We start from the raw sequence: 72,089 nt of genomic DNA, 5'->3' as shown, positions 1-72,089 counted from the left end.
ATTTTTATCACGAGTCAGTAACTCGGATTGATGAAACATCTGCATAGCACCGACTTTCAGATGTATGAGCATGTCTCCAAAAATTATCAGGCAAATTGGAGAAAGTCAGTTTTCGCCTAAAAACTTCAGAGGTCATGTTAAGGATCTTCCAAGCCTTTTTTGATGGTAAAGGAATATACAGGTCTCAAGACCAGTATTTTTTTCGGATGCGCCTCGTCATTAGCTTCGAAAGTAGAGGTCAAACGTTGAAATCGAACTCCGTATGAAAAAGTTATGTTTCTTTTACTGAACACTGCATGAATTGGATACAAACTTTTTAATACGGAGTCCGATAAAGATAAACTTTATATTAACATTGTAAAACTTGAAGATATGTATAATTTTATAGTTGATAACCTTTTCATGTATGATCATTTAGATGTGCAAATAGCTATTCAAACGTTCGATGAGAAGATGTCAAAATGATTGATTTTGCTATTGTACTCAAGAACGAATGAGAGGTGAGATGGTTAGAGAGGTCACGCACGCAAAGCTTCTGATGGAGGTCATGAGTTCGAGTCCTGGAACTCACGTGAAAAAATAGCGAGTGAGCTGTGATCAGTACTCGAGCTTTGGGTGATAATCAACTATCACTGCCGGCTGAAGCCTTTAGCCAGCAGTGATAACCCCTTCACTGCTGGTTCTCAGGTCGGCAGTGATAGTTGGGGACTATCATTACCTGTTGCCCACTACCGGTTCCAAAACTAGCAGTGAATGGGGTTTTGAAGCTAGCAATGTTAAGGGTTTCTGCAGTAGTATGAATTCTCAAGAAGAAATAATGCACTATAGGTACTGGATGTTTCAGTAGTATTTTATTAACTGCTGTAACGCTTTGTCTTGGTATGCTGTTTTGCTAAGAATAGGCTTATGATGTTAGCTTTACGATCAAGGGGGAAAATGTAGTGGGTTGATCTCGGTCTAACGTGCCAACATAACCGAGAGAGATATGGTTATGATCTCATTCCGTGCTACGCCTATAAAGATAAGGGGGAGTCGACACCTCACAGGTGATTGTTCCCGTGAGGTAGCCTCTCCCGCACACACCCATACGTGATCCACCAATTATCAGGGGCGCCGCAGCGCAACTATAGGGGATCGATGACGTCCTAAAAGGGGTCTGAATTAGGATATTTAAAACTAATCAATTTAAAAAACTTTACAAGATAAATCTATATCAATTTCTATCTAAATGTGCTCTAAGTTTATCTAGTGTCCTACTCTACTGTTCAAAAGATATTGCAGCCTATCTAGAAAGTTAAATTACAAGAATGTAAATACGAAAATGTAAACGAGGTAGAGATAACAAACTTGGCACAAGAGATTTTTATTTTGTGGTATTGATGACATAAACGCCACCATAGTCCATGTTGGGGCTCCACCAAAAATATGCTCCTAAACGACACTCAATCACGAGATTGTTCCTTTAGCTTGTAAAATAGTTCATCATCGAGATTGTTCCCTCTTTACACACGTATAGGACTTTTTCATTGCCGGGAGTGATGCGTCGGCACATGCGCTCCAGTGGGCCATGCCAGAGCTCGTGAAAAACCCAAGAGTGATGCGTAAGGCACAAGCCGAGCTGCACGAAAGCCTCCAGGGGAAGCCGACGGTGACGGAAGACGACTTAATCAACCTCAAGTACATAAAGCTCATTATCAAAGAGGCCCTAAGAGTGCATCCGGTGGTACCATTGCTTCTCCCAAGGGAATGCCAAGAGCCACGCAAGATCATGGGGTATGATATACCTAAGGGCACCACTGTGTTTGTGAATGTTTGGATGATCAGCAGGGATCCAAAGTACTGGGACGAAGCTGAGACGTTCAAACCCGAGCGGTTCGAGGCGGGCACGGTAGAGTTTAAAGGCACAGACTTCGAATTCACGCCCTTCGGGTCAGGTCGGAGGATGTGCCCTGGCATGACATTTGCGCAGGCCAACATGGAGCAATTGCTCGCCATGCTCCTATACCACTTCGATTGGGAGCTCCCCGAGGGGCTGGCGCCGAGCGAACTGGACATGACAGAGGAGGTGGGAATCACATTGGGAAGGAAGCACGATCTTTACCTGAATCCATTTGCTCGTGTGCCCATGCAGGCTGCTCCCTAGCTGCTCTACCTGTAACTGAGTCTATCGAGCCTAAATAAAGAGGTCATGGGCAAAACATGTTTTAGCTGTTGGTTTTGTTGTTTCCGTGATCCAGTGACGCTCTCTCGTGTGAAAATAGAACAACATTGAAAGTAACTAGCATGGTAGCCCAAGAACTGTACCTATAGAAATTAGGGTGTCATAAAAGGCTCGACCGTGGTGTGGACTACGCATGCACCATCATCTTCCTGGTCCAAGACTGCACCCAGAGCAATTGCCAAAGTTCGGCCGCTCTCACCACGTCGAGCTCGTGGCCTCGTGCTGCAGGGCATTTGCGCGTTCCTTTAATTAGCCGCTGGACGGTTGTCGTGCAGTCTGACGAAGCCGTTTCGCTATGAACTCATAATCTTTCGCGGCATGTTCGATCGACTGGACCACGAAATCAGGATAGGCTGGAGGACGATGGCCGACGCCCGAAACGATGTATTGTTGCTTCTAGCTTCTAGTTGTATCACGCCCGTCCTCATGCATCATCTGGGCGTGTGGTTGGGCTTGGGATCGACGTGGTCGAAGCGCGCGACGAGAAACGCCATGGCATGTGGTTGGGCTTCCTGGGCTGGGGATTGACCTGGGCGTGTGGTCAGTGGCATGGGCAAAACATATCCATTCGTGTTTGGATTTTCCCAAACGCCTCGCTGCCGGCGTCGCCGGGTGCCCGCTCGGTGAGGCCGTGAACGTCAGCGAGCGAAGCGCTACGCTCATCACGGACTCAACAGTGCGCACTATGATCGGGGACAAGTTCGAGAGGCTGGAGGAGTACCTGGAGGAACTCGCCGCGGCGGCGCCCCAGGCTGCCGTGGGTGTGGTGCTCCAGGCTGGTGCAGGATGCGGTGTCGCAGGCCGATGTAGATGTGACGCTGCAGGCAGCGACCGCCGAGAGTATAGAGAGGGATGGTCCTTGCAATTCCATTACCGAAGAGAGCCAAATAAAGAGCGTAATCAATGTAATCCGTTACCAGTTGCAGTGTTTTTTTTATAACGTTTACATTACTGTTTGTATTATCCAACCAAACACTACTTAGTATTAGAGAGTAACTTAGTAAACATATATTTGAGATTATCATTAGTATGTATCTTTCTCATAATAACTTACTTTTAAACAATAATATCATGAATAAAATGGTGCTCGATAAAGAGGAAGCTTGAACTTAAGCTCTTTTGTTTTTGATATATATATATATTGATAGTCTCCCAGAGCTAGTAGTTGTAAAGCTCTTCTATTGAATGAAATTAGTACAATCTCGTGCTGATTCATTATAAAAAAAAGTTCAATTCCGGCAGGAATGGGAATATGAAAAAGACACGCGTTCCAAATTGTTGCCTTACTCTCTTCCTAACATCCAAATGTAAAGGAATATCAAGAAAATAAAAGGGATAAACTTCTACTCGCCCTCGCAGACATTTATTGTCACACAAATCCCTCAATGCGGACATCGTAGCCAATTCCTGGAAGCGGACATCGTAGCCCATTTTGTTCAAGTGGACTCGAAGCCCATTTTCTGCAGCCTTCTCTTTTCGGAGATCAGTTTAGGCCCATCTCTTAACAGGCCGATTGGAAGGCTTGTTACAGAGGGCGAGCTGGGCAGTTAACTAACCGCACCCTGCCGCCGTGCCGCCAGGCTCACCACCCTGTCTCGGGAGCAGGGTTACAAATATCGTCAGTGATCACTTGTTTTTTTTGATATCGGACGATTCGGTCGTACCGTTTTTATAAACCGAACGATAATAGGTTAAATTTAAATTTAAATTTAAAAAAATTCAAAAATTTAATAAAATTCAATGGTTTTTATCGAATTTCACCGAATTACTGTACGGTTACCGCGGTAACTGCGATTACCGCTGCCGAGCGGTTTTTGAAGGTAAAACATATTTGTAAACCTTACGCGGGAGACCTCGGCTCGCCGCATACCGCCCCCATCGATCTAAAATTCCGAACCCAAAACCTTAGGATTATTGCGCAGCGTCAATGGAGGACGAGGAGTACGAGCGCCTCTGCGGGGCCTTCAGCTTCGCGGACCAGACGCGGCCGTGGAACCGCCCGCCTCCCTACCCAGTCGCCGGCCTCGCGCTCTCCAGGTCGAACCGCTCCCTCCCCTCCCCCCTCCTCCGCTCTTCATTACAATTTCTGATCGGTTGCTGCAAACGGCAGCGGATAATGAACACCCCTCTGGTGCTTTCGTGCGGGAATGCGTGTGGTTTGGGATCATAAGAGCCGGTTGTTTTCTATCGGTGCGGTTTCCGCTCATCTGGTGGTTTCGCGGCGGAATATTAATCGCGGTTTCTGTGCGAGGGGAATTCAGGATTCGTGTGATCTGGCTTGGGCTTTGAAGTTTCGACGACTTCCTCGTGATGACCCCTAGCTTGGAGGAATGGTTGTGATCGTTTTATGTCGAATTGGGCAGTTGAACCGAGTCCGCCGTAAGGTTTACACATTTGTTTGGATCCTGAAAATAGGTCCCTAATGGCAACCGGAAATAGGTGGTTACCGTAAAAACTGATCAAAATTTGATGAGAATTCGAACAGATTCAGTCGGTCAAATTTGCAATTTAGAGTAAATTCAGACCGAATTAACCGAACGGTAACCGATCAAATTCCACGGGTAACCGACCGAATTGACTGATTTATCGATCGGTTTTTCCGCATTTCTCGTATTGACCGCATTAACTAGTAACCAGTCAAATTTCCCGATTTAACTAGCGTCGTTCTCGGTAACCTGTGAAGTTAAAAAAAAATCAAAAAAATAGTTCAACCTTGTAAAATTAATAACTAATTTATCTGAGCTTCAAATCAACTGAAACAAAATTTGTTAGTTTCCTTGTAACATGATGTACATGATAAAAGTATTTATACTCATAAAAAAGTTGAATATTTTCTATGAGAAAATGTATTTGCTAAACCTAGTTAAATACACAGTTAACTCTTTACTAATCCAAAAATCATGAAACCAATTTTGTTAGTCTTCTTACATGATTCTATGTCTTTTTCAAATACATGAACTCATTAAATTGTTATCTTAATATGCGGAATTGTGTAAATGTGTTGCAACTAGATTAATGCATAACTAACCCATCACACGTCTAAAATTATTGAAACCACTTTTAGTTTACTATGCTATTCTTTATGTAGGAAAAATAATGGTAGACATGAAAAAGTTAATTACAATATTGTTTCTTAATATATTCACTTTCTATTTGCGAACCTTTTAAAAATTATGGAGAAATTAATAAAACTCTAAATAAAGTGAAACTAATTTTAAAGATTCTCTTAAGATACGCCCTATGCAAGAAAAATATGTGTTGGCATGTTAAGTTTTTTTCTAACATAAGTTTATAAATATGTTGCACGCTTCAACTTTTTTTTCAAACATCCCCCTATAGAATATGATGTAAATGGCATTATTTTTAAAAAAAATTCACGAAAGGTCTTAAAATTGTATCTGTTTTTTTTAAAGATATTTTGTGATTTATTTATTTTATTTTTTAATTTAAATTCGAAAATCGGCCGTATTATAAAATTGGTGCGGACCGATAAGCTTGGTAATCTCGGTTATCGACCAGTAAACAACGAATTTTCAAACCCTGGTCCGCCGCAATCTGTAGGATGGAGTGCCCGATGATAATTTTCATTAGTTTTAGCATCAAATTTCTAAGTGCGGATGTTTTGGATTTCGTTTTCAGGTGACAGGACTAGTGGTTCTCTCGCCAAATACACAGATGGTGAATTTGATAAGAAGTTGCAGATAGACCGGGGGCATCAATCTGAAGTTTTACAATCTCATATGCCGTTTTCCTTTTGCTTTAGATATTAGTTGCACGCTGCTTGGTGAGATCATGCATACCGTCGCTGTAGATTCTTGGAGTTATACAGCCAGTTGCATATTTACATGGTACGACTGGAGCTGACAGATGACTGCTTCCTTTATGTTGCAGTTATGTTGGATGAATCTGGGGTACTTGTTCGTTAGTATTAGATAATCAACAGCAGGCTGTCAGTTTTTTTACCTGAATTGACGAATTCATTTTAACTCAAAGTGGCCTCTGTTATGTGGGGCCGGACTTATAGCAGGAATCACAAGCAAACAAGTCCAACTCGGGGCAGGATTAGGCGCCGATTCAGTTGCTTGCCAGATAAGATAGTCATTAGATTCAGTTTGGTTGTTAGCTTAAATTAATTTGGTTGTTAGCATCAGGATTGAGTTTGGATTTTCAGTTAGCAGTGGTTTGACCGGCACTCTATATAAGTAGGCTGATGGAATTAATAAAGGCAGCAAAAAGCTTTATCTCCTAATCTATCTTCTTCTCTCTCCATGCTCTGCACCCGTTCAACCACCATAGCTCCAAGGAGGCGAGGTTACATGCCTCGCTCTCCCGTCGAGAACCACTACAACTTGCAAACCCCTAGCCCATCCACCAACCACAACACCTTAGTATCAGGGTAAGGCATTCCTGCCGCTACCGCCAACACTGACGCAATGGCCGAAATCAAAGATCCTGACGTTGCCCTCATGGCCACACTGGACACCATCGTGGCCAAGCTCGATTTCATGGAAGGCAAACTGAGCAACATCTCTCAACAACAGGCCGTCCACAATCTCGCCATCACCTGCCTGGAGCGGCAAAAGTAGGAGACGACTCGTACGCCCCGTTTCGTGACAACTCCTGCTCCTACGCCGATGGGCGCCACGATGAGCGACCCCCATGGTTCCATAAACTTGACTTTCCCAAGTACAATGGGAAGGGAGACCTGCTGCCATTCGTCAATCCGTGCGAGTCATTCTTTCGTGCCTAGCGCATCGCGGAGGAAGAAAAGGTTTGGTTAGCGTCATTCCATCTCCTAGACATGACATAGCTTTGGTACATGCGGATCGAGCGGAAGAAGGGCATGCCGACCTGGCATCGTTTCGCTGAGCTGCTGCACCACTGCTACGGCCCGCCATTGTGTTCCAACCTGCTCAGGGGGAGTTGGTGGTATGCCGCCGAACGGGATCGGTGGCCAACTATCAAGATTGTTTCCTGGAGCTGCTCGCATGAGCGGGACCCCTCAACGAGGCACAACAGGTACAACTGTTCACCGTCGGCCTACAGGAGCCAATGAGCCTCGACATGCAGCTGCAGAATCACCAATCTTTGGAGATGGTGATGAGCCTCATGCATTCCTTCGAGCGCTGTGAACAAGTGGTGGGCAACATCACCGGGGCTTGCTGCAAACACCACCGACCACCACAACTACGTCGATCCAATCCAAGGCGGAGGTACCTACACCCTCAGGCGCAGGGGCCGTGGCACTACACACGATAATGGTGTGGTCATCCACCATCTCTCACCGGAGGAGATGGAGGAGCACCGTCGCTAAGGGCTCTGCTTCAACTACGATGATAAATATGCGCAAAGGCACAACCAATAGTGAAGCACATATTCCTCCTCAAACTCGATGATGGGGAGGTTGAGGAATGCACCCAGGAGGACACCGTGGAGGAGCCGCACATCTCCCTGCACGCCATCTCCGGTGTGAAGACCAGTGATACCATACAATTCCAGCTACGCATCGGCGACTCGCTACTCAACGCCCTACTCAACTCGGGCTCCATGCACAATTTTGTGTCCGAGTTCGTGGCGTGCCACATCAACCTCTAGTTCCAGCCCCACAACCACCTCCAAGTAATGCTCGCCAATGGCGAATGTGTGCCGTGTGCTAGCGTGTTCCAACGTGCCGCCTTCTCTATCGTCGATAAACACTTCACACCTAACTTCTTCGTCCTCCTGTTGGGCGCTTACAATGTCGTTCTTGGCACACAGTGGCTAGCGACTCTTGGGCTGATCCTTTGGGGTTTCGGCTGGTTGAAGATGTCCTTCTGGCACACAAATCATCGTGTGATTTGGCAGGGTGTGGCGCGGTTGACGAGCCCAAAACTTCAGGTGTGCGAAGGTCGGGACTTGCTTGGGCTCCTCCTCGCCGAGTTCACCGACGTGTTCGTTGAGCCATGTGGGTTGCCACCACCGCGTTCCCAGGACCACTGCATCCATCTGCTTCTGGGAACAGCGCCAGTAGAGGTGTGACCGTACCCATAGCCCACACGCCAGGACGAGCTAGAGCGCCAGTGCCACACAATGGAGGTATAGGGCCTCATCCGGCACAGCTTGTCCCCTTTCTCATCGCCAGTCCTGCTGGTGAAAAAGGCTGGCGGCTCATTGCACTTTTGTGTGGATTACCGCACACTTAACGAACGCACCGTCAAGGACAAATTCCCCATTCCGATCATCGATGAGCTGCTGGACGAGCTCCACGACGCCACCATCTTCTCCAAGGTAGACCTTCAATCCGAGTACCATCAGGTGCGCATGCACCCATATGATGTGGCAAACTCCTAACTCCATTGACCTGATAGGACTGTCCTACATACCATAGTGACTTGGCTCTGGGGTGGTTTCTCCGTGGACAATGCCACCTTAAATCGGATCCTAAAGTGTTAGTTTATGTTGGAATTGCTTTGCTCTTTTCTTTACTACACAAGCAAATAAGATCGAGTTTTTTATTTTCCATTTTAGCACTGGCTTCTTCTCGCCCCAAAGTCCCTAGCAGCCTTCAGTCGCATTATCCACGATGATCTATACAAGTTCTTGGTCATGCCCTTCGGATTGACCAATGCACCAGCAACCTTCCAAGTACCAATGAATGATGTCCTACGGCTGTTCCTCTGGCGATTCGTCCTTGTTTTCTTCGATGACATCCTCATCTACACTTCGTCCTAGGCAGGACACCTCCAACACCTACGCGCCGTCCTCGAGATTTTGCGTGTCCACCAGCTCTTTATCAAGCAGTCCAAGTGCTCGTTTGGGGAGGAGACAGTCACATACCTTGGTCACGTGATCTCGGCGGCTAGCGTCGCCATGGAAAGCAGCAAGGTCCGGGCCGTAGTGGACCAGCCCATGCCATGCTCGGCGTGGGCGTTGTGTGGCTTCCTCAGCTTGGCCGTGAAATGTCGCCTAGAGGGGGGGGGGGTGAATAGGCGAAACCTAAAAATTCTGCAAACTTAAAACAACGGATTAAAAAAGTTCGGACCTTCCGCACTTTTGTCTGGAACCTCCGCACTTGTCCAGAGGTTCCGAAGAAAAGTGCGGATACTCCGGACTTTTTAAGAAAGCTTGAATTGGAGCAAAATCTAAGATAAGGTTTGACAAATTTATAAGTTACCAAGCATCAGTAGATGTATGCCAGCCTATAAGACCAAATACCTGTAGCTCAAACTTTGCAACGAGATAGATCGGTTTAAACCCTAGAATTCTATTCAAACGAAAGATTATAAACAAATGCTAGAAATTGAACAAAGTTGACACAAGAATTTGTTTACCGGAGTTCGGCCACTCCACAAAGAAGTGCCTACGTCTCCATTGAGGAGCTCACAAAGAGCCGGGTCTTTTCTAACCCTATCCTCACCAAAGCGACCACAAAGATCAAGCTTCAGGTTTCTTACTCAACTTGTCGGGGTGATACAAACGTCCCGAGGCTCACCACAAACTTGGAAGCTCAACGGGCAATGCCTTGCCGTCTAGGTGGACGGACCACCAAGGGTAAAGAACTTGAAACCACTGGCTTGACGAAGAAACGAGTGCTCAAAAGATGGCTTTGTACTTCACTAGCACTCTTGCTTAAATTCACTCAACCATAGCAAAGATCTCAATAAGAATCACAAAAGGGGAGTGAAAAGGAGCTTTTAATGTGCTAGAAGCCTTTTGTCTCAAAGCTGGTCAGAATTAAAGGGCTCAGTTGCTGTTGCATTTAAGGGTGTGGGGTTTTTATACTCCACACTCAAAAACTAGCCGTTATGCTCTGAAAAGTGCGGACCCTCCGCACAAGTCCGGAACCTCTGCACTTATGCGGACCTTCTGCAGTTAGCTGAGAACTCACTAAAGTGCAGATACTCTGCAGAAAAGTGCGGACCTTCCGTATTTTTCTAGAAACAAAAGTTTTAGGGCTAACTTTCTATGACTCTCGTGGGTTTGTTTGGACTTTTAAGCACTGTCTCTGTACAACCAAGTAGATTTCATGTCCCCCTTTACAGTACAGCATCCTAAACTCAAATATAAAGCATAAAATAATTTAAAAAGTATAGGAGCCAAGTCGCTTTCCTTTATTCATTTTTGAGGGGTTCACAACGTGTCACATTTTTTACTTGATGGAACTAACACCTGTTCATAACTCATAAAACTCATTAGTTCTTTAATTACTTTGTTATTATCACTAAAACCCACTTGGGGGCCTAGATGCACTTTCAGGCCGGCTACTACTGTAAGTTCATCCGCTGCTTTGGCACAGTCGTGACGCTATTAACAAAACTGCTACGGGAGGAGGGATTTGTTTGGCACGAGGAGGCGGACGTGACATTCTAGGCACTTAAGGGCGCACTCACCACGGCACAAATACTCTGCCTTCCCAACTTCGAGTTGCCATTCACCATAGAATGTGATGCGTCAGGAATGGGCTACGGCGTGGTGCTCCACCAAGGCTCGAGTCCCATAGCTTTCTTCAGTTGACCGATGGTACCTCAGCACCAAGCACTAGCGGCCTACGAGTGTGAGCTTATCGGTCTAGTGTAGGCTGTGCGCCATTAGTGCCCCTACCTTTGGGACCATCGGTTCACGGTGAAGACGGACCACTATAGCTTCAAGTACCTATTTGATCAGCGCCTAGCCACCATTTCGTAGCACCATTGGGTAAGCAAACTTTTGGGCTTGTTCGTTTTGCAGTGGAGTACAAGCCCCAATTGAATGTCTTCACGGATGCATTGCCACACTGAGATAGGGATGTGGGCACCTCCAATGTGTTGTCGGGCCCTAGCTTTGACCTCCTCAACGAATTCAGAACAGAAGCGGCCGGGGACCTGGCACTGTTGGCACTGCGTGACCAGATCATAGGAGGTTCCCTCATGGACCCATGGGCTCTTACGGATGGGCTGATCACATTCCAGCATCGCTTGTACATACCACCAACATCGTCGTTGCTTCCTGTGGTGCTCGCAGTGGTCCACGACGACAACCATGAGGAGGTCTAGAAGACTATGCACCGTCTCCAATGCGACTTCGACACTCCAAATGTGCGAACAATGGTGCAAGACTTTGTGCGGGCGTGCGTGGCGTGCCAACGCTACAACATCGAGCACCTTCACCCAGCAGGTCTGCTTCTTCCCTTGCCGGTGCTGACGGTGGTGTGGGCAGACATCGCACTTGACTTCATCGAAGGCCTTCTACAGGTGGGTGACAAGTCCATCATCTTGACGGTTGTCAATCGCTTCTCAAATTATGCCCATTTCATTTTGTTGGCACATCCGTATAGAACTGAGTCCGTCACCCAGGTGTTCTTCATAGAGATTGTGCATCTGCACGGCGTGCCGGTCTCCATCATCTCCGATCGGGATCCTATGCTCACTTCAACATTTTGGTAGGAATTGTTCCATGCCGCGGGCTCCAAGCTCCACCTGAGCACAACGTTCCATCCGTAGTCAGATGGGCAGTCGAAGGCTGTCAACAAGGTGATCACCATGTACCTCCGTTGCATGACTAGGGATCGTCCATGGAACTGGGTGCACTGGCTGCTATGAGCGGAATACACCTACAACACATCATACCATTTTGCACTCCAGGACACGCCATTTCGGGTGGTTTATGGTCGCTATCCGCCGTCTCTTCACTCGTATGAAGCTGGCGATACTCACGTCATGGTAGTAGCGTGCACCATGGTAGAGCGAGACGAGTTCTTGGCAGATGTCAATTTTTTACTGCAGTAGGCGCAACAGCTCACCAAGCGCAACTACGAACATCATCACCGTGACATCTCCTTCATTGTGGGCGAGTGGGTTTGACTCCACTTACACCACCGATCGCCACCGGGGATTCCTGACGCGTCCATAGATGAGTTTCATCCAAGGTTCTATGGGTCATACTAGATCACAGAGGTGGTCAACCAGGTTACTCTCCGCCTGACACTACCACCGGGCGCTCGCATTCATGACAACTTCCACATTGGCATCCTGAAGAAGTTTGTTGGCTCGCCTCCCTTAGCACCGTCTGCTTTGCCTCTGCTCTAACATGGCGCGGTCATTCCAGTGCCCGTGCGAGCTCTCAAGATGCATCTCTGTCGTGGAGTGCGGCAACTACTCGTCCAGTGGGATGGCCATCCAGCGTTAGCTGCTTCCTGGGAGGATTTGGTACCATTCCAGTAGCGCTCCCTGCACTTTCAGCTCGAGGACAAGCTGTTGGTCGAGGGGAAGGGGAGAGATGTTATGTGGGGCTGGACTTATAGCAGGCGCCACAAGCAAACCAAGTCCAGCTTGGTGCAGGATTAGGTGCTGGATTCAGTTGCTTGCCAGATAAGATAATCAATAGGTTCAGTTTGATTGTTAGCTTAAATTAGTTTGGTTGTTAGCATCAGGATTGAGTTCGGATTTTTAGTTAGCAATGGTTTGACCGACACTCTATATAAGGAGGCTGATGGAATTAATAAAGGTTGCAAAAAGATTTATCACCTAATCTATATTATTCTCTGTCTCGGTGCTCTACACGCGTCCGATCAACCACCATAGCTCCAGGGAAGCGAGATTACAAGCCTCGCTCTCCTGTCGAGCACCACTACAACCTGCGAACCCCTAGCCCATCCACGAGCCACAACAACCTCTTACCAAGGAAAAGCTATTGCGGGAGGTGCAATTCCAGGCTTCAAGCATTGTTTGCAGCAAGAAGGAAACACGTAGCCAAGGTACGAGATAAATCTTGGCATAGCTTTTCTACCCTGATAAATTCTTTATATCCATGTGTATTCTTTTTTCAGCCCTGTTTGTTTGGTCGTGGTATTGTTGTAGGATTATATTACATGATTTTGTTTAGAATTTCTTATGTATAGTGCTTGCTTGTTTTAGCTTGGGATTCTAAAAATTAGCTTCTTAATTGTAGATTTTGAAAAGCTAGATTGTAAAAAGCTAAGAGTTATTTGGCATCCTGTGTTCTAGGGTGGATTGGATGTTTGTTTGGTTGCGTAGTGTCTGTAATACCCCTAATTTTTCTGAGTGCATATTTATATCTATGTAACCTTTTCTTTCATTGTTTTTCATATTTGATCTCAATTATATGATAATTGAGTTGTGTGGTGTGTATGTATTTGTAACTACAACATTTTAGACTTGTAGCAAGGTGAGAAATATGAATTTTTGTAATAAAATCCATCTAAAGTAGCAAATGAGTAATCTATCCTCTCATATCTTCTCATGTACAACATAGATCGTCAATCTACCCTCTTATAGAAAACAAAGTATTAGCAATATTATCATAAAAAACATTCATGTCTCCATCTTCATCTTCTAATACATTGCTTCCACCTCCTCAAGAAGAAGATTGTTGGGCAACATTTGGAATGTAGTTTTCATCTTGATTACACATCTCAAAGTCTTGATCCCTCAAATCACTACCTCAAATGAAGTTGTGGAGAGCCATGTATGCAATAATTATTTTTGTTTGCTTAACTACAGGATAACTCGACATGTCCAATAATACTATTCATTTTATCTTCAAAATACCAAATGATCGTTCGATCACATTGTACAGAGATGCATGTAGATGGTTAAATATTTTCTTTTTACCACTAGTACGTGGCTCCCTATTGAAATTTTGGTAAATGGTACTTCTCCCTTTTGTATGGAGCTAGGAAACCCACTCGATTAGGATAGCCCGAGTCAACAAGATTGTGGAGCCCCAATAGTCAATAAAAACATGCGTAAACATTCAATATAACTCATAGCTCTAGTTGACTTCAAACCATAATTTGGCACCAACAAATCGTGTAGCTTATCAAAAAGTGGCCTACTCATTCTAAACATATTGCAGCATTCTCTTGGACCATTCAAGTTTTCCATAATCCAAACATGACCTGAAACACCAGATTCCCTCCTTGTTGGTTACAACACTAGAAGATTGCATATTTTTCATTATGCCTTTAATTTTCTTAACCATAGAGTTCTTTCTATACTTCTTTGGGCTATCATTGTTAACAGAAGCACTTCACATTAACATATTGGAACCTTTCCTATTGATGTTGTTTTCCTTGATGCTTGCATCACCCGATTCTTCCTCATTATTGGCACTAGAAGCTTCCAGGATATCATCTGTTACTCGCCGTTCAGTAATAGTAAATTAAAGTCAGTAGATCCCATTCGAGTAACCACCAGATTACAAGTTTCTAACAGATCACTTTAGACATTACTTTCTGACTTTGCAATGAAGTTTCTTCAGTACCCAACTCTAGCACTCTGTATAGCACTCCAATTATGCCACCACACTGCCGCAAGATTGCTCTTGTAATGTAAATTGCTAGTGCTCCAGTCCAGCTCCAGAATGCATCGACTGACCCAGATCATAGAATCATGGAGGGGATGGACCGAGTGTACATGTAGGTCCCAAGCGAAATTATTATGGGGCACTCCAACTTGACTTTAATTTGACCACTTGTCTGTCAGCATATAAGCAATTGTGCAAGTAGGTTCTGTGTGAGGCGTTTAGCGAGATGCAATCTTCAGTGACATTTTGCTCGACCTTTTATTATGGAGGATTGCTGGTGAGTGTCCCTGCCGGTGGTCCTAGCATATTATGGACTGCCGTTCAGAGTTCAGTGTCAAAAGGTTGGCTTCTGAATGAGAGGGGAAGAAATGTAAAAGTGTCAGCTGTCAACAAATTGTACTGTCCACGGGTAAAATAAGAACCAAAACAAAGCAGTGGCCTCGGTAGGAGGTTAAGGTAATTCCGGCTTCTTTCAGGCTTCAGCATCACCAATCCTACTTTCCGTCCCAGACCTGACTGGTCTGTCGACCAAATTGAGCTCACTGGCTACTGGATGCAGCGTGTTTCTTTGTTACCTTATCTGTTTGCTTTCTTGACGATGGCAGAGAAAAGAGTTATCATGGCACGCCCAATGTTAGCTTTGCGTCTATTCTCTTCTGAAAAGGAAATTGCATAGGTGTCAAAATATGTGCGGGTGATTATCCTATCCAAATCAGCTTCAGTTGCTCTCAAAATCACACATTAGATAGCATGTGGACTTAGAATTGAGCCATTGCTTTCGTGGCTAGCAGATTGGTTGTTGTACATCGCCTTCCATTGGTTATCTGATGTATTGCTGGTCTTGATTGACCACCTCGGTCACATCTGCAACACCTTGATATTGATGTACCCAGCGACACGAGGAAGCTGCATATTTGTTTGAGAACAGTTGGCAATTGATATAAATTCTAGAATAATGCATGCAATTATCTAGATTCTTAAAAGCTCGTCGAGACATGTACAAAAGAAAATAGTTGCATTGTATATCATTGGGGATAAAATTGGAGTAATCTGCAGACAGTGATAATTCATTATATATACTGCAATTGACCTAAGAAACTAGCTGCTGGACATGTGATTAAAGATGTTTCTGGACTCAAGCTACGAGATAAATGGATTACTGTTCTAAAACAGTGCTATCTCTGTAGAGGCACTATATCAAAAACACATCATCAGTGCCGGTTTCAAAACATCATCAGTACCGGTTTTGAAATTAGCACCCTATAAGTGGCACTGATAATCAGAGGTTATTAGTGCCGGGTCTAAAACCGATACTGAAAATAGGCATCAGTGTCGGCTTGTGATTCCAACCGGCAGTGATGCCTCCTCAAAAAAGCAAAAAGAAAAAAGAAATAAGTCGGCTCCGCATAGCCGCTCGGCCGCACGCCCGCCATCACGGCACGTGATCACTCATGGCCGCATGTCGGCCATTGCAAGAACAGATCAACTCATCTCATCTCATCACAAGAACAAATCGACTCATCTCGCAATTAGATCGAACAAATCGAACACAATCAAATCTCATCACAGGAACACACCTCACACTACACACGCCTTACAATTGACTCATCTCACATATCAGATAGAACAAATCGAACACAAGCTACAGAACACCGGTGCTATTCACATATCAAACAAATCGATGACATTGTCTGAACTCCCATCCACGCGCACCCATCGGAGTCAGCTACCCCTACGTGCAATTGATCAGCTGCAAAGAAACAAGAGAAATCAGTGCACATGAACATGACATGTAGATATACGCGCGCACAATCCAATGTACAAAGATTGGAAATGGCAAGTGCTGGCTCAACCAAACTAACGACAGTGAAAACAAAATCTTTGGGGGTATGCCAAAGAAAGGGAGAGAATCTTGAGAGCAAGAGCGGGGCGAAGAAGAGAGGGGTGAGGTGCAGTTCTTGCTTCTTTTACCTCGGCTAGGGAAGGGACCGGGGCTGCTGCTACTGTCGGTAGGAGCGAGCGCTTACTCCATGGACAGTACCGGAGCGGGCTCACGCTCCTCCTCAGCGGGATAGAGCGCTTCCTCTGTTGACCGCTTGGAGGCAGGAGTGAGGTAGGGAGAGAGGAAGAGATAAGATGGAGAGAGAGGGATGGAGGAGATAAAGAGATAAAGGAGCGGACCGAACGGACGTGAGCCAAGAAAAATGCCATTCAAGATAAATTTTGGGTCCATCTGTATCAGTACCAGTTGTATGCGAAACCGGTATTGATAGTTATTATCACTGTTGGTTGTACTTGAAACCGGCACTAATAGTTATTATTAGTACTGGTTCGTGGCTGGAACCAGTACTGATGTATTAGTGCCGGTTCCAGTCAAGAACCGGCACTGATAGTGACTATCAGTATCGGTTCTTACCTCCTCAATCATGGTTCGCACATAGAAGTTTAAGAACCGGCACTGATACGTGAATAGTCGTGACTACTATCAAACCGGTACTGATAGTGCGTTATATATGTAGTGTTTTGTAGTAGTGAGATCAGTGACAGTGATATGTTTTGCTAGAATAAGGATTTATGACATGTGATATTCATCTAAGATATAAGTTTGTATATCTCCTCCTTCCGAGTGTCAGATCCATTGAAGGCGAACGCCCTGCCACTCTGGGTGTGATGTTGCGTACGGTTGACCAATGAATTAAATTGAGTGAACAGATAGTTGCAGAAAATATTTACAATATCTAGTGACGTTATTTGTTTTAAGAACAGTCGATGGATTGCCATGTGTTAAAAAATAGCAAACGAGTAGTGCTATTGTTTTTCCCCTTTTATGGTATCTGTATTAGTTCTACCCAGTAATCCTAGTTTGTCTAGTTTTATCCTCTAGTTAAACTGTAGTCGTAAACTGTGGGAATGGCTGATCGGTTGTATTATGATAGTCTGTAGGCCGCAACTGTGCGAAAACTTTGTTTTCGAATGAGAATTAGGAATGATCATGCCATTATTTTAACCACTGATCAGATTCTGATTGCATTTTCATGAGGAATTTGTTTTCTTTGAGAATTTGTGTCCCTAGGTTTGTGCAAGGCTTTTGAGAAGATTTGACAGTATCAAGGTTCGATGGTTTTTCATCAAATGAAATACTACCACTAGATATTTTTGAGATATCAGAGGATTGGTGCTGACGGTGGGTAATATAATAAAACTGACGTATATTAGTATCATATATGTATCTAGATATCATAGAGTTTTCTATATTCTCAGTGTATACGTCCGTGACTGAAAAAGAAATCCATAGACATAAGAAAATTGCCCATAGATACTTGGGTATCTCACAGATATGTAAATTTATCTTAATATCATAATCCTACTCAGGAAGAAGTCCAGAAGCCACACATCGAACCCCATATATAGACGGAGCCAACAAACCATGCGGAGGACAAGTCCATTGAAATCCAACAAACAAGTCCTAAGTATACAGGAGCCTCGGGCCTTAGATCCTTCCATAATTGCGATCTACATCGACACCTCGCCGAGATTACAAGCAAGGAGCCCTCGACTAAGTTTAGATCTATCTAGGCTAATTAAGACCCCTTTATACTACTGTATCAAAGATCAATACAAGACCACATGTCATTGGGTTATTATCCTTAGGGATGTCTAAAACTGTATAAATCTGTGCGTTTGTCGTGTGATTCAGCTATAGGAAGTGTTCGTATGATCGGTGATTCACAAATCGTCGGCAGTTGGCGCCATCCGTGGAGATAATGACCAAAGGTACTGAATCCTCGACACACAACATGTTGCCGACTCCAACTAGGTCTGCACTGAGAACCAGTTTCTCGAACAAGGGGTTCTACGATAACTTTACCCTCTTGACCAATAAGGAACTGGCAGTTGACCAGGTGGATCTCGGTGACAACCTTACTGGCGACGACTCCAGTGACAAGGTAAGTCGTTTTATGGATGAATGTGTCAAAGAATATGGCATCAGTCTTGAATCGCCCGATGACCAAGACGATCGCGCAAGCGACATACTTCGCAAGTTGAGATCTTCCCTGCACCTTCCGATAATATGGATTGTCGAAGTACCTACCCAAAGGTCTTCTCTAATGATAAATCTATGATGGATCTGGATTCCTGCTCTATCGAAAATTACCCCTAAGAAGTCTTCGCCATCAAAGACGGGGGCTCTGCTTCATCCCATCATGATGACAATCCCGCAAACACGCTGGACCCTGTTGTCCCAGCTGCGGGAAACAACAACCAGCCTCTGTTGATGACAACCACTCCGATCCAAAATCCCAATAGGATCTAGGATCTCGCATCTCCTGACCATCAACTGGGAACCCAGTGTTTTAGATCTGCGGTAGCTCAGAGACTCCTCTGTCTACAAGAGACCCTTTGACAACCCCTACTACATATCTGACTACCCCTGATGGCAAGAGGTGGATCAACTTGATGATCAACATGACCAAAGAAGCTATGCTTCAGGCCAAGAACTATCATCAAGCCGCGGTCACGAATAGCTCTAATTGGGGGGAAGTCCCACGTCGATCCTTCGCGCGATGATTCTAATATGCAGAGTTGCAACCCCCAGAATAAGATAGACTGGGAAGATAACCAAGCTCCTAACCGCCGTAAGACCTCGCCGATCAGGAACCATCTCATTAACGGTCTACGTGAAGTCATCGAGGAGCAAAGATGCTCGATGACCCCTAAGGAGCAGTCGACTTCTCCTCAGCCACACGATAACCTCTATATATACGGAGCCAGGGGACCCTACAGGGAGCAAGTTCATTGAAATCAAACAAACAAGCTCTAAGCCTACAGGAGCCTCAAGCCTTCGAACCTTCCATAATTGAGATCTACATCGACTAGGTTTACATCTATCTAGGCTAGCCAATACCCCCTTGTACTACTGCCTCGAAAGTCAATACAAGACTACAGGACGTACAACTATTATCCTTAGGCAGGCCTGAATTTTTATAAATCTATGTGTTTTGGTGTGTGATTCAACTACTAAAAGTAACCCCTACATTCTTCACATATTCGTAAGATCGGTAATTCACAAATCGTCAATATGTGTAGAATTCTTTTAAGATATGGTAAAAAGTGGGAAGCTTAACCAATTTGATTTTTCTTGCAGGTTGCCTCGGTCTGAAGCTATATCTATTAAAGGATGGGAATTTCAAAGTGTTTAGGGTATGTTTGTTTCATAGCCACAGTTTGCCACAACTTAGGTAAATAGGTTTGACCAACTACAGCCAGTGTTTGGTTAGTGTCACACTTTCAGCATGCCAAACGTTTTCACTAGTGGGTCCTATTTGTCATTGACTTATTTTCTTGTCAATTCTTATCACAGTTGTGACGAACATTTTGTTCGCCACGCTTTGCCACATTTCATATGGGATATAACCAAATAGACCCTTATTACTTAAAGCTTCATATTTGGTTGTTAGTGTTTTGACCTTTTACTTTATCTAACAATGAAATATTTTCTCATTTCGATTCAGTTAAATCTAGCAATTCAACTGTTGGAAGTCCAATTGGTATCATGTGTGGCTTTCTATGGTCAACGAGAACTTGACAAGGTCTATTTTGTGGGCTGTTTCTGCGCAAGGCCTCTTCGTCCCTCAGGTATGTAATCGAACTAACTTGACTTGATCAAAATTAAGTAGTACTACAGTATGCAGTTGTTTCTGTCTAACTTTTTACCGTGGAAAAGGTGAACTTGGAAAGTTTTGTCATCCTAGCACTCCTAGCACGACCAATACTAGATAAGATATGATCCTAGTACCTGGGATCGGTGTCAGTGTCATTTACGACTAGGATTATTAAGGACAAACGTAATTTCATAGTACATCCATAACAAAAGCCAACAGATTTGTTGTCACTTTCAAATCCAATCTTCATCACGCCAAATCTATGGCATCAACTCAAATCACGGCTAAATATAATCCAATGTGCTGAATAGTGTACTCCATTGTCTGACAACACCATACGACCTACTCTATGATTGTTAATAAGCAAGAATCTCATTTTTTGGAAAATATTCAGACGTGATCTTCTGGCAGTAGTTGATTAATGTAACATAGAATCACAGCCAACGACTACATAGGATAGTCAAACTTTCGAAGGTTTTAGAAGGACCATACAATTTGAAGCTCAGGAAATTCAAAACGATCTGTTGATTGTTTCTGTCTTGAGATGTGGACATCATTTTTTTTCTCCAATACTGATGTGGGCATTATTTTAGACTTGGAATCTTTGATCCTTGATTTACTCAAATTAACTGAAACTTTGTACTCCATAATCGCTCTGGAAATGGATTATGGTGCCGATAGCCTGATAGGACGTCAACCAGGAGTAGATGCACAGGTCATGTTTGTATTGCAATATTCAAACCATTTGTGGCTAGAACCATGAAAGTGGCATCACAACGTCAGCTCAGTTGGCAAGGACGGAGCGTCACTCCTGAGTCAGCTCGTGTTTGAGCGCGGGTGCTTGCACGGGTATACGTCAGTTCGGGATTTTCCCTGCTTCCTCGTAGGCACGCACGAAGCGCGGGGGCTCGACTCCACAGTGGATTTGAGCTTGGAGTTGAGCTTCGACGGGTTCCGTCGACCTCCAATAAAAATCGTGCAGATATAGTCGTACTGTTAAAAAAAAGACCATGAAACTGCAGTGTAAAGAAAATTCTTCAAAGATTGATAACTTTCAATTCATGGGAAAATTAACTTCGAATAGGCCTTTGAAAATACTCCTAGAACTTACCTGTGGCCTGTGAGCTGATCAAATGCCTGCAGATGCTATTTTCAGGGAGGGATTTGTCAATAATCCATCCTTCAGGGGCACTGCGTAAAATATCCCAACACCAAAAGACGTTGCTGTACTGCGCCCACTCTACCCGCCATCCGTGGTGCCCAGGACCATGAGCCTCCAAGCCTCGGGGACACTGGCCGGTGGGGGCCCACCTGTGGCCACTCAGAGACGGCCACGTTAGGGCCGCGGTCACACCCAGGGCAGTGGGGCCAGCTCGGCAAGGACCAATCACGGGTCGACAACGCCGGTGAGAAAATGCCCGACACGGCCCGTTGTTTACTACTATTTCAGGTCCACCTCTCACCTCCTGAAAACGAGATGCAGAGAAGAAAATGCAAAAGAGGAAAAGACGAAGCCTTTTCTTAAAAAAATTGCTTTTCTCTCACCAGATTCTTTTTTACTTGAAAGGGGAAGACGAGGACCGAGAACGCATGCTTCTTTCGCGACAGTGTCGTGTGGATAGGTTAGGAAATTATATAAGATTTTTATTAAATGAATTTTTATAAGATTATGATCTATACGATTTTTTTTATTTAATAGTTGATACGTATAACTGAGAGAAATAAAGAAACACGTGATACGACAAAAAACTTTCCTGTAAGATCAGGTGTGATAGAAATTTCTTTCTACGAATGATGGCTGCTGCTGCCTGTTAGTGTCATGAGGATAGCAGACCTGTTAGTGTCATGAGGATAGCAGAATCGGAAGATGAAAAAGCTACTGGATAATGTCATATGTATATGTGCATGCGCCCAGTTTGATTTATCTGTCTTATTGTTAGCATCTGTTTTGACATGTATCTATTTTCGATTAGTCATTGGATGCGTGAATAAATAACCCACACCACAGGTAGGACTTACTTCAAAGTTCAATCATGGTACTTGCCAAATTCAATGGGACGCCTAGATTGGTTGACCAACCAATACCTGGTAGGTTGGCTCAAAGAAAGAAATTAAGAAATAATTTAAGTGTTTATGATCAAAATTGTATAAAAATAAATTCAGGTATAAAAAAGCTTATGGCCAAAAACTTTCACGAACCATGTGCATATATGCCTCCAGGTCCAGACAGATCGGTGCGGTGCTCTGCAGATACCTCGTGGGGCGATTTCAAGTGGGAAGACTCACTGCACCTTCATCTGCACTCACTCAGAACTCTACCACACTCACTGTCACTGCTAATCTGTAGGCTGGTTTAGCCGACTTCATTGACTTATAAACTACCTCCCAAAACGATAGATATGGAAATCTGCAACCTAAATTTTATAGTCTGAATGAGCCAATCCCTCTTTAATCCCCTCAGATCTCCAATGGCAAAAGGAACTAGGGAGGAAGATAGTTAACAGTCATCAAATTAATGAAACCTTATTCGGCATGCAAGCAATTATCATACTATAAACAGTGGCAAGGTTAACTTATATATTTGTCTGGGATATTTGCGACTTATCCTCTCAAAGAAAATAATAATAAATTGAGTAAAACGAGTGCACACTTTGGTGTTAACTGTTCCTGACTGGAACTACTACTTGGCAGGAGCAGCGTACTACTACCAGTACTACTTAAACCTTGCAAGGCTTCAGCTCTGCAGGAGGTACGACCGCCCATCCCATCCATCTCCTCTGCTCCAAGAACCAAACACCGAGAAACACAGAGAGAGAGATAGATTAGATAGCCGTTTCTCTCACTACCTCTCCTATCTATTTCTGTACGGCGAGTGCTCACCGGATCCAAGAAGAATAAATTAAGCCCCTCTTTCTTGCTCTTTCTCTTGTGGTTGGAGTGTTTGTTTGGTTTTTTCCGATTGAATTTCCTGGTTTTCAACCTCCATTGTCGATTTTCATCTCTCGAGAGATTGACAGAAGAGAGTGAGCACATGGTGAGACAAACGGCATAAGATATATGTTGTTCTCGTCACGTGCTTACTCCTCTTTCTGTCATTCTCGACTTACCTCCTATCCAGATCTACTCGTGGAGATATAAAACCATTTAGATTTGATTTGATTCAAATTCAATTCAACCATTTTACTTTAAACTTTTTCTTTACCAAAAATATGATACGCTTTTAAAAAACTTAATCACAGAAGAAAGAACACACATACCTCTAGTACTATGACTTTTCTCCTACTTTACACTATCACTTCTTATCTTGTTAATGTTCACCCACATGGTTTTTTCCTGTTTTTCTGAACTTTTCGGTCAAGTTGTCGTGGGAACTACTACCGACGATAGCGATACGGATGCTGGTGGTAATGGTAAGGAGTGGCAGCTATAGGCTTTGCAGTACCGAAGTAAATGTTTGGTTTTGCTACTTGTTTTTCTTATCCCATAATTTTCCTTTTCCTTCTCCTCTTGCAGTAGTACTCGTCGCCTTGGGAGCTGATGAAGCATGGAGATGCTGCCAGTGCCCAGTACACTGCAACACTGAGGATTTCTCAGCAGAATAAACTGCAACCGCTCTTTCTCTCTATCAGCCCCCTCTGCTTTCATGGTTTCTTTTCAAGTTCTTAGGCATGCAGGTGGTTTGGCCATGGTGGTGGGGTTGATCAAGTTCTTGTTGGCTCAAAAATGGAGCATGGAAGAGGCTAAGAGATGAGCCATATTTGGGAAGGAAGGTACCCTCACTTTGCTTTTGCCAGATCTATTAGCTTGCATGTAGGTGAGGCCCTTTCTCTCTCTCATGCACACCCTTTGGCATTTGGGTCTCTCTCTTCATAGACTCACTGTGAAGGGGAGCACAGTAACTTCTGTTGCAGTGTTACTGATGTGGGGGTGCATAAGTGTGTCCCTTCTGTTCGCTTTTCCTAATTTGTTTTCATATCTTTTGAATTCTGTTTATTTTGTGGTGATGAGAGTTGCTTGGTTGTTGGGTTTGCATCGTGCTTGTGGTCCTTACTACAGGAGTACCCCACATAGAAGAACCGCTGTCATTCTGCTAGTTACTCATGAGCGATCCATTAATTTGCATCATTCTTCTTCGTCTTTTTTTTTTTCAGGGTTAGAGCATCATGATGAACCAGTAACTACACCGTTAAGGCGTTAATTAATACACATATAACTAAGGTATTTCCACGATCTTAGCCTCCTTTAGTTAGTTATTTTGGTGGTTCCTTCTGAGGAGTGCACTTCTGCCATTTTTGCTCTCTATAAGATGTGTTTGTGCTTGCGCTTGCACTTGGATTTCTTTTTTTGTTTGCCGTGACATGCATGCTATTGTAGTGGCTAAGAAGTTTGATGGATAACATTGAGGATTAACTAAATTAAAGAAAACTACATTCCCTTTGTATCCATGGTTTCATATGTGTACTAGGTTAACTGAACCTGGCCAAGATATACTCAGGATAAGAATATCTTCTTTTCTTGAAGAGAGAGGCGCAAGCGCATAGCATACATGGAAAGAAGTGTGGGCATTATCCATCCTAATTACGGCGAGTAGTGAACTTCCTAAGCAAAGCTAGATAAATTTTTGTGCGGAGATATGAGTGACACGTGGTAAAAGCTATTCACTTGCAGGATCGATGTTAACTGAACCTGGCCAAGATATATTTAAAATACGAATATCTTCTTTTCTTGAAGAGATAAGCGCATAGCATACAGGGAAAGAAGTGTTTGTATTATCCATCCGAGTTACGTCGAGTGGTGAACTTCCTAGGCAAAGCTAGCTAAATTTTTGTGCGGAGATACGAGTTACACGCGGTAAAAGATATGCTCTTGCAGGATCGATGTAATTCAGGTTGATGGATGCTTTAGAAAAAGTTACCACTCGTTGATTTGTCAACATTCTCTGTGGCAGCCATTCTGTTGGCTAACTGCGCATATTAATTAGTAACTTTTGTTTAATAACAGATCCAGTCATTTTTCTGGATCGGTTGATGGGATGACAATGTCCTTTCACCACCACCGTCAGTACTACACTTTAAATTAATTTCTCTTTTTTTGTATTTCCCTGTTAATTTCAATAAACGAATTATATTTCTATGTTGTTTCACTTTGAGTTTAAAGAGAAATGGGCCATTGAGACAATCCTTTTTGTTAAACGAGAGCCATTAACACATTCTTGATGCTTTTGTAATAATTCGTTTTGTATTGTTTATATGCTCACTTGTCATTCACATATTTTACCACGTTTTCCTTATTATTTGCTATCTTTTGTCTTTGATATTTATTGTATGTAGAAGCATATGATAGTATATATGTGCAAAGCAGATGTCTGCCCAGTCCAAATAATTAAAAAATTTACACAAGCAGCAGAGGAGCTTGTGGTCTAATTCTAATTGCGAATTTTAGTGTCATGCAGAGTCTCCTTGGAAATTCACATCAATTTATTTTATGTGGACATATCTTATTGCGTACAGTATTTCACTTGCATCAAAACCTCTCAATGGTGCTTTCCTAATACATTGATGTGGATAGTTCAAGAGATCTTACACATGCAATGATCACTTTTTTAGGAATGCATGATTAATTCGCAGTTAGCATTATCAGCTGTTGAATTCAGTATTTGGACCTATTTAATCTATCTTTAGTTACTTCCCTTATGAGCTTGACCTGTATAATATTCTAGAGTTCCAATAAATAATTGATAAATTAAAGCAAGTTTTTCTTTGTACCTCAATATGTTCAGAAAAAAATTAGTGGCCTATGTGTTTCTTTCTGGTATTTGTTTTCATTGCTTTTTGTGATCGATCTACACAAAAATTCTGCTGCATCTGGACAACATATTATGTAGGAAGGAGTAAAGCATGTTCTACCTCCCTAATAATTATAATTAAGATATGAAATAAATAATTTGATCTAGCATGTATGTTCTTTAGCTGTGTGCTCCTCCTTCTCGATCGACAACTCATGCGTCGTCCCGAGTAATCCTGATGAACATGAGCTGTCTGGTAGACCCGTAGGTGATTTACCAGGCCATATTGGTGCATGGCCGTACTATAGTGGAACCACAGAACGTACTTATGTGCGCATACAGAAAAGGGATAAGCTGCATGTGCATTTGTAGACACATACATGTACATTAAAAATGTATGCATGTGAACCGACTTACATGATTGTGCCACCAATACTGAATTTATAATATTTCTCATCATGGATTGTTGGTACACCACTGGCGGCAGTATTCTCTTTCTGATAATTTCTCTCAATTGCTCGTCATATTATTGGGCTATTACTTTGTGGGCTAATATTTCATCGATATTTATTCCAGCCATAAGAGATTTGGATTACTCTAGAAACATAATACAACTACATTAAAAAGAAATACTAGGGATGTATTATGTAATCTCTGACCACTAAAAAACTATGGAAAAATGCATGTCAAATTGTGTGTGCATTGTTTCTTCTAAGAATGAAGAATGAAAAGCTTTATCTAATTTGAGCCTTCAGCACGTATAGTGGAGTCCATTCAGTTCCCAATAATTAGGGGGTTAGTCGATATTTTCTAGAAGTTACCTAGCCGCTCCAATTATTATAAATATAAATACTCATAGAATATGTTTGCATCAAAAACTTTTTTATGCGACCGTCGATATGTATGAAAATGGAAATCAGGATAAATGTGATTGCAAATTAAGTTTGGAATTTAGAAAATGCCTATGAAAATGGACAAAAGAGATTGTGTGTATACCCATGGATCATTTTGGAAGAAGTATAGGAAAATAAATTGGTTCTGTTGCCCTCTCTATCATGGCCAATGCGGCATGGGGTGTTAATTATAAAATCTTATTAACAGTGTTGGTGCTTTTTTGCTTTCGCGCCAGGAACACCGGCGTACATATGCAGGCATTACTTTTTTATATACATATACTAACTTTGATAAAAAAAAAAAAGTATCCCTTTAGAGTAAATACAACCAAACTGTCATAACTTTGATTGAACTATCTCTATAGAATTTTATAATGACCATATGAAAATCATATGAGCTGACTTCTAATTTTCTTATTTGACCTATATGTTACAACGGAAATTGATGTTCACGGTTGTGTTTATACCAAAGATGATATTTATTTTTTGCTTGTGAAGGAACTATATGGTTCTTTGTCGATGTGAGACAAACTCGGCACATCTATGTCATCATGATCACGTCATGGTTTACGGCCTGTTTAGAATGCATAAAATTTTATGATAAACAAGTAAATTAAACTCATAGATTTCGGGAAAGTTTCCACTCGGTGACCAAGCTACGAGGATGAAAAGCCTTTTCTTTTATAGCTGAACCCATGGATAACCCTCGGTGACCTGTTAAGCAGTTGTAGCGAACATGTCCTTACAAAGATTGCAGTGGAATATCTTTAGGGTATGTATATGATTTTGGTGATTAGTGATAACATAGTTAATAAGAATAACATGTTTGTAAAGTATATGTTTTAGTACGTCTCATAGATGCAACAAAAGAAAAGTCACGAAGCTAGAACAAAGAGAGTAATGAATTGAACTTATTTCAAGAATTTTGATGTAATCGAATAGGATGAATTTCTATATAATCTTGTAGAGCTCTTCACAAGCTTTACATAGAGACTAAGATCATTAAAATCAGAGTTCGGAGCGAAAAGTTATGCCCAATATACATAACATTGTTCTGCTGAAATTTGCCTGACCGGATAATCCGGTGTTCAAATCAAAATTAGTTTGGTGCTGCACCGGATAATCTGATGAGAATAATGAAAAATAATATGATGTTCATAAATTTTTTGAAGCAGAGTCTTTTGCCTCACCAGACGATCTGGTGTTCACAAAATAAACGCATCGGACTATTATTTCTAGAGAGCTCTAAAATAAATATATGCACATAGGGTAATCCGATGCATTTGTTCGATATTTAGTGAGTCATCACAGGATAATCTAGTGTTCACAGATGAGTTTTAGTAGGTTCCAACGGCTAGTTTTTTTTTGTACTCACCGGATAATCTGGTGTTTATACTACTGTTACCACCAGATTATTCGATATTCACAGTTTTTCTAAGCCATTAGGACAACAGCTAGTTAGAGAATTTAAGGCTATAAATACTCACCCACTCAGCCATTTGAAAGTGCTGGAGTCCAGAGAATCTCATATACACTTGAGAAGACATCCAAGTCACTAAAGTGCTTAAAGTGTTCATTCAAGGTATTTTAGCACACCACTAGAGAGTGATTAGTGCTATTAGGTATAGAGAGAAGTGTTGTTAGGTGTTGCAACCTAGAGAGTGGATCAAAGAGTGATATAACTGTGTATCCAGAGATATATCGGCGCCTTAGAGTTTTTGTGACTCGCTGGTAACTTGTTGACCCTCTGACTTGGTGTGGAGTGGTGATAAGAAGATTGTGTGGGGACGCGGAGACCTTTATCTTTGTAACTAAAGCTTCGAAGTGAAAACGGTGCATAAGTGACCGGAAAAGAGGTTAGCAATGAGACCTTATCTTGGTGACTTGGTAGCTCAAGAGTCGTGATCGGAAGAGACTTAACGACCGGGAGCATATCCTTTGTGGAGCTCCAGCGTGGTCTAGGGGTGGCGCGTGTGTTATCGATACTACAGGATAAAAATTCCTTATGCTAAGTTTGTGCCTTTACCTTATTTACGTTTTCATATTTATATACTTATAATTTATCTTGCTAGAGTAGCTTGTAATTTTCTTGAGCGATAGAGTAGATACACTAGATAAATCTAAAGTATATTTAGATAGAAATTAAAATAGATTTATCTTGTAAAATTTTTAGAGCTATTAATTTCTAAGTATTCTGATTCATTCTCCCTCTTATGACACCACTATTACTCACAGCAGCAATAGTCTACCTTGTTCTGTCACTGCTCATGATACCTTGCTCAGTTAACTCGTTCCGTGCCTCGTTTATTTATGGGAAATCATTTAGTTTAGGAATTGAACTTTACTCAGTTAGTTTACGTGTAGATATACGTCTAGTTTATTTATGTTTGAGTTTTCTTCTATACTGATTTGAGTGTCTATTTCTTTTTAATAAAAAGTCATCTAATTCCTCTAAGGGTGGTCTAGTTTTTTTGAAAAAAACATTTAGTACTAGTCCCTTGTTAATTGCGGATAGTTGTTCGTCTATACATATTTGGATAATTGTAAAAAATTGAGCCACTCTAAGTTTGAGTTTTCACTTGCAACTCATTTTGAATCAAACAGTACCCCACCCGTCTTGGTTTTGAAACACCCTCTCTTTGTTAGTCGCTACACTTCACCGATCGGAATCAGATGGCATGGTGATGTTATGTGCTGCTAGGATGGAGTTTGTTGGCCGTGTGACTTACTGGGTGAGGCATAAGACTAAAGAGCAACTTGTTGCAACGAATAAATTCTAGAGATGCATTATATGTCAAAACTTTGTTGCTAGAACGCGCGTACATCCATATGTTCTAGCTAGGGAGAATCCAAGAGAGAGCAACGAATTATCATCGATTCTAAAGGACGTAGGTCTGATTGTTAAGGTTAGAATTATGTTAATTTTATTTTAGTAATAAAATTTTATATTTTATACCATTTTTACATCTGTAAAAAAAGTGCTTAGGAATAGTAAAAATAACTAAGAACTATTTTACGAAGAGAGAATGGATAAGTATTTAAGAAATATATATTCCATACAGAATGAAACATCCACCTTAAGGGTAACAAATGTTCATGCTGTAAGGGCATCTTCAACAGTGGATGTATCCAGTGCTACAGTGTCCTACAAAGTACTGTAGTACTGAATATTCATCTCCAACAGATTCCCTATCTAGTGCTACAGTGATGCTACAGTATTGCGGAGGGAGGATATGGGCTCTAAATTTGTCGGGTTAATGTAGCGCTGTACACCGTAGCAGTACTGTTTATAGAGGTTGATAGTAGGTTCGGAAGGAGGAGAAGAGTAGTAGAAGGTAGGAAATAGGGTAACTGTTAGAGATGAAAAAAATAAGAGATGCTGTAATAATGATAGATGATACTGTAATAGTATTTTTAAAAATAAAAATTTGAGATAACAGCTGAAGATAATCTAAGATATAGCTTATCCTAGTAGGCCACTTAAGTAATGCACTCCGTCCCAATCTCAATATGTGATGGTGCCTGTCGTCTAATTCCGTTCAGTAGAGTAATACCACTAATTAAGCAATGGAGTTATTTTGGAAGGTGACGTATTTGGAACAGGAATTTGCAAACAGTTATGAAGGGGAAATTCAAACTTTGATTGCTCTCTCTCCGTCCCTCCCTCGCCCGCCAATTTTCTCATTAAACTGAAATAATTTGTTAAGATAATTTTCAACGGATGTGTAACGTATAAAAGTGACAATCATCGACCGATGTCTCAACATTTTTCTCTCGAAGTAACGAATGTTCATTGCAGCAACGCAAAATCATAGCCAGACCTTGCAAATCACTGACTGGTGTGGAACTGAATGTTTATGCCAGATTTTTGGGGTTTTAAGCTCAACCTGTATGTACCTTTTTTTCTATGATCGTGTCAAGTTATACCCTTTCAGATAAAATCAACTATCAAATCAAACAGTAGTTGAATTTTTCTTTTATCAGCCTGTCATGCATGCTACAATATTGTAAGAGATGCGACAATTCAGTTGCCGGCCCTATCCTAGTTCATCAGTCATGTTTTTGCTACAGAAACAGTGCACTGCTGTTTGAGTTGCCGTCTTTCATCAGCATTCAGGAAGCTCATCTTCTGTGATTCGCACCTAGTATGGAGCCTTGATGAAATGAACAAGGGTTCCCGATCTTTCGAAAGGTTCTGGTAACTCTCGATTTGGTGGAAACGAGACACAAGTCGATCCGGCTTCCGAACAACACGATCCGAAACCCCGTAATCGCAGCACCACGTCTCCTCTGGTTATCAACCGGCGTTGCACGGTTGACCTCGCCAAGAAGGCTAAAATCCTTGCCTGCGAATCGAAGAACACAAGCAAGAACAAGGAAGAATGCAACCAAATTGCAGATGAATGATTAATCTCACGAGTTGGGGTCTCACAAACCGACGAAACGGCGAAACTGTTCTTAACAGAATAATCTAAGCAAAACCTAACCCTAATTAGGGCGGCGGCTACTGTATATAAAGGATTAGGGTCGGCCAAGGACCCCTGGACGTGTCCCTAATGGATTCCAACACGATACATGGCCCAACTGACAAAAAACGGTGACGCAGCACCGGGACAGATTCTGGACGCTGACTTGTTTCGACGTTTCCCGTTGATTCAGAAGGAATTTGGACCTCAAACCAACGCCATTGGTTTCCTTATGAAATTATCTTTCCAACCATATGTGAATCGTCGAAAACGGAGTCCGAATGCGTCCTGGACGTCCATTTTACTGCTCGCTGGTCCTGGAGGTCGAGGCTGATTCGGACTCGAGTTGGACTGGACCTCCTGCTGTTGTTGGACGTCCTAGCTGCTCCTCCACGCCTCCAAGCCTTCCTCTATGTGTCTCCTTGTCCTCTCCATAATTTCTAACCAATACATAATCATTAGGTAGTAATCTATTCTCAAAATTATATAAAGAGTTGCTTAGGAACGAGCTCACCTCTAAATTTAATTGTCGTGCGCGAGCTCTTGTGATTGGACCTTGAAAGTTCAATGGAGGATAATTGTATGTATCCGAGGGAGTGATGTCCTCATCACTTGAACTATTGTACAATATAATACGTGTTGATCAGGTACCATCTTGTTCGTCGTGTCTTTCTTGCGCTGCAGGTTGTCCTACTCCGTGCAATGATATGCTGTCAACTCTACCATATATTATATATATTGGGTCACACAACTAATTATTTAACGCACGCATCAATCCAATCCCTTCGAATCAGTCTACAGTTAAAAAATTTCTTTATAAAATTAAAAATCATATATTATAAAATAGAAAAACTGGAAACAGTAAAATCCTTAATATAAAATAAGAAATCACATATTATAAAACAGAAAAACTGACAATCGTAAAATCTTTATTATAAAATAGGAAAACACTCATTCTAAAACTGAAAATAGAAGAACTGAAAATCTCTATTTAACGTGACGAGTGTTAAATACAGTTATATATATATACTTAAGTCTTGTGCATGTGACGATGACTTGTCGAGGATGACTAAACCAGTCGCTACTTTTTTGTAAATTGACAGTTCAACAAACGTCAGTTTGCACTTCCCACACACATTCTCTAGTGTACTTTGTGTCTTGGAAGCGTATCGTGCTAGGGGCTGTTTGGAACATGTGAATTATATGAAATTCGGTGCTCTGCTGATTGTGAATTGGAGACGTGCATGTTTTTAGTTACCATCGCCATTCTTTTTCACAGTGTTGCTTTATTTTCTTACCTATAACAATGAATTCACAACATGATTAGCCATGCATTTAGGGAAATGATCTCTACTAATTTATAACATAATTTCATACGTGTTCTATTCAGAGAAATCATCACTAATTTATATTGAGAGGATGAATTTACTAATTTGGGGTTACATTTGTACTTACTGCAGCCTGTGCAAGTTCGACTACTAATGTGAAAAAAAAAAATACTTACGTGGGCTAGCAGGCCTACTCAACTTGGGCCAGAGTGTGTCACCAACCCCAGGAAAAGGATACAATTGCAAATTGATTTGTCTCGCGACAAAATCAATAGATTTCAGACGCAAGAAAAAGTAAGTTTAAATGAATAACTTCATTGTTCAAATTATATATAGGAATAATTTTATGCATGATCAACGAACGGTATAATAACATGCAACATTAAGTAGCATACCGAATTCCTATTATGTTCTTGTTTAGGTAGAATTATTAACATTAGTTTGGATATATTATTTGATGATATTTTGCTCTCGTTTCTAAGAGAACTACTGGCCATCGCAGACCATGAAGTGGCCTGAATATTTCGGAGTACCTTACCTTCAACAAGTTTCATTATACAACTCAAAATCTTTTGTTTTGTGTCCGTATGGGCTTCACTCTCTCATTTTTAATAGAATAACAAGTAGTTTTTTTTGCCGGTTCGTTTTATTTTCCTTTTATGTCACATATGCCTTTGTAGATACTATGAAGGAGTTAAAAATCTCAATGCTTGGATTCTTCGGAAAAACAAAAATTAATTTAATGAAGGAATCTAACAAAAATATGAACATATAATAGGTCGTCCTTAATTGGATCACCAATGAAGTGCTAGTCAACTTCCACCTACTTAATGCATCGACGACATCAATTTCTGTTTTATGATCAGTTAACAGTCTTATGTTGTTGGATCCAGAATACCGTTTCGTATTTGTCCTATTTAAGAACATTGCATGCATCCAGTGATTATCTTTGCGTTGAACGCAGCTACAGATGCAATGCAAGATCATGAAGAATAACCAGTAGCTGTCCTGCGTATGAAGATGCAGTCGATCAAGAGCTGGGCACGCTTCCATGGAGTATTTTTTTTCTACTAAATCAGACAAGATGAACAACCAGATGCTGCAATTGGGAAAATTCTTTAGTATCATCACTGAAACTGCTCTATACTGCTGTTGCACCAAGTGTAGTGCAAGAACAACAGGATGCTACACATACAAGGCATTTTGCTACATTCAAGAACCGACTGCCAAAATGGAACCAATCAAATGGACTACTTAGCGGATTACATTGTCAATGTGTGCGCAAATCTATCAGAGTTTTGAAATCAATGTGTGCGGCAGCAATTTTTGAGGCGGCGAACTCCATCTTTCGGATACCTGCAACAAAAAAACGCCACAGTAAGGACAGTATCTGAGATAATCTTGCCACAAGTGTACACAAGGAAAAAGGGAATGTTGCATCATGTTCATTGCAGGCTGCACAGATTTTGCTGTTCAGTGTTATTTTTCTCATTCTTCTGATGATATTAGGACTAGAGTCCAACTTTCAATGCTCTGATATGGATGTTCTTTTTCTCGTTTTCTGGAGAAAGTTGAAATGTATGAAATGCAAGCTCTGACCACTCTGAATGTTAAAGTAATCTATATACAGTATCATTTGTACCTTGGTGCCAGAGGTCTTCTGGAGGAATCCTTTTTCTTGCAGGGATTTCACTGCTTCATAGAGGTATTCATGCACCGGTGTGAACTTGATTCCCAGGTCCTTCAGAGGCTGGTTTGTAAACTTGTAACCCTTCTTTGGTGGATTTACCTCATCTTTGCACCTGCAGAAGCAGCATGATGACAGTGGGTTAGACTGATCAACTAGAGTGCTGTAAAAGTAGTCAATGTTTTATCTTCAAGCAATTTCATAGTCAAGACACCCTATATGGTCTGTCTTGGAGACAAAGGCAATTCTTTTGCTTTGATAATGTTTAGTCTCAGTCTGCTTTGTCTTCAAAGAAAAGAAATGGAATTGTTTTCTCTTCAAGAAATTCAAGACACTCAGACACTACTTTTGTTTATTTATCAGCAGACATTTGACATTTCCAAGCACAGGGATACAATGCAGGATCTCGTACATATAAAATAGTATATCAAGAACATAGAGAAATGTAACCATGCGAATGTTTGTAGGTTGAGTTCTCTATTCATGAATTTCTGTTTGACTATCTTGTCTTTATTAACAGAAGTCACTAATGCCCAGCCCAACCTGGTTTTTGAGAAACCAGATTCAGCTAATGGTTAGTTGAGAAGTTCAGATTAGTGCAGAGAAGTAGAATTTGGAGCAACCGATGTCATGTTGTTCTGCTGCATAGAAACTATACTATAGCACAAACTTGCAATGCTGCAATCCAAGAAGACCTGAATTCTGCAATGCTCCTAAATCATGCTAGTGAATGATCAAAACTGATGCCTCTTTGAATGGAAGCAAGCAGTAACTCAAAATCAATAAGCAGCACATTGCCATACCTCGTCGGAATTGGGTACTCAGGGAAGAGCTGGGCGAGGATGCGGCACAGCTCGCCGCGGTGCAGCGTGCGTTCAGCGCAGACGTACCGCCGCCCGCCGGCCCGGGGCTCTAGGAGCACCCTGACGTGCGCCTCGGCGGCGTCCTTGACTTGCACGTACGCGTGCGACTCGTTGACGTACGCCTTGGCCTCGCCGGTGAGGTACTTGAGTATGTGCAGGGTGCTGGTGTTCATGCTTGGCTGCAGCAGCTCGCCGAGCACCACCACCGGGATGACCACCGCCAGGTCCAGTCCCCGCGCCCGCGCCGCTTCCCACGCGCCCCGCTCCGCGATCGTCTTCGCGTAGCAGTACCAGTTCTGCGAATTCCATCGGCGTCAGCTGCAATTTTTGCAGACGAGATTGGGGGTGGTTTATTTTTTTTATCCTTACCTTGGTGCTCTTGCAGTACTCGAGGTCGCTCCAGCTCGACTCGTCGAGGGGCGCGTCGGGATCGCGGCGCGGGTCCATGTACATGGTGCCGATGGTGGAGGACAGCACCACGCGCCGCACGCCGGCGTCGGCGGCGGCCTCGACAACGTTCCGTGTCCCGGCGATGATCGGCTCGATGATCTCCTCCTGCCAAGAAACTTCAGTAATCTTTCCGTTATATCGAGGGAGATCTGAGCTCATACCAGTGGTGGCACTTACAGGGTTGTCGTGCATCGGCGAGGCGGTGTGGATGACGCCGTCGCAGCCGTCGAAGGCGGCGCGGAGGCTGGCCCGGTCGAGCAGGTCCACCTGCAGCATCGTCAGCCGCTCCGCTGCGCCGTCGAGAGCCCACAGGTGCGCATTCTTGGGGTCATCTGCGCCGCCAAGATCCCATTGTCAGCTCCATTCCTGGCAAGAAAGGATTTGGGGGCCGGGGAGAGCGCGTACCGGCGCGGCGTGAGGTTCCCCGGACGGCGTACCCGCGGGCGAGGAGGAGCTTGACTATCCACGACCCGATGAAGCCGCCGGCGCCGGTGACGCACACCACGACGGCCATGGCCAACCGACGAACTCTGGGACGGACGCGCGGTGGCGGTGGTGGACTGGCGGCGGCAAGCGCGGAGTAGCCACCCGATCCGTGCGAACAAATAGCCGGGCGGCGCCGCGAAAGATCGAATCTTTAAGCAATCGCCAAGAGGGGAAGAATTTATTGGTGCGCCGGGCACGGCAAACTCGCAGAAATGACACAGAAACCGCCGATAAGCCGGTCCCTTCCGTCGCGCGGTCATGTGAACCGCGAACTACGAGGACCTTGACGACGACGACGACCACACCAACCACCACCGGCTGCTCGATGCGAATCCTCCGAACCCGTGCAAGGCAGGGAAAGGAATGACCAGAGGACCAAGGGAAACGTGTTTCTCGATCCGCTTGCATTTCTGCGCGGTGTTAAAAAACGTGTAAACGCTTGCCTTTGTTCATGCCTCCGACCTGCAACTGTTTCTTTACTACTTCATAATACTACCAGTAAGGATCATGTGTCCGGAGGCAGAGTAGTTTGCTTTGCATTTGCCATTTGCACGCATAGCAATGGTGTCCGAAACGCAGAAACGCAGCGGATCTTTCTTTCTTTCTTTTTTGAGAATTAACGGACTTTCATTCATTAATCAAAGACACATTACAGAAATGGGAGTAAGAGTACCCCATTGAAAGTTTTCTAGCGCCGATTTCACCGGACAGGGGAATCGGCTCCTATTACTTACGAGAGAGGTAAGTCAGAGGTGAATAACACCCGTGACTTGACTTACCTTCGTGAGCATGCCTACAAATAGCGATTTTGTAAATAGTAACGGTATGAACAGCAATTCCGAGCACAGTATTTTATGAACAGTTATATTATAATCTATCCATATGAACAGTAAATTACTGCAGATCATTGTTTTCCTAGAGTCATAGCACTGTTTACGGTACTATTCACCTCTGACTTGCTAGAGAGGAACCAGTCCCCCGGACAGGAGAACGAACACGATAATGACTGCCTTGCTTGTTTTGATAATTGTCAGGTATTTTGTCTGTCTCTTGCGATCTTCAGAAATCAGAACTGAATATTGCATGTGCTGGGTGGTCATCAAGAACCGCGAAAGCATTGAACGAAGTCTCCAGTCTCCAGGTTATAATCAAGGTGCTCTTGCGCAATTACATTCATGAGTAGAGTTAATTTGTTAGTATAAAATAGTTACTCTATTTTGTTTACTGGTTGATGCTGGTGGATATGATAAACTTTTAATATTTTGGGTGAAAGACTACAGACGACCTATTTACTTGCGGTAGTAATATTGTGCACGTAATTAGCGTCAAGAAGCTTATCTAGCGTCATTTTTGGGATCAACAAATTCAACCTTTTTGGGTGTTTTTTACTTTATTCTTTTAGTTTTATTTTTTATTTTTTATATATCCTATTTTTCTGCTAATATGAACAGAAATGTCAGGGCTGATGTCAATTAAGCCCCTAACTTTTGGACGATCCAGATCTGCCGCTAAAGCAAGCCAGTGCCCAACAAAGATAAATTGTTGCTGCCGCTGCATCTGACACCACGATGACGCTGTTGAGTGAACAAGAAGGTGATCCCCCAAAGGATGAGAAACTAGAGTCTTCATTTGAAGGAGGGAAGCAACCCTCGAAACCCAAAAGTACCAATAGGTGACATGGGAGAGCCTACTGAACATGCCATTGTCAAGGATGGAGCGTCCTATTCGGAGAAAACCTCAATATTCAAGTACAAGGAAGTCACCGAGAACTTTGGGATCAAGCCGGCCGTCATCAACATGGTTGACCAATCTCAATTCACAGAGAGAGGACACCAAGCTCCATTTGCAATAATTCCTAGAGGTGTGCAACTCGTTCAAGATGAAAGGCTCTAATAGGAATGACGTCAACGCACACCTTTTCCCTTCCTCTCTTATAGGAAAGGCTAGGGCGAACGGCTACGCTGCCAACAAGAGAGGGCTGTTGTAGGGGCGCGATCACAGGGGGTGGAGGGCATTGGGATCAACAGATCAGGTTGAGGTGACTATGGAAATGATGGGGGCAAGTTATGAAGCTGACGTGGTGGTCGACTGGGCACTGACGATGTTGCTAAAGAAGGTGTTATCGTCTGACAGTGGTCGCACACGTGTAGTGCAGGAAGCCACGGTTGAATATTTGATCTGGGGACCCTATCCCCTGGTGTCATAAATCAGGCCATAGTTTGTGTGGCTACAACGATGTTTGCAGGGGTTGACGATGGCTGTGAGGGAGGGGTGGGCTCCGGTGGTGGGAGAAGCGGTGATCGCATATGGCATGCGTCCTTAAAAGCGACACCTTTCCCGTTGGCCACTATGAGGTGGAAGAGAGCTTTGTGGGAGGGGGCTCTGGTGGCGGATCCACGACCGCAGCTACCGGTAGCAGGGGTGGCCCCTACCCCTGAGTGCATCTAAGAGCTCTCTTGAATTTTTAGGCATCAAAGAGAAAAAAAGAGGAGAAAGAAGAAAAATAGGGAGAGCCGTCAACTTCGTGATACTGGATCGGCCACCGGTTGTTTTCATGTCTTTTTTCGATGCAAATATTATCTGAGAAACAATGTAGTAATGTTTAGCGTTAGTTGATATGTTATCATCAGCAGAAAAAAGGGGGAGAATGCTTTGTACTCTCATGTCTCACTGACGGATTCAATCGAGAGCTCTACCATCTCATTTTTTTATGTGAATTGGCCGGAGTGCTACCTTTCATTAAGATTGTGAAAGCAAGCTTTACAAGTTCATCGGTCATAGTCCAGTAGGTGGAACTCCTCTTGCATCCTCTTTTGACCAAATTATCTTTATCAGAATGATGTTCTTCAACATCAACGAAAGAAAAATCTTTATTTTAAGGTTTAGTTTAGTTTTCCATAAAAACTTATATAGAACTGTATTTTATTCGTCTTAAAGGTCAGATAAAAGGATTTAACTGTGAATTGCCCATTTGCAGTCATTCTATACAAGCGAAGTCCTATCTTCTGACAAATGCACTTCACTTTATTCATCTTGCAATTCTTGCCATATACTTAAGGTATCACCCCAAAGTAGATGTCGAAAGCGTATGCTACCCCAACCCTATGTAAAAACACGCGCAACTGAAATATTTTTGCAAAAAATTACATTATACAATCTAGGGAATTGAGATGCTAATACAACTCATGAGCCAAACATCCTCTTAAAACCTAGTTCGCCCTTTATTTCTCACTTTCCTCTCACAGAACTTATAGAAAGTATCTTTAACCTCTAAGATACCTCTCCAAAAATGAGAAATTCTATTTCTCTGCTCACCTTGAAGCAAAGTTTGTTTATGTAGATACTTCCTTCTTAACATGTTTTGCCAGAGATCATCCTCATTCTCTAATTTCTAAATCCATTTTCCTAGTAAACATGTGTTCATGGTATCCAAATCTAAAACTATCAACCCCTGATCTTTAGGTAAACAATCTATGTCCTAATTTACTAGATAATATTTTTTACATTTGATTCTTCTTGCTCTAAAATCTGAGCTCTAAAATAATTTATTCTTTTAAATACTCCTTTAGGTACTTTTAGAAAGGAACACGTGTGTAGAGGAATGCTACTAAAACTAACATTTACCAATATAATTCTCCCACCAATAGTTAGCAGTTGACCTGTCATCCATCTAACTTTTTTTTCCAAATTTATCTCCAGTTGGTTTTTTATTGACTATTACTTAGTTTCTTTCTGCCAATAGAAATGCCCAAGTATTTAAATGGAAAATTACCTTAGGACAAGTAAAAATACTAATATAAAGCTCGTCTCTCTCTCTTTTGTTTCTCCCAAACAAAATAACTTGTTTTTTGTGAAATTAATTTTTAAATCAGATACTACTAAAAAATATATAACACAGACTTCAAGTTTTTAGCACTTTCAGTGTCACGCTCTATTAAAAAAATGTGTATCATCAGTGCATTATAAAATAGCTAGCCCCTATCTACTAAGTATAGCACTACTTCTTTAATTAAACCTGCGTCTTAAGCTCTCTTAATCAAAGTTACTGCACGATGCACCCCTTGGTTAGCTCATCACTGAAGCACTCCTCATCAGCATCAACATTAGCCACAAGGATATGACTGCAGATTGTTTGTATATTGCAGCGTTTTTTCAGGACAGTTTTTTATTTGTCACTGTAAATATCTATAATCTGGGATTTACTATCGCAAACCATCTTATCAACCTTACCCTTATTCGCCACGGCTGACCAGTCAAACAGTGACGGAGCCATAAAAAGACCTATTTATCCCTATCTTCTTCCTCCAATCCTCCTTTGCTTCGTTGTCCTCTCCTGCGCTCAGGAGCCCGAATCCCTTATCCGGCCCTATGCCTTCTTCCTCCTCTAGCCAGGCCAGCTTTACTCCTCTTCTCCTCCCATTGGTCCATATTTGGAGGCGTGGAGGCGGACTTGGTGCGGCCATGGCTACCTGGTCGGCGACCTTGGGGGCAGCGGACTGAGGGCAAGCAGCAGCACGTGGAGGTCGTCGATGGCGGTGGGTGGCAGCCGAGATGGGCGCAACTAGGTGGGGGGTCCGGCGGCGGGTAGGCCAAGAGGCTGAACGCCATGGCTGCGGGATCGAGTCTCTGAGTTCCTCTCCCAGCGATTACGAATTCAAAGAACATGAAGCAGCAATGACGCAGCGATCTCCAACACTTAAAAAAAATGTACACGCAGCGATCCACAACATCCGTCACTATATACGGAGAGCAGCACCTCAGCGAGCGCTTCATTTTTCTTTTAGAAAGTAGGATGAACCAACAACAACGATAGATATATTGTTACTCTAGATTTAGAACCGAAAACAAGACAAAAACAAAAGATGAAAATGCATCTCGTCAATACAACAACTACAAGTAGCAAACTGTAACCTAGCTGATGCTAACCAAAAAGAACTTCATGCTGTCGTCTTTTTCTTTCCTTGTTTACTTTAGCTTCAACTTGTTGTAATCGTCATTCATCTCCCATTCTATCCTACTTGCACTTTGGTTATCTTTATCGTCACATTTCTAAGTCTTGTAGCACCTTCAAGTTTTTAGCACTTTGAGTATCATGCTCTATTAAAAAAAGTGTATCATCAATGCATTATAAAATAGCTAGCCCCATCTGTAGCACTACTTCTTTAATTAAAACTGCTTCTTAAGCTCTCATACTCAAAGTTACTGCACGACGCACCCCTTGGTTAGCTCATCACTGATGCACTCCTCAGCATCAACATTAGCCACAAGGATATGACTGCAGATTGTTTGTATATTGCAGTGTTTTTTCAGGCAGTTTTTTATTTGTCACTGTAAATGTCTATAATCCGGAATTTACTATCGCAAACCGACTTATCTAGTGTATGCTATTGGGTGTGTAAACCTTACCCTTATTCGCCACGGCTGACCAGACGAACAGTGACGGAGCCATAAAAAGATCTATTTATCCCTATCTTCTTCCTCCAATCCTCCTTTGCTTCGTTGTCCTCTCTTGTGCTCAGGAGCCCGAATCCCTTATACGGCCCTCTGCCTTCTTCCTCCTCTAACCAGGCCAGCCTTACTCCTCTTCTGCTCCCAGTGGATACATATCTGGAGGCGGACTTGGTGCAGCCATGGCTACCTGGTCAGCGACCTTGGGGGCAGCGGATTGAGGGCAAGCAGCAGCACGTGGAGGTCGTCGATGGCGGTGGGTGGCAGCCGAGATGGGTGCAACTAGGTGGGGGTCCGGCGGCGGGTAGGCCAAGAGGCTGAGCGCCATGGCTGTGGGATCGAGTCTCTGAGTTCCTCTCCCAGCAATTACGAATTCAAAGAACATGAAGCAACAATGACGCATCGATCTCCAACACTTAAAACAGCAAGCTCCTTGTTTGAACCAATCTATCTACTCTATTCTACCCCCATCTACCAATCCAGAGCCCACCAAACTGCACAGGATTAGCAAACTCTAATGTCGGTGAGCGGGATTAGCACATCAAATTGCACAGGGCTAGTCCACGGGACCTCACAGGATTAGCAAACGCCATGGCTGATTGCGAGGAAGGGACGAGCGCCAGGCACGCATATTTTTTGCGCCTGTGCCATCGGCCTCCAACGTGGGGAGGGATGGAGGAACTGACCGTCGGTTAGTTGGCAAAGCTCCAAGCTGGAGCGAGCCGGCCAGGGATAGATTCCTGATCCGTGCGGGCCTCTAAATAGTTCGGGATGCTTGTCTCTCTTTTTTAAAAAAAAGCTGCAGTCTACAGTACGAGGGGAAGGGAGGAAGAAGACAAGGGCATACCATGTATTTTTTTTTTGGAGAAACTTAACAAAAAAGTTAACATGTTAATGGTGATAGCAAATAAGGGTAAAGTTTGCAGTACTTATGGTATAAACAGGATAAGCCGATTTGCGATGGTAAATCTTGGATTAACGACATTTGCAGTGATAAAAACTTATCTTTTTTTTTACGAGGGCTTTGATCATCTAGCCTCATCTGGACCGTCTGTGACATCGACGCTGCAAATCCTAATTCCCCTCTAATTAAATTAAATTAAATTAAAACTCTCCGATGGAGAACAACCAGCGCGCAGGCAGGGCGTGTGCACGTCCGCAGCAATTCGCGCGCCGTCCGATCTAGCAGGTGTTATTCGACAGCTGTGATGTGATAGTAAAGAGGAGCAGTTGGCTCTGTGGCTGAGGGAAAAAGGGTTTGAGATCATCTAATGTTGGTGGATTTTAACGTTAGGGGGTAATTAGTAGTTTTGAGCTGTTTGTTAGTAACAGATAGATGAGATCTGGTACTACAGTATTTTGATAAACAGTAGAATCACTGTAGTCAAATAACTATAGCTTCTCCCACATTATACTGTTCCTATGACGTTACTCCACCAACCTAGGATCGGGTTCCCGGAAAAAAAAGACTCTTAGGAAGGAAGGCGGGAAAAAGAGGACTGCGTTCGGCGGGGGATGGGACGTGCACCTTCTCCTCCTTATTTTTTTCCTCCCTTTCCCTCCTCTTCCATATATCCATCGCCCTTCCTTGCGCCGGCCCGCTGCCGCTTCCGTGCTCCATCGCCGCGCCGCGCCCCTGCAGGACCGCACTAACGCCCAGCCACCTCCTCGCTGCCGCCACGATTCGTGGGAGCACGTCGCCGCCGGCAGCGCCTCCGAGTCCGTTGGCTCCACCTCCTTCCACCGGTACACCTCCCTTCCCCTGCAACCTCTCCAGCTCTCCTTCCCTTCCTCTTCCCGTGGTGGAATGTAGGCAGGAGGACGCAGGAGGCGACCACGGCGGAGATGGCGACGGTTGCATACGGCATGGCCCAGATGCGGAAAGGCGCCAGCAGGGAGAGGCGGCTGGTCGGCCCGTGGAGGGAAGAAGTCAGACGAGAGCGTCGCCGGCCATGTCGATGGAGATGAAGTGGAGCTCCATCTATGGAGTGTTCCACAGCATCCGATCCGCTCTTCGAGACACCCTCACCCTCCGCCTCCCCGACTCCACCTCCTCCTCCCCCGGCCCCGACTGCAAGCACGCCTGCTCCAACTCCTGCACCCCGGCCGAACCCAAGCACTCCAACGCCGCCGACACCAAACTCTTCCCCACGCGCCTGCACACCGTCGGCACAGGTATGGTGCTGGTAGTTCATTGTAATTAAATTCGTTGTGCACCGAATATGCATTAAAAGGGTACTGAAATGTCAATTGTTTCCAGTGGACGTCGTTGTTCTTTTCTTGATAATTTTTGTTCGGTGGTTTATTTTGGAATGAATATGTCGATCTGATATGACATTCTGTGCTCTAAGTAATCGTTAAAGTAAGTCCTACATTTGCTAAGAATTGAAATAGCCGTGTGCATAAGTAGTGGTTCTGGGTATTAATAGTGAGGATAGAATATCTTTTAATGGCTGTTTGTGTTTGAATTGTGCTATAAAATTTGCAAATAATATCTGAGAACTGAAATTATTCTTCCACATGTAATTTTTTAGTGAAGAAATGGCTGAACTGTTCACCAATGGGGCAGCATCCAAGTATTTTGAAGAGATTGCAGACCAGCTTTGTGGTTCTTTCAATGTTTTTTTTTCCGAACTCGCTGGAGAGCTGCAAGTCATATGAAGGTAGAAAAAAACACTTAGGGCTGTGACTACCGTGGTGGGCGATGGGAAGTCCACCATGTTTTGGTCGGATCATTGGCTCCATGGTCGTTCCTTGTTGGAGATGGCGCTACACTTGGGACTGTTTGTGGCGAAGCGGGCCATCGTCAGGCGCACTGTCTTCGAGGCTCTTCAGGATAGGACTTGGGTCTGGGACATCCGTGGCGGCCTTGCTATCCCGGCGTCGGCTGACTATCTGCGGGTTTGGGACCAGCATGTGTGGTTGCCCTCAGCTTCTGACGAGTTCTTGAGTCGCTCGGCCAATAGCAGCTTCTTCATGGGGGCTATTGTTTTTGAGCCGTTCAGGAGGATCTGGAAGACCTGGGCACCGTCGCGTGCCAAGTTCTTTTTATGGTTGGCCACGCTAAACAGATGTTGGATGGCGGACCGTCTTGCGCGTCGCGGGCTGCAACACCCCCTTCGCTGTCCTCTTTGCGATCAGGCAGAGGAAACGGTCCAACACTTGCTCACGGACTGTGTGTTCGCCAGAGAGGTGTGGTTCAAGGCGCTCCAGCGTGTGGGCCTGCAGACTTTGGCATTGGATGGGTACGAGACTGTTTTCCAGGATTGGTGGCGGCTTGCGCAGATCAGAGTTCCCAAGAGAGTTCGTAAGGGTCTTAATTCTTTAGTGATCCTTGTAGCCTGACTAATTTAGAAGCACCGTAACCGGTGTGTCTTCGATGGCATTCGACCAGGGGTAGCGATGCTCCTACAGGAGATCTATGAGGAGGCTAGTCGCTGGGGAGCGGCCGGCGCGAAGGGGTTACGCTTGTTGTTAGCTTGAGTGTTTTGTAATAAAATACTAACCCGGCCCTTGGTACGGCGACGTAACTTGGTTCTTTCAATGTTGAGATAGCTTGCATCAATCGCTGGTATTTGTAAGTGCAACTCATCCCTATTTTGCTTCCTTTGAGATCAGTTCCTGTTTGTTTGTTTATTTTTTCCTCTGTTGCATCATTTCATAGTTGCCTTGCTTCACTGCCTATCAACGAACAAGGGCTAATCTTTATGATTATCATGTACATATTTGGCATATATATTGAGTTCTTGACATATCTCAAGTTGCCAACATTGCCGAAACCCCTGCTATGAATAATAAATGGCGAAAAGTTTCGACATTCCAGAGACTATAGCCTACACAAAAGGTTTCTAAAATGTTACTCTCACTGTCTGTCAGTTCGAAATTATTGCTAGCACTCAATTTCATTATCTACAGTATCAATCATTTTCACTTTTTTTGCTTCATCTCACAACCGTTTCCGTTTTTTCACAGCTATGTGGAGATAGAGATAGCGCCCATGCCAAATGTTTTTAGTATTTGGATTATTTGAATTTCTATGTGGACATCGTCTATATCTATCACGCCTGGTGGGCATGCACAAATATGTATATAACCATGGGTCATATATAGGTGAAATTTTTTAAATTTGAAGTGAGATCAAGAAAGGTCCCTCCTTTCAGCAAATTATCCAATGGACAACATGGACTTTGGTTTCTGCAAATGCTATGCGTAGCTGGGTAATATGTGAAGTACCGTGATGTTTCCAAGGCTATTTTGTCATGCTTTCATAACAGCTCAGTGAGAGGAGGGATTTAATTTTAGAATTAGAATTAGATTTGATTTGGAATTGGATCTGGATTTGAAATTGTGGATTTATATTAGAGATAGATCTGGAATTGAATTAGGGATAGATTTAGGCTAGAGATTTGATTTGAATTCGAATTAGATTCAAATTCAAATCAGCACACAAAGAGCCAAAACACCAAGAAAACCAAAATGCACATGCTCAAATTAAATGCAGGGTTTGAATTTGAAATTCTGAATTCGGGGTGAGTTTGAGTTACTTAACCCAATATGTAAATGTATTGGCCGATTCGGAAGAGGAGGAATCAAAGAAGAGTGCTGGCGGTGGCGCCGCGGCGAAGTGCCTCTCGGACACATCTACGGAGTCGTTTCAGAGCTGGGCTTCCACTAGCAAGACTGGGAGCTTAGTTTGTGCAGGGCAGGCAGAGCTGCGTGTGGGTGACTCCGATCACTGGTGAGCTTCTTGAAATTGTTCGTCAATTTGTTCGCTGCACCTAGTAAGCTTCATTGCTCAATTGATGGTTGTAAAACGCATCAGATCTGATTGAGATGATCTGAAATCTTCGCCCATTCTGAATGTTTGCCCAGTCATTGTCAATTTTCATTCTGTAAGATTTTGTGATGCAATGCAATTGCAAGTAAGGGTCCAACTGCTGCCACGTTCTTTCTCCATTAGAGGACCATTTTCCTGGTTCAGAATTGTATCCTGTTTCTTGCTGACCTGCACAATACTAAGCAAAATGATTATATCTTTGACATGTGTGTAATCTACAGTTTCGTTTACTCTTGTTGTGCTGATTAGTTAACTAGCACTAGTTAATAATCATGGGGCTCTGTTCACAGTAAAACTTGGGGGAGAAGGCAACATTGTTAAGCTGAAAATTGCAGAGCAGGTATCAAGGTGGAACTACGCAAGACATTATTCAGGCACACCATGCCATATATGCTTTTGTTTTACATTGATACATGTGATGCTTTCACTTGCTTTACTAATTACGTAGATATATCTTGTGATATGTCATGAATCAAACTGAGCTATTGGGTTTTGACTGCCTCTTTAATATCTTTACTACAGATCCTTGCAGTGTCACTTCTCATGATTTCTGTTCCCTTTGTCTGAAAAAGGGGTTATTTGGGTTCATTGGTTTTTAATGTGCACCAATTGGCAGGATACTGTTTGAGCCACCTGTCCTATCTAGTGCATTAGTTGAGCTTATATGGCCTGAAGGTACTCAACAGAAGACACATCTGCAGGTATTGGTACTTTGGTTGTATACGGAAGTAAGAAATTAATTCATGCACAATTCATTCCCAATGGCTAACATCTATAACAAATTTCTAGGGAAATGTTTCATGGACTTTAACCCTGCTTCTGCCTCTAAGATGAATGAGAAGAAGCTTGTGACACCACGCAGCACTGCCAGCTCTCACTTGTCAGAGAAAAAAGTTCAGAGCAATCGTTGAAAATGCTCGACAGATAAAGGTTAGCAATTTTTGCATGCTTCCTTTTTGGTAATTTCTTTTGTTAGTCTGTAGTCTGAACTTGAACTTGGATTAGTGCAAATTCTGTAGATGAATTTGGTTCCTTTGATCGATACTGCTGTAGTTTCTTGACGAGCAATTCTGGTATCCAAACCAAGTCCCCATCACGAGTCCCAAGGAAGATGTGATCAAGAAGGATTTGGTCTGAAGACGGTTCCTAATGTTATGTCTGCTGTGTGAAATGTCTAATTCCTAACGGTGAAAATCTTAGTTGAGAGGCATTCTGTCATGGGTGTGGCCTGCCCAGCCAAACCCATAAGGGGAATGCACACATGGAGCAACAGCCACCCTTAGGGCCGTCTGAGGCAAGGATGTCGGCAGCATGCATGCATGCTTATCTTCATGGCCACCTTAGTTAGTTACATATATTCATGTTTGGGTTCGATCTTATCCTTAGTTGATTTGTTGCATTAGTTAGACTTGTTAGGTGTCTGGCAATATAAGTGTGGCATTGTCATATCTTTGGGTAAGCAACAAGAAAGAATTGATCTAGCCTCCCCCAAGGTTCTTCCTCCGAGTCCGTGGTCTCCTCTTTCTCCTTCAGCCGTCACCATCCGATCCTCCTCACTCACAATTGTGGTGTTTATCCCTCTTATGATCTAAGGGTCATAACACACTGTTTTGAAAGTGTTATCGAACCTTCATATTTTGTAATGCTTATTGGCCATGATGTCTTTTGTCTGCTCTTCAAATTGTGAAAAATCCTTTTCATCAAGTGTTGATAAACTTTAAACCTGTTCTAATGTAAGGAACTTCTTTTAATTACCTTAGGGAAGATATGTGGAAGAGTTCTTTCCCATGAGATCCTAATTCATTATTCAAGTTTGTCCATATTGAGGGACAACCCATGGGGCATATACTTTGTTATCAGTGTTGCAAAACAATCATCTAGCGTTACGTAATCATGATATTGCAAATTGCAATTTCTTAACTTTTGAATTAGAAAGACAAACAAGATATGCATTCGTTCATAATAGCTATGGCAAGGCTTTGTCTTAAGGTGTATATTGTGTATAATTATGCTATGATAAGATCGTTAATCATTTCATTGTTTTAAATTTGACCTAACTTTGGTTCACTTGGAGTTTTTTCTGAGCAGAGTTGTTTGCACAAGGAGTCAAAACCAATATAGGCTTGCCAATGCCCCTAAGCAATCTATTATAAAGTAGATCAAAACAAAAATGCATGATCATCTAGATTCTTCTCAATCTTTCACTTTCCCAAAAAAATGCATATGTCAAACCCCTCAGAGAAATATCTGATGTGAATTTCCTATCCACCGTTCGCGATTAGTCTTCTCCTGTAAATTACTATCTCAGAAAATGATCTCTATGCCAATTGGAGTGTGCAAAATAAAGTTTCCAACCGCAGAACCATTCACTGACTAATATTTCATTGGTGTTGGCTTTTCTTTGTTCTTTTATTCTTTCTAGCTATGTAGTATTTATTACTTACCATTTGTTTTATTTCTATTTGGGCACATTCCTCATTCACCTACAAGGTGGCTTAAAGTAGATTTTTGTTATGTCTACCTCATTTCTTCCTTTTAGAAGTTCTGTTCTATTTTGCTTAAGTGGCTCAATAACTGATTGGACTTATATTTTGCTTATCCTTGTCCAATTGCAGTTCTTGTTAGATCTAGTTGCATAGTGTCATGTAAGCAGATTGGACTGATTATGCATATTCTTGTCCACATTACAGTCTGTCTTTATGAGATCTAGGTGTATCGTGTCAGGATCAACTAATTAAGTTTATTCTCAATCTGCAGACGATGCCTGACGACAGATATGCTTCCGTCTTTAATTTATGGCCTCCTATCTATGGAAGTTCTTTAGACCAAACAATATGCAAAGAATATTCTGTGAATAGTTTGAAAAAATTTCAGAAGCTATGACAAACAATTGTACTTTTTCTTGGTGCATCTAGAATATTTTCTATTTTGTTCAGATTGCATTTCAAAAATGAATTTTCTGCAACTCTATGTTAGAATTGATATGCTTTACGTCAGTTCTAAGTGTACCAGTGGGCATTGACATGTAGTTGCTTTTATGTTAGCATTATTGCATTTCAGAATCACTTTCCTGACCGGCATATTGTTGTCCAGTGTCACTTGCAACCACCTTGCAGTTGTATTTATTTTTGTCGTATTCTATACAGATTAATTCTTTTCTACCAAACTAATAGTTTGTTTTTCCCTTCGCATCTCTTCGCTATGGTGTCTGTAAATGGTGCTAAAGAAGTGACTGTTAACTTGTAATGGCTATTTTTTTTTTCAGGTTTTGGAGAAACAAAGGACACTCAGGTACTCAGCCACATACATAGAATTACTTTGTTCTTAGTTTGTTTGGATTTAGCTGTTTCTGTTGTGATGGTCTGGAAAAATCTTTACCTTAAAACCTTATTATTAATTTCAAGTAGGGCCTGACCAGTGCCTTGAGGAAGATGTGCACTGCTTTATACTGAGCATAAACGAATTGAGTATGAGTCCCTTCATCTGCTATCTGGGGTTGGTCACGGCATGATCTCGAAATGGCACTTTCTTTTTGTGAGCTGCATTGGACTGGACCCATCAAGTTGATGCATGGAAGCCTTTTGTTTTCAAGGTTCAGAGATTTGATCTAGGATATATGGCATTTGTGATCTTGTGGAAACAGAAGATTTACTGGAATATATATCCTGTGTTGAGCCATTATTCACTACCTTAATCGAAACTTATTCATTCATTCAGTCAATGATATGGACTGTATAAATTCCACATGATAACTACTGATTGTATTATTTATATCAAGGACCCTAAAGTGGTTAGAGTAGGTTGCTGCTGGTCTGCTTCTGTAATCCTTATCACTCGAATTTAGGCAGGTTACAATTGTCTCTGGTTACTACCGCTGTTACTTACTTTCATGTAAATTTTGTAAATTTTTTCTTGCTTTTTAGTTCATGCAAGTCTTATACAAAAAAAAAATCATTTGAATTTTGATTGACTAGCTGAGCTAGGATCACCTATGTTTCATGACTGTACAAGAGACCCTAAGTGCAATATATCCTACTCTGACATCTTCATCTTTGAGAGATTGGTGACCAATCCCCGGCCCAGTGCTGCACATCTGCAGAAACTGACCACCCATTGCCGTTCAGAGTTCAGAGCCAAAAACAGATGAAGGTTGCTACTTGCTGCACTATTTGGGTTCTGAGCTGCGAGATGCAATGCAACTTATGCATTGATTTGCGGCATACACTTGTCATGTATGTATGGTGCATCTACACGGTCGTCAAAAAATCAAAACTTGTCGGATTCTTGTTTGCAGGGCCAGCGTCAGAACTCCCGGGGATCCACGAACAGGACGCCGGCGGGCGGCGACGTTGTCCAGTCGTCCTCGTTATCGTTGCCGGCATTGCCATTGACAGCGGTGGCGGCGCCGAGCTTCTTGATGCACCATACGTCCTCGTCGCAGGAGAACTTGGGCCAGTGCGGCACGGCGGCGACGGCCGGGTCGTCGGGCCCGAGGTCGGCCGCCAGGACGGCGCACGCCGGGTTCTTGCGCGCGACGTTGTGCGCGTGCTTGCAGAGCGAGCGCAGGAGCGCCGGGCCCTCTGGGCCGGACATGCGGAGGCCGTAGAGGAGGTAGGTACCGAACGGCCGGAAGATGTCGGGGACGGAGGGCACTTGCAGCCATGGCGCGTGCCGGTCGAGCGCGCGCGCCGCGGCCAGGGACGCTCGGAGTATAGTGGGCGCTCCGCCGAGGCGGAGGCGGAGCGAGCGCGTGGCGTCCCAGACGCTGAGCAGTGCGAACGACAGCGGGAGCGCCGGGTCGGGGCCGCGCTCGATGGCGAGGTACGTGCCGAGCGTGAGCTTGTGGGCGAGGAGAGCGGGGAGGTCGGCGGGGAGGAACTCTGCGGTGGCGGACGGGAGCAGCGCAGCGTAGGCCGCCGCGGCGAGCGGTGGGGGCAGCCGCAGGACGCGGTGCGCGCCCGGGACACGCACCCGGTGCCTGTGCACCGGGTGACCGAGGAACACCGGCCGCCGGAACGGCGCGTACGCGAAGCGGCCGGCGAAGAGCGAGAGCGAGGCCGCGTTCGACGCGGTGGTTGCTATGGTGGCGTACACTGCGCCCCGCGCCGCGCACCACGACTCCGCGCGGCGGACCAGCTCCGTCGCGATCCCGAGGCGCCTGCACACGTACACATAATCTGTCAGCGCACTGTCGCTCATGGCGTTTGGTCGCATTGCTCACGCAATGTGTCAACACAACACTTGATGATTTGTGAGTAGTAATTGACTCGGATTGATTAGAAGTTTAATTACCTGTGAGAGGGGGATACCCTGAGGCCAAGAAGGCATGCCACCTTCACATACTGCTTGGAGCTGCTGAAGCTTTGCCTCTTCTTCCCTCTGCTTACCATCCTGGTGCATGACTTGATCACTCCGACAACCTCTTCTTCTTCCCCATACTCAGCAACCTGTACACACAAACTCCAACATCAGTATTGATGGTGAATATACCATGCATGCACAAGGTCAAATTGATGCATCAATGGTGGCTGCTGGTTGCATGCTGTGGCTTAGTGTATTGAAATTACCAGCATGACGTAGTCCGCCGCATGGCGCACCCGGGCAAACGGGTCGCCGATCTGCTCGACGTAGAGCGACATGCCTCTCTTCTTCTTCTTTCTGCTCCTCGTCTTCTTCCTCTCTGCGCCACCGTCATGGTCGGCGACGGCAGCGTCGGGGCCTTGGTCGCCGGATAGGCCGACCTGGCACCGGCGCTCGAGCACCTCCACGGCCCGGAGGTCTCTCTCCACATCAAACTCCCTCACTCTTATCATCGTCTTCTTCCTTGCCTCTGCTTCGTCCATCACTCCCATATCTCTTGACCTCTTTCTTGCTAAGGTAGCTGTCGATGATTATATCTTATTCTCTATGAGCAAGCAAATACAGCTACAAGCTTCTTGAAAGCTCTTGTTGAGTGCTTTTTCTTCTTCTTCTCACTTAGGACTTGGGAGGGAAGGAACTGAGCATTTATACACCCTGACACGAGAGAGAAGAGAAGTGGAGAGAGAGAGAGAGAGAGAGAGAGAGAGAGAGAGAGAGAGAGAGTAGGAAGGGTTTGTGGGGCCAGGGAGAAAACAATAATCAACGGACGATATGCAAAGGGACACAAGAAAACAATGGTGCCTTTGTATAATAGATTATGAGCTTGATTTGATCATTGAAGGATTAACAAGTGCTGTTAAGTATGATGGCAAACCCAACATAAACATGACATAGAATATGTCTTTGTGCTTATCTAATACACTACGTCAGAATAGGTTGGCACATAGTGTTGTTAAACCCTATCACAGATAGATTTAGTTTCCATTTGTGCAAAGTGTCTGTATTTTCACGCTTTTCACTAATGAGTATTACTCCATCTATAATAAAAGTATACGTAGATGGGTTTGATTAACAATTATATTTGTAATATGGCTACACAAATATCAGTTTCGTAAGTATCATAAATGGATTTACTTTAGTAACCATCTATATGTATGTACTATCACAGACGGGTTCTTTTACAGAATCGTCTGTGCCTCTCAAAAGGTTTCAAACAGGGATTTTAGAAACTGTCTGTGTTTGTCTCATGGTTTGAGACGGAGTTCGTAAGAAACCGTCTGTGTCGTGTGACACAGACTGTCTTTCAGGTCAAATTTCAAGACGTGTTACTTTAATAATCGTTTGTGTGTGTATATTTTAGAAGTATTAGTGTAAAAACCGTATGTATGTCTTTAACCACCACACTAATTTTGCTTTCAGGCGGCCATCTGGACATACTATAATATCAAAACATTATGAACCATGTATATAGGCAATTAATATAACATACATATATGACAATCACAAAGCACAAAATTAAACAGAACTCATTATCAAAGTTACACAATGTATAACACTCTTCCACACACACACACATAACTTATTGCCAAATTAGTTGCACATATAGCATACACTTTAGATACAACACTATCCACACTGTCTATACACATCTCATAGTTCAAACGCAGCCATGCATCACCAATTTAAATGAAACTCCTGTTTCTTATTTATTACTCGAGAAAGTAAGAAAAGGGCGAGCCGTCCTCAGATTCAACAAGTTTTGCAGTTGGTAGTTTGAAAGTATGCCAGTAAAAAAAATATATAAGTAATGAGCATGTGTAAATCAAGATTGACCTGTAAGTGATGATGTACTATCTTTGGATCTTCATGGCTTCTCATTTCAGTGATGCGTTGCATGTTGTAGGCAATGTAGAAGCTATATGAGTTGCCCGGTTGTTCCTGGTAGTACTGGAAAACATAGAAATATAGTTGTGTAAAATAGGTTGGACACATAGTAACAATAAGAACCTATTTAAAATATTTTACGATACGAGTATTTGAAGGAATGGTGTAGTTTGGTTGATCCTTTCGGCTGTGGATCTCGTTTGAGACAGATGTATACATCAAAAGCTCTACATGCATGCAAGAACAATATAAATTTAAGTGCTACAATAGGAAAAGAACCTCAAATGAATTGATGTTCATGGCATCGAGACAATGCTGAACTTCTAAATGTGTCCAGTAAGGTAGCTATCAAAAAATCAATTTCTTTTTTCACATGACATTTTCATCACTACTAAATCGTTTTCTCTTTCCAAGAACAATATTGATGTTCTTCACCTGATCATGGATCTCTTGCTCACTGAAATGCCTAGGAGCTATCACATTCTCTCTTGTGGCATAAAATTATTTCTTCATATTCCTATATGGATACGACTTGGGTAGAAGCTGTCAATGATTCATGTACACTATTTTTCTTGAGTTGTTGAGCCACGTACTCTCGGTAACACCTAAACATTAGGGGCAGGCTTTGCTTCCTTTTTATAGTTTGACCGGATAAATTACTAAGGACCAGCAAATCATTGATTATGCAAAACAACATGTCATGTAGACTAAAGTACTCTTATTTGTACTCATCCCATACCTTGACACCTTCTGCCCAGAGTATTTTAAGGTCATCCACTGACGGTCTGATGTCGTTGACAGGTTGCTTTGGCACTTCGATTAAAATTGACATCATCAGGTACTTTCTCTTCTGATAGAGCAAAGGAGGAAGATTGTATACGTAAAAAACTACTGATCAGATGCTATGTTTGTTGTTCATATTACCAAAAGGATTCATTCCATCCATACTCAAAGCAAACCTAACATTCCTCAGTTCTATGTCAACTCCCCGAATTTCATATCAATGTTTCGCCACTACACACAATAAGCATGGTGCCACAGGTTTGAATCATTCTTACGGCCCTCTTTGTGCTAACGAAGCAATTTGACCTTCTTTTTGTTGGCAAACAAACGTTTCAACCGAGGAATTATATGAAGATACCACATTACCTTTGCATGAGGTCCTTTGTTTCTATGGGCATCCCCCCATCATTATGACGCTTATATCGAGAGGTTCCACATACAGGGCACTCTTGCAAGTCCGCATATTCTCCATGATAAATAATACAGTTTTGTTTGCAAGCATGAATTCTTTCCACTTCCAATCCCAAGAGACAAATTATCTTCTTTGCTTCATACGTGGATGTGGGTTGCAGATTTCCGTTGGGAAGCAATGCTGCTAACAGACGTAACAAAACAATGAAACTCTTATAAGACCACCCATTGTTTGCATTCAATTTAAAAAGTAGGAGTACCACATACTGCAACGTGTATTGCTCCTCACAGCCCAGATATAAAGATTCCTTCAACTATCGTACAAATTCTTGAAATCTAGCAAACTCTCTATCATTGTATTCATCATTCCCCTCAGCATTGCGGACCATCTACTCCAAATTTTCAAGAATATCATGACCTCTGTCTATGAAGTCATAAAAAATCTCTTCGATGTCCCTCACCATGTCTATAGTAGCTTTATACACATCACACTCAGGATCTCGTACTTCATGCATATCGTTATCATGGTTATTCACGGCTTCTTCTCCATGCTTAGTCAATCATGTATAGTTCGGTGTGAATCCACCCATAATCAACTGTGCATGTGTATTCTATGCCTTTGGAAACTTCCTCTTATTTCTGCAATCAATACATGGACAAGATATAAATTGCTCATTCTTGTTCAACATATCTGTCTCGGAAACACGCATGAATCCAGTTATGCCATTAAGGATCTCATCACAAGTACGATTCTCTAGGTACATTCAGCTTCTGTCGGCCATCTGCAATTTCCAAAAGTTAACAATTATTGAATTTTTAACCTAAAGAATTGTTTGAAGTGCAAATTTTAAAGGTAACATAATGGTCCTAAACTGGAAAAAGACAACAGATGTGTATATATGAAATCTTGAACAGAACCTCAAATATTTCTAAGCTATATATGGTTATGTGAATGTAGCAATTTGGGGCTAAAGAAAGTAAATACTAGCCTCTAAGAATTCCAACAGAGGAAGCTTGCACTGCAGACGATGCTCTAAACAATCACCTAGCAAAGGAAGCTAGCTCTGCAGAGTTCAACAGAAGCTCACATATTTGGACGCAATGGTTCTCTAAATGTAGCTACCAATTTGGAGCTAAAGGAGTTAAATACTAACCTCTAGGTATTCTAACAGAGGAAGCTCGTGCTGCAGAGACGACTCTAAAAAAATCACCATATAGAGAAAGCTCAATCCTCTATCTAAAGACTTGCACGTGCCTCTATCTGAAAAACTCATGCCAAATGGCCATCTTAAGACCAATAATTGAGAGACACATAAGGTTATTAGAATGAACCGTCTATATATTCACCTTCATGAAGACAACCGTTAAGTCCAGGCGGTTTGCCATTTTCAACAGTCTGTGACTAACAGAGAGACATAAACGGGTTTTAAAAGAAACCATATGTGATAATGTTACGGATGAGTTTTCTTAAAACCAGTCTATATCTATCAGCGAGACATATAATTAGGAGTAAAAACCATCTATATCTATATCTAATTAGGAGTAGTGACCAATTAACTAGCTAGATGCAATATTATTATTACAAAGGCATGCATGCATAGCTATGGATTATGCTACCTAGCTACACAGTTAAAAGATAGCTATGGATTATGCATGCACGTAGGAACACTGCTCTGTAAAGAAATGAGATTCTACTCGTGTGTACCTTTTGTTTTCTATGCATGCTTACTAGCCAAGCTCACTTAGCTTCATGCATGTTCAAGTGGCACAAATTGATTAGACAGCTGGGATATAGGGCAAAACCTATAAACTCCAGCTAGGGCATCCAATATACTCTTTGCAAAGCATTTGTGTAGATATGTACTCGATCAGGATACTAGGGAATCAGATATGATCATAGATAACCGATGCATCACGAACCGAGCCTAGCCAGCTCGAATTTATGCACCTTAATTTTTTTCTTATTGTAAAAATTACCCCGTTAATTACTCCTAAGTAGTTTCGTCATTTTAATCTAAAAATGGTAGTTTCATCATTTTAATTGATTCATGAAAGCACACGAAATAGATCCAAGGAATGAAACTACGTATGCTGGAATAAAAAAATTAAAGTTACTAACCTATTACATATATTTCTTGGCCAAGAACTGAAGCAATTGGGTCAAGGTACTGTAGATACTATTCATGCGGGTCCTATGAATATGTACGTATATACATACGTATACATATTCGTATATATACATATGTATACATGTATGTATGCATACATATATATATATATATATATACATACATATATGCATCCATATATGTATATATGTACACAAGAAGTTTTTCAAAATTATAGAAAAATAGCGAAAGGAATAACAGTTATATTGATAAATTGGTTGAAATAATCTAAAATGTATAGAAAAATATCTAAAACTAAAAAAAATAAAACAAATTTAGTTAGGTTCGTATTATTGTCTTCTACATGTTAAAATTATGTGTATGCATAAAAATACCACTGTTTTTCCTATAATTAAATGAATGTGTTAAATATTGATAAATTTATAAATAAATATTGATATGTCAAAAATAATGAATCTAATTTTTTTAGTCTTCTTTTGTCATGCTCTGTGTAACAAAAGATGGGCGCGGCATAGGCGCACCAATCCATCTAGTTTGTTTTCATCTCCAAACAAATTTGCTTTGAAAGACACTAATTCGAACTAAGGAGAAATATAACCTTGGAGGTAGATCCTCACTAATTGAGCTAGGCTCAGTTATGCAGTGAGCTAGGCTCACTAAATATAACCTTCGGTGACTCCATTCTAAATTGTTCTCTCTCTCTATATATACCTATTTAACACCTAGCGCTTTAAGTAGGGATTTTCTATTCATCGGTTTTCCGGTTTTAAAATGAGTGTTCTCCTATTCTGTAATAGAGATCTTGCGGTCGTCTTTCCTGTTTTATAATGTGTTATTTCCTATATTGTATTAAGGGTTTTACTGTTTTTAGTTTTTCTATTTTATAATATGCGATTTCTAGTTTTGTAAAAAGAATTTTCTGACTGCAGGCTGATTTGACGTGGTAGGATTGCTCGGCGCGTTAAATAATTATTTAAGGCATAGCGCGTTAAATAACACCCAACATTTTAAATAGGGATTCCGTTCGTCGATTTTCCAGTTTCAGCATGAGTATTTTTCCTGTTTTGTAATAGAGATCTTACGGTTGTTAGGTTTCCTATTTTTATAATGCGTGATTTCTTGTTTTGTATTAAGGATTTTATGGCCATCGGTTTTCCTGTTTTATAATGTGTGATTTTCGGTTGTCCGGTGCGTTAAATATTTATTTAAGGTGCAGTGTGTTAAATAGGGTGGCCAAAAATGGCTTACAGTGCTATACATTTTGTTGGGTGCAACTTGCGTTTAACTAGTATCACACATTCGAGCGGCCTAACTTGGTACACACAATTGCTTTCATTATTGTGTTATAAATCTGTCATAGTGATCGAGATGTTAGAGAATATTCCTGTCGGATGCAACTTAAAAGAACATTCATCAAATGTTATTGGATACTCATGCAACTAAGAACATTCAAACTTGGTTATTAACTAAGAATTTGTGCTAAAAATAATGTGCTTACGTCTCTACCAACTCAGGTGACCTCTATTAACTTCACTATAATTAAGTCTATGACAAGAAGTTGGTCATTTCCTGCTGCTTGAACCTTATATGTGAACATTTATCAATAAAGTTACTTACTTAAGAGGAGTTGGTCATTTGGGACTCATGCATATTGAGGCCCTATTTGGAACATGAAATTTTTCTTGCATTCATATCGGAATCGAACTGTTTACTATGAAGTTCGTGCAAAAAATCCTGTGAAATTCATGCATTTCAAACAGGTTCAGTCTGACCTTTTTTCAATAACTTCCTATGGTACGATTGTTAGCAACTAATGTTGATTCTGTTTCTCATGTTAGAGTACAAGAATCTACAAAACCAAGTACCTACTAAAGATCTGTCACCGAAAAGTAGCGCACGCTTCCACACAGCATCATGAGGAAATATACATTTGGTACATATATAGATTGAGCAACTGCCGAGATGCGTATCTAGCTAAGCAAATTGATTTTTTTTTTTTTTAGAATTAAGCCTGGACCATTAGCTTGGTTTGCATGTAAGGTTCTCTTGCAAGGGGTACATTCATCCATGTGTCGGTATCTGCATCTCCATCTCCATCTCCATAAAATTAACAACAGTGTTCTTGATGATCAAAGAAATCCAATTAACAATGCCCTTTGTAGGGACTATTCGTACTTAATTATAATTTGTTCGTCAATCATCAAACATATTCAGATTAGTTTTGGTCCTGATCCGGTATGCATGCGTGATTGCAGAGATTCTCAAAGCGTGCGACGCTTTCAAATTTTCGTGCAAATCACAAAATCGTTTCATTCGCAGTTCGATCTAGCTTATTGCCTTTTGTCACGATCTTAGACAAATCCGATTTGTTGAGTTAGAAAATGAGAGCTGGTGAGGCTTCGATCATATAGTAATTAAGCTCGCTCCACGTATGCATGTTAGGCACACCGAAGTAAGAAAATCAGTACTTAAGGTTTGGGTTGGGCATGTCATCTCATGATCAATTATTATGTATAATCGGCTAATATATATAATTAAGAGCTCTATTATTATGTATAATCGGCTAATGTATAGGGTAATCACGATGGATCAGAGAGACGTACCGAGGGCGAGAGTGATTTGACAAAATTCACCTGTCTGTGATTTTAGAAAGAAAAATCAAGCATTATATATATGATTCACTAATAATTAAGTCTCCGATCTTTCTTGACCGTGAGGGAAATGGGAAAAAGTGACCAGTATAATTTTTCGGTGGTGAGAGATAATCCCATCTTTGGTATCAAAACCTTAACCATCACTAATGATCGTGTTTCTAGTAGTGACTTGTAGTGATTTCCAATCAAAATCCTTCTTGTAGTTTTGGGAAACAACATGACAAGATCACATTAATCGGATCACTGCTTGTGAAATGTGCGCGCGAACGGTCCCAATCGTTGCTGTTTTTTATGCTATTTTCTAAGTACTCAAGAGGAACACAAGTTCAGCAATGAGTGACATGCAATAACTAATACCAAACCCGCATGCACCATGATTCCGATCGATTTGGACGCATGGATATATCTATATATGACACTAACAATATATCGACCGAAAGAATAGTTAGATCTTTAGATTGCCATCGGATTCCCCATGTCCTTTTCGTTGCATTTTTCAATATCTGAGCTTAGCTAGCAAATGAAGTATATATATTTGCGCGAGGAGCTGTAGAATTAGTTGTGCTTTTGTATCAGTTGGGTTGGTTGTCACCAACCAAACAAGTTTGATTCTCATATGCCACCTATTAATTAATACTAGGATGGATGTCTCTCCCCTAGTAGAGTTTTTTTAAAAAAAAAAAAATCAACAAGCTTGGTTCACTGCCGGCCACGTATGCTCATAAGGCATATATCTTCATCTCAATATAGTACTGATCAGTAACCTGAAAACTAAAGCAAACTAGCAACCATACCAACACTTTATGGCTGCCTGCATGATGCATCTGCTGCCACGTTGGTCTCACATGTGGCCGATCATATCGGTGCCTCTTATGGTCACCTAGCACTTTGACCTAAAAGCAACTCATCAGCATTGTACCTGCCTTGTGCAAAGATCCAAACAAAATGATCTACTAGCTAGTAGTTAGCCTATAGTTAATTTTGTGTTTGCTCAAAAAAGAGATCAAGTGTAGAAGTAGTTAGTTGAATTAAGTATGGCAATTAGAAGCTGATAGGATGGAGAACTTGCATAGCATAGCATAGATTAATTGAGCATATGATCTTGAGATTCCTGCATGCATATTGCCAGTGTGCATTTTGTAGTATTAGCTAGTTGTAGCTTGTAGTTCCTGCATGCATGTGTAATGTGATGTCCAGCCATGCAAATCCCCATCTAATCTCTTTAGCTTACTTTTGTATGGATTCCAGCACTTTGCTGTCACTACCACATAATTATTGAAAGCAGATGGTATGACATAGACGGTTTCTTAGGACCCGTCACAGACAAAATATCCTCAGACGGTTACTAAGATATACGTGTCTGTAACAAGACAGGTATCTAGATGTGAATGAACTCACATATGATTTTTTATAAATTCGTCTGTTTCTATCATACAGACAAAGACGGTTTTTAGAAAAATCCATCTGTGATATTGACATAGACGGTTTCTTGTAATATTTATCTATGTCTATTCGGTAGATATAGACGGATCATAAACACACGTCTATATTTAAAGACCCACGAACGTTTTCAAATTTGACCTTTCGTCTCCTCTAGCTCTTTTGGCTTCCAACATACACAAACCGCTCGTCTCCCTAAGCTCTTTTGGGTTCCCACACATACAACCCCTCCTCGTCTCCCCTCAATATAAAGTGATGAGGAGTGTTCTTCTTGCTCACTCGTCGTATTTAAGTGTTCCACTGCACTGAGAAGCAATGAGTGTTCTGCATCCTCACTTGCCATCAGTGCCAAAGAAGCGAGATCTCGGCGGGGGCCGAATCCATTTCATTGCACTGAAATGAGTATCATATGGTTTCCTTCGTGGTTTAGTTAGAGTTTATTAGGTTTTCATTGCTTCGATTTGTGCAACTGATGGTATAACCTTGTTTCCATAGTAGATCTTCAATGACGCAATTCACGACAATCAGGAGGTGGTAGGATGAGGTTATCCCTATGGTGGCTTCGACGACACAGATGCTTGTCATCGACTTTAGCCTAGTGGACTTCTTTTTCTTCCCTGCTGTGAAGACTCCCTCTATCAACCCTATGTATGCTATCAACCGCGTTCTCTATTCTGTTCTACCGAATAGAAATTTCTCCATTGTTGGTCTTTAGAATGGAGACATTTTTGTCAATTGCAAGACATACTTGAATGCTCATTTCTTGCTGAACCATGGCTGACGGTTTGGTAGCAATGTAGTCTAATTCTGGTTCAAGGTGCAGCCAGATTTGGATGACTACGAGCTGCTAATTGAAGATGATGCTTGGGTTGACATTATGCTGAAACACATGAGGCTGAGATGATGTCTACCATCTCATCTTTTTCAAAGACATTGTCGATCACTTTTCGTCTTTTTGGAAGATGACATCATCATGATGTCAATCATTTCATCCTTTTAGAATACGGCATCGATCGACCACTGATATATAGCTAGTTAGGTTTATGTGTTCTAAAAAATATGTGATTTGCATCTGTGTGATGTTCTTAACCTTTGTGATATATAAATGCTTGTGTTTTATATTCTGAACAATGTGTGATTGATGTTATGAATATGTGTGATCGATGTTCTGAACAATGTGTCAATATGTTTAATTTGAGAATCATAAAGTATGTATCTGTGTGACCCTAAAGCAAATTTGCTTATAGGGGGAAAGAAGACATATAAAGATTTTTTTTAAAAATCTATCTGTGACAATTAGCATAGACGGGTTCAAACAAAATCCATCTGTGACTCTTAGTATTCACAGACAGGTTTAAACAAACATCGTATGTGACTCTTACTACGCACAGACGATTATCTAGAAAATCCGTCTCTGTGTAAGTGTATTAGAGACGATTCTGAAACTATTTGTAACAAGCTTGATATCATATATACTTTTGTAAAGACATAATCTATAACAGTCTGTGATATAGTTTAATTAAAATCCGTTCGTAAATACCCATTCTGGTAATGTGTGTTGTGCAGTACATGCTATAGTTTACATGCATATTGTTTTTAAGTTTGATTATACATATCGATCTAACTACTCTAGATATAGCTATCTGTACCTCCTCTAGATTATTTCTCCTATTTGCATTGTTGGTAGTACTTCAGCTAGGTCTCTTTAATTCTTTTTGTTTATCTTAAAAAGGATATGAGCTTTCATGGAAGGCCTCACGTGTTGCCCCGCGTCTTTCTACCAAACTCCGGCCTATACGCGGAAGAAGATCAGAACTATGTAAGTTTGCACTGATAGTCTTCAGAAAGAGTTTGCAAAAAGGTCATTTTGGATATGATATTTTACACAGCAGACAAAGTGTTACACTACATGTTCCATAGGTGAGGCTTTACTAGCTATTAGCGATATGCATTTGGCCATGTAGCTCTTAATTAGGAGATGAAAGCCAATGAAATTATCAATTGCTCTCTACTACTCAAAATAAAAATATCTTAGTTTCTGTTAAGGTGGTGAAATGATTAATTTTAGTGTCAGTAGTATGATAGCACTTGTAAACGCTCAATTGTCACTCTTAGGTCGCTCTCATATATATATTGATAGGTACAGCTCCTGATTTTTCCTTTCAAAAGTCCAAAAAAAGACGTCGGCAAATTAGTAGTTTTCCCCTTCGTTTTAGTGTTTTGTGTTTTCTGTTTACTCGTGTACTTTTTTCCATTTGGTCGGAGGCGAAGGGAAACAATGTTTTACAGTTCTTAGTAGTTATCTAACAAATACAATGAAAAATGAACTACACCATTGTATTGTTCAATATTGAAAATAGTGTCTCAGACTGAAAATATACTAAGTAGTAGTTAACTCTTGGTTTTAGAACTCTAAAACTTGTCAAACTAAAACTCCCACATTTAGTTCTCTAAAAAGTAAAATTTTTGTTCCCTTGTACCCACTTGATGCTCAAGAGCTTGTTCTTTCTTTTAGATGCTACTTTGTAGTCAACATATATATAGCAGTAAGCTTGGAAGTTGGAAGATGACTTCATCACGTACATATGAAAAAAGAAAAACCAAAATGACCAATGGGACACCAATGGGTTGCTAGTGATGCTGACATGCACCATCCTGCCCTAAGGCAAAAGCCTATCACAAACGACGTCACCAATAAGGGGATAAGGCAATGCGATGTCAGGGTCACACCCCTTGTAGTTAAGCCTTGGGAAAATGTCCAATCAAAACCTCCCAAATGCAGAAAATGTCCAATCAAAACCTCCCAAATGCAACTGTGGATGGATTCAGAGATACATGTGGTATAATTAAGGATGCATTGTCATTGTGATTGTATTCACAAGTTGCACAGTGTCAGCAATTGCATCAGTGGTGGTGAGTGGTGGCAGGTTCTTGTCTCTTGTCTGCTTGGTTGTCATCTGATCGTGGTGGCAAGTTTTCCTCCACTGACATGCATCGCAACTGCAGTGGACTGACAAGTTTCATGTTCACGTGCTCTTGCCGTTTTTTTCCTTGTGCGACTACATGCATGCTAACTGGAGATTACTGTACAGCAACAACACAAATCAATCACCTGCAACTTCGATAATTTTTCCTTTTCAAATTTGACCATGGACAGTACTTGAGCCAGTTCCAGAACTTGAATCCAAGTGTGAGAGTGGAGGTGCCAGTGCCATCATTTAAGAACTTCTTTTCGAGATTAATATCCACTGTTACAAAAATGCACGTATTAGGTAGCTTGTCTATGACGGTTTACGTGTTGGAAGCCATCTGGGATAAGACAAATTGCTGGAACCGTTTAAGATAAGTAAGGACATCTCCAGTAGTGGAGTTATCCGTATCTTTTTTTACTGTGCCGATTGCTACAGTATGCAAATGCCGATCGCGAGTTGGAAATAGCCGCTCCAGCAGCGTCCGTATGGCTGCTACAGCGATACGGTCGCCAGTTACTGTAGCGCACGCGGCAGCAAATTTGCCACCGGGTTGAGGGCTCCCGCAACACTGTTTTTAGTATGCGTGTGGGTCCGGGAGAGGAGAAGAGGAATGGAAGGTAGGAAATAGGGTAGCTGCTGGAGATAAAAAAAATAAGGAATACTATAATAGTGTTAAGGGATGCTATAATAGTGTTATAGAGGATGAATTTTTAGAGTATCTGTTGAAGATGGGCTAAATATCCTATAAGTTTTCAACGCACAACAATATGATAATATCGACATGTCGTATATGGTGCCACACAAGAACTGTGTGGAATACATCCTTTAATCACTTACAATATCCCAAACATTCAGCTGTAGTTTCCAACTAAAATGAAAAATAACCTAGATCGAGATAGTGGACATAAGATAGAATACAATTTATTCTTCACAATAATTATGCCGGATCGTGAGACTTTGTAACTGCATGGGATACTTTATCCCACACGCTTCCCAGTGGAGAGACGAGCCACTTGAAATAAATGTGTTTTGTCTAGTGCGCTGACTCAAATATTTCACGGACCAGCTCCTCCCCTCCTCGCTGAAAAACCCCTTCACCTCATGCATTCCATCCTCGCCTCGCCCTCTCCACCCTATTTCCTCCTCCACCACCGCTGCTGACACTCCGATCACGCCATTGAAGCTCCTCTTTGCCACTGCCGCCCTCTCTGGTGTGGTTGATTAGTTAGCCCACATCCAAGGTGGAGGAGGAGGGTAGTGGAGCCCTCCAACGAGGAAGCGAGCTCTCCTTCGACAAGGAGGAGAAGGGTGGTGTTGATGACTACCTTTGATTGGATGGTAGTCCGTCGCCTCCGGATTCAGAGGAGGTAGAGGACGATGGTGGCAATGACGTTGAAGAGGAGTAGGAGGATGAGGGTGGCGGCACCGAGGAGGAGGGCAGCAGCGCCAAGGGTGGTGGTGCCGCTAATGAGGATGGCTATTAGGAGAAGGGCAACACCAAGGGCGATGGTAGCACCGCCGATGAGGAGGAGGAGGGCAGCAGTGGCGCCAAAGAGGGCTAGGACAATTGTGACTATAGCATCGACAACAACAACGACGATGGTGCCTAGCCGGTGAAGAAGTCTAGGATAATGTAGTGTGTGAGTGATATGCTAATCCAAATTTAGCAATTCAGATTTAGCCTTTTGCAATCCAAATTTCGAAATTCAGATTTTAGGTTTTTGTGATCCAGAATGGCATTTTTAAAATCCAGATGAAATGCTGATTTTTTTGTGCAAATGAAAATATCATTTAGATTCGTAGCCTAAACTGTACTAATGATGTAGTGATCTTCTTTTGTATATAATGGAAAGATTAGTTCAAATTTATTCTTGTATTTAAATGCCCTTCCTATGTAAAACATGCACCTATATGCCTCGTATGCACTTTCAAGCATTCCCATGACATTTCCATGCCCACAAATACCACACATATGCTCAATATGAATAAACTATCATATCCAAGTCACTCTCTCTTCTGTTTATTAAATTCATTCTTGTGTTTAAATTTCTTATTGAATGTATGATTCAAATTTGATCTTATGTTTAAATTGGTTCATGTGTTTAACTTTATTGTTGTGTTTAAATTTTGCCACTAAGTCAATGTATTATCTATAGGTTAAAAGCAATATATCATAGATCCTTGGCACGAGACACAAGCTAGCTTAGTTGGTAGATAGGTTAGGTGACTAGCATGAGGTTTTGAGTTGAGACCTAGGTAATCCTCGGGTTACCTGACAATCAAACAATATTTTTATTTTGTTCTAGCAACTTTTAATTTATTTTGTCTTTTTTTCTAGCACTGAAATCATGCATCTTAGACGGTTCTATTGTAGAGCAATCTATAATAATTAGTTCTCTGATACTACTTGCCAGCTGTCTGAGATAACCAGACATTATTACTAACACTACAACTTTGACGGCTCGGAAACCATCCGAGACTAGGATTTTCATGCTAGCCAGACGTTATTACTAGCACTACAACTACAACTTTGACGGCTCAAAAACCGTCTGAGACGAGGATTTTCAAGCCATCTGAGACAAGATGGAATCTTTGTACAAATATCATTGTTGTACAACGACGGTAGTATATATATGTTGATGATTCACCTAGAAAGCTGAACTCTATCTTGACTCAACATGATCGCCGGCCCTACTGTGAAATGATTTTGACTAGCCAAAATATTGATTGGTGCGTGAATCAAAAAGGTCTGTCTTAATAATGAACATAGTTTGAATTTAAGCTGTGTTGAGAGTTGAGACTTGATATCTACAGAACTTGTCAAGTGAATGCATGTTCCCAAGTTTGACTAGTGTGCATCCAGATGGATGGCGGGGCTCAGTGCACAAAGAAAAGAGCAGGCGTTGCATCAACAGTCCATGCTACTCTTCTATGCCGTTCAGCTCCGAGTTTATTTTTGTAAAAATAAAAAATTAAACAATATATACGAGCGTATTTCTGAAATAGATAGCTTATTATCGTATTTATAAACCTAGCATCCGTATACGACGTATTATTTACCAAAAATGAATTTTCGGTACACCATACAACGAAAACCCATATTCGGCACATCGTGTACCGAAACGGTACTGTAGACATATTCAGCATACCGTGTGCCGAATACGGTACTGTAGCCCGAATATGGCTGTGCGCCGAATTAGTGACTGCACGGCACGCAAAGGCCATATTCGGCACACCGTGTATCGAATACGGTTGATATTCGGCACACAATGTGTCGAATATAGGCTACAGTGCTATATTCGGCACACGGTGTACCGAATATGACCGGGCTTGCGGTTTTTTGACGTACGATGTACCTAAATTCTATTTTTGATAAATAATATACCGAATACGAATGCTAAAATTGTAAATACGATAATATATTATCTATTTTAGCAAATACAATTGGATATATAGGAGAATCCACGTCTCTTAGCTAGCTATCCACATCCACTGTCTACTATTCCGCTAATAGTGTCCTACCCAAACTAAACCAACTGCCAGATATATAGCTTGTTTTCTCTGAACGACTAGTCGCACATAAAAATTGCAATGGTACCCATTCATAACCCTTAGAATTCATCATTTTTGTTCAATCCCCAAATTATTCTCCAAGACACCTTTCCTAGTCGATGTCAGTGTACTCTATTGACTTATCATACTCTACTGTCAACAACACAAGAATCATCAAAATATACCATTAGGTCATGCATCAACCACCTCTAGTCCTCTCCTTATTGTACGCACATACAAACACCTGAAGTGACATGCGTATGTCACAAGAATGATTATTATATGCAGGCATGCTGAATTAGCTGACTCATCGGATCCCAATAATGGCCATATATTAATCGATGGAGCAGCCGAACACTCCAGGAATCTACTTGAAGCTCATAACAAATTTCTTATAAATTAAAGATGCATATATATATATATATATAATACTACAGAGAAGATCATCCATATCCCCTTTTCACTATCAGTTCAAAAATAATTAGCAGTAATAAGGTATCACCATCAGTTCACAAGGTCCACCAGTTGATCAATCATTGAGCCTTTGAGAATCGGCAGTGATACGCATTATCACTGACAGTTTTTATTACAAATCGATAGTGATACAACACCGCCGGTTAATGTAATAGACCAGCAATGATACTTGTGTTATCACTACCGGTTGGTTCTAAGAACCAGTAGTGATTCATCACTGTCAGATGGTGAAAGGATCTAAAGGCCGTAGAGGGGGGAGGGGTGAATAGAGCACTAATAAAAACTTAAATCAACTACCGAATTCTAGAACAAAGAGCAATCTTAGCCTAGAAGAATAAAAACAACTAGACGACCTAGTAAGCTAGAATGATAAGTACAAACATGCAAGCATATAGAACATAAGTAAAGTGCGGAATTGGAACTTGCATGAAGGAAATGCTAGAAGCAAAACGTGGAATATAACAAGAGTAGAAAAAGGGGGCACCGAGTTTTTCTCGATGTATCGAAGAGTTGGCACTCTCCACTAATCCTCGTTGGAGCATCCACACAAGGATGTCGCTCCTCCTTGAGTCACCAAAACTCAAGTGCTCACTAGTGATTGCCACTTCTTCATCTCCGGATTGGCGGGCATCAAACCAAGTACAGGAGCTTCCCGGGGCTCCCACAAGACCTCCAAGAGCTCACCGAGAACACCTCCAATCTCCACGACCGGCTAGGTGTTGCCAACCACTAAGAGTAACAAGCTAACTGGTTCACTTGATCCCTATCAAGCCTAAACAACAGCTAGATGCACACTCGTAACTCTTGAAGCACTAATAAAGTCCTTAATCTTCAATTAAGAACTTGCAAATCACCTCAAGTGCTCTTCCTTGCTTCTAAATGGTACCAACTATGTATGAACGCTTCTGGGTTGCAAGAGAGACGTATGAAGTCAAGTGAGGGGGTATATATAGGCTAGAGGTCCAAATCTAGCCCTTCCCAACCATTCACATTTTCTATGAACACTGGATGGTTCGGTGCACATGCCTCTGTCAGCACTGGACAATCTGGTGAGACTACTTTTCTTCACATGTTGTCTGACATCTATCAATAACCGTTGCAAAATGCTCTGGTATTCGTTCACATAGTATCATCGGACAATCCAGTGACTTATAATTCATTTCCTCCAAAAATACTAAGTCACTGTTAAATAGTCCGGTTATAACTCTCTTATGTCACCGGACAATCCGGTTAATTCAACTTGGATTTTCTCCAAAAAAACATTCCTTCTGTTAAATAGTCCAGTGTATGCGTCCTTCAGATCACCGGACAATCCGGTGCATGCAACTTCAAATTTCTCTGAAGAATGACTCTTCTGTTAAATGCTCCGGTGCAAAATTCCTCCAATCACCGGATAATCCGGTGAGGTCATTTGAAACCTTCACAGAGAGGGAAAATAGTTCTTGAGTTTAAACCTTCTCGCACCAGACAATTCGGTGAGAACAAATTTTCTAGAACTTGTCCAATTCAATCAACTTTGAGTTCTAACTTCTCAACATCTCACCCATGGGCTTCTATGAGCTACCTAGTGCTAGATTTTCGTAAGTGTGCATTCAACAATGTCTATACTCAACTAGGTCAAGCTACAACAGTTAGCCCCCCTTTATAGTACGGTCAAAAAGACAAAAAGAGACCTTTGTCTACTCTAAGTGTCCTTCATCACCTTGTGACACTTAAAACTAGAAGATTCTTAATCTTGACGCAAATATCCTTTGATCGACCAATAGAATTCCATGAGGACCAAGAAAACCCATTCAATCATTGTGAACTAAAAAATTTGATTCCCTTCAAAACATACGCATTAGTCACAATGATACGGTTGTCATTAATCACCGAAACACTTACCACTTACCTAGAGGCCTAGATGCTACAGTTGGTGTCGTGGACCGGTAGTAATAAAGAAATATCAGTACTGTTTGGCTCCTAAAACCAGCAGTGATGTGACATAGTATATAGTCATTTTTCTAGCCCCTACGCCCGAGCAGAGCAGAGGAGCTCTGTTCTACTTGGCGCGCGACGGCTCATTGTGGCGAGCTTGCATGACGATGCTTCAAAATTTTATGAAATCTACGTGATATAGGTGCTCCAAGGTTAGTACGTTCATCTACATTTCATTTTTATTTAGATTTACTTGCTAGATTGCTCTAGATTTTGAAAATTATTGCTTCTTCCATGATGATGGATTTTGAAGGAGCTAGAGCTCTAATTGATTTAGTGAATTTAAGATAATTGATTTTAGGTATACATTATCTAGGTTAGTAAGCTCATTTACATTTTATTTGTACTTATTTTACTTGCTAGATTGTTCTATATTTTGAAAATAGGTGCTTATTCTATGATGATGAATTTTGAATAAGCTAGAGCTCCAATTTACTTAGTGAATTTAAGATAATCGATTTTAAGTTTTTATATTCTAGGTATGAATTTATTTATCATTATTTAGTATTATATTCTATTTTTATAATAATTAATTAAATTGATAGTTATTTCATATTAATTCAATGGATTTATAATAATTAATAAAATTGCAGATAGATCGGATATGGATATACGGTGTTCATAGCGGTCCAAGGTGTTTTAATGGCATGGAAGCTTTTTTAGCGTTGACGCGTGTCACGTCCCAAATTCCATAATCGCGTGATTAAGCTTAATCATGCATCATTAGTGTCATATTTAATTTTGAGGTAAATTATTTTAGCGCACTAGAGCACTTTGTTTGAAATCAATTGGATGAGAGAAAGAAATTCGGGAGAGAAAAGAATTAAAGTCGCAGTGAAAACGGACCTCTTTCTCTCTAACATGTGGGACCCACCCGGCCCCACACCTCACCCACTCCAACCACTCAAGTGGGTAGCCCCCACCTGCTCCCTCTCTCTCCTCCCTCACTCCCACTGTGCAGCAGGAGCTGCTGCTCCTCCTCTCCCCTCCCCACTCAAGCTCTCACTCCCTCTCTCCATTTCTTCTCAAATCCGAGTTCAAGTGAAGGATTGGAGGTATGCATGTGGTACCATTGCATTCTAGAGCTCATAAGCTACTCATTCATCCAATTCATTTTCATTTTCTCGAAAGATTCGAGCCGGATTTGATGTCTTTTGGTGTTCATGGTTGAAGTACAAGAAACACCAGAGTTCTTCGATTTCCCTCCATTTCCTCCACTTCCCGGCGGTCACCCAACTCCACAAGCATCTTGAGTAAGTCTCTTAGGCTCCTCATGGCAAGAATTCATGGTTTGTTTGGTCGATTTCAAGTTTTAGCAAAGTTCATGAGTTTTTGAGGTTTTGGACCAAAATGAGGATTTAGATGAGATTTGATTTAGGAATTGAGTTGCTAGGTGGTTAGTTGAGTTCTAGACTCTCTAAACTCTCCCAAACATACCCCCTTTGGAGTGGAAAAGATCGTAAATCGATTTGGCAAAGTTTCCCCTCAAATAGGGCAGTTCTGGAAAGTCCGGAACATCCGAAAAATTATCCGGAGGTTCCGCAGTTTGGAACCTCCGCAAAAAAGTGCGGATAGTCCGCAAAAGTACGGAGGGTCCATAGTTACTATTCATCAGGCGCGTTGAGGCTTGTAAAATTCATAATTAATTCATTCAAACTCCAAACGACGTGAGAGTGTGAACTACGTGTTAAAAATGTTAGAGCTCCAGAAAATATTTTTGAGAATTAGTGAGTTAATTAAATGTGTTTTAGTTTGTTTAGGTCATAGTTAGTTGTTGCCATGTCCTAAAATTATGAACCACTTTTGTTAGCCTTGTATTAACATGCTCTACACATTAAAAATACTATGAGCCATGAGATGAGTGTTTGAATTCCGTTGGTTAATGAAATACGCGCTGAGGTTTAATGAGTCATTGAAATGGTTTCAATCTTTGACATTTTGTAATTAATTGAATATAAACCCCCTATAAAGTGTATGACCATGTTTAGGTAGAGTGTGTCTAGTGTTCAAGTTGAATCGATCGATGAATCATCGAAAACACAT

The 72,089-nt window shown here is 41.9% G+C and overlaps 4 protein-coding genes, 1 long non-coding RNA gene and 1 pseudogene across 10 annotated transcripts; 4 read left to right on the top strand and 2 right to left on the bottom strand.

Annotated features, from left to right (window-relative positions):
* Positions 1-1,534: 1,534 nt before the first annotated feature.
* On the top strand, positions 1,535-2,143 carry LOC133917380 (ent-isokaurene C2/C3-hydroxylase-like). The gene has a single exon (XM_062361284.1). The coding sequence runs from the start codon at positions 1,568-1,570 to the stop codon at positions 2,141-2,143; it is 576 nt and encodes a 191-aa protein (XP_062217268.1). The 5' UTR covers positions 1,535-1,567.
* A 21,448-nt stretch (positions 2,144-23,591) lies between these two features.
* Positions 23,592-34,279, top strand: LOC133918500 (uncharacterized; annotated as a pseudogene).
* On the bottom strand, positions 33,744-36,283 carry LOC133918499 (cinnamoyl-CoA reductase 1-like). 2 transcript variants are annotated; one of them, XM_062362403.1, is made up of 6 exons: positions 36,044-36,283; positions 35,816-35,970; positions 35,558-35,743; positions 35,129-35,484; positions 34,281-34,440; positions 33,744-33,994 (listed from the first exon to the last, which is right to left on the bottom strand). In XM_062362403.1, exons 1-6 carry the CDS (start codon positions 36,150-36,152, stop codon positions 33,929-33,931), a joined length of 1,032 nt encoding a protein of 343 aa, XP_062218387.1. In that variant the 5' UTR covers positions 36,153-36,283; the 3' UTR covers positions 33,744-33,928. The 2 variants fall into 2 exon arrangements, with proteins under 2 accessions (XP_062218387.1, XP_062218386.1); XM_062362402.1 differs by having other exon boundaries at positions 35,558-35,970.
* A 6,725-nt stretch (positions 36,284-43,008) lies between these two features.
* LOC133918497 (uncharacterized) lies at positions 43,009-44,395 on the top strand. Its single transcript, XM_062362400.1, has 2 exons — positions 43,009-43,747; positions 44,142-44,395. The coding sequence occupies exons 1-2, from the start codon at positions 43,525-43,527 to the stop codon at positions 44,231-44,233; spliced, it is 315 nt and encodes a 104-aa protein (XP_062218384.1). The 5' UTR covers positions 43,009-43,524; the 3' UTR covers positions 44,234-44,395.
* Positions 44,396-44,471: 76 nt separating this feature from the next.
* Positions 44,472-50,156, top strand: LOC133918498 (uncharacterized). 5 transcript variants are annotated; one of them, XR_009909779.1, is made up of 4 exons: positions 44,472-45,416; positions 45,545-47,110; positions 47,199-47,339; positions 49,675-50,156. It is a non-coding gene; the product is annotated as an uncharacterized LOC133918498 (long non-coding RNA). The 5 variants fall into 5 exon arrangements; XR_009909778.1 differs by having other exon boundaries at positions 44,472-46,310; positions 47,026-47,110; XR_009909776.1 differs by having other exon boundaries at positions 44,472-46,310; positions 46,932-47,110.
* Positions 50,157-50,499: 343 nt separating this feature from the next.
* LOC133917389 (acetyl transferase GW6a-like) lies at positions 50,500-52,395 on the bottom strand. Its single transcript, XM_062361291.1, has 3 exons — positions 51,977-52,395; positions 51,702-51,856; positions 50,500-51,567 (listed from the first exon to the last, which is right to left on the bottom strand). The coding sequence occupies exons 1-3, from the start codon at positions 52,259-52,261 to the stop codon at positions 50,712-50,714; spliced, it is 1,296 nt and encodes a 431-aa protein (XP_062217275.1). The 5' UTR covers positions 52,262-52,395; the 3' UTR covers positions 50,500-50,711.
* Positions 52,396-72,089: the final 19,694 nt, after the last annotated feature.

This window comes from Phragmites australis, chromosome 5 (assembly GCF_958298935.1).
Source record: "Phragmites australis chromosome 5, lpPhrAust1.1, whole genome shotgun sequence".
Classification (NCBI taxonomy): Eukaryota; Viridiplantae; Streptophyta; class Magnoliopsida; order Poales; family Poaceae; genus Phragmites; species Phragmites australis.
Note: the sequence above shows the minus strand (reverse complement) of the source record. Positions and strands in the feature narration are given on the sequence as shown.

Bases quoted from the DNA above. Each gene is read 5' to 3' on its own strand.
- LOC133917380 (XM_062361284.1), top strand. From the start codon at position 1,568: ATGCCAGAGCTCGTGAAAAACCCAAGAGTGATGCGTAAGGCACAAGCC.
- LOC133918499 (XM_062362402.1), bottom strand. From the start codon at position 36,152: ATGGCCGTCGTGGTGTGCGTCACCGGCGCCGGCGGCTTCATCGGGTCG. The intron at 34,441-35,128 runs GTATGGCAATGT...CTGCTTCTGCAG, and splicing joins GAGTACCCAATTCCGACGAG to GTGCAAAGATGAGGTAAATC. The intron at 33,995-34,280 runs GTACAAATGATA...TTTTTGTTGCAG, and splicing joins AGAAGACCTCTGGCACCAAG to GTATCCGAAAGATGGAGTTC.
- LOC133918497 (XM_062362400.1), top strand. From the start codon at position 43,525: ATGTCGATGGAGATGAAGTGGAGCTCCATCTATGGAGTGTTCCACAGC. The intron at 43,748-44,141 runs GTATGGTGCTGG...CCAATGGGGCAG, and splicing joins CCTGCACACCGTCGGCACAG to CATCCAAGTATTTTGAAGAG.
- LOC133917389 (XM_062361291.1), bottom strand. From the start codon at position 52,261: ATGGGAGTGATGGACGAAGCAGAGGCAAGGAAGAAGACGATGATAAGA. The intron at 51,857-51,976 runs GTAATTTCAATA...TTGTGTGTACAG, and splicing joins CGGCGGACTACGTCATGCTG to GTTGCTGAGTATGGGGAAGA. The intron at 51,568-51,701 runs GTAATTAAACTT...GTACGTGTGCAG, and splicing joins AGGGTATCCCCCTCTCACAG to GCGCCTCGGGATCGCGACGG.